At 43.4% G+C, this 71107-nt stretch overlaps 5 protein-coding genes and 1 long non-coding RNA gene across 7 annotated transcripts; 2 read left to right on the top strand and 4 right to left on the bottom strand.

The window, feature by feature from the left end:
* Positions 1-5561: 5561 nt before the first annotated feature.
* LOC100282110 (uncharacterized) lies at positions 5562-8942 on the bottom strand. 2 transcript variants are annotated; one of them, XM_008679012.4, is made up of 5 exons: positions 8537-8850; positions 6821-6996; positions 6635-6733; positions 6389-6540; positions 5562-6256 (listed from the first exon to the last, which is right to left on the bottom strand). In XM_008679012.4, the coding sequence occupies exons 2-5, from the start codon at positions 6989-6991 to the stop codon at positions 5875-5877; spliced, it is 804 nt and encodes a 267-aa protein (XP_008677234.1). In that variant the 5' UTR covers positions 6992-6996; positions 8537-8850; the 3' UTR covers positions 5562-5874. The 2 variants fall into 2 exon arrangements, with proteins under 2 accessions (XP_008677234.1, NP_001148495.2); NM_001155023.2 differs by having other exon boundaries at positions 5722-6256; positions 8835-8942.
* A 3982-nt stretch (positions 8943-12924) lies between these two features.
* Positions 12925-17313, bottom strand: LOC100273414 (uncharacterized). The gene is made up of 6 exons (NM_001147851.1): positions 17042-17313; positions 16550-16956; positions 14655-15035; positions 14050-14182; positions 13590-13717; positions 12925-13492 (listed from the first exon to the last, which is right to left on the bottom strand). Exons 1-6 carry the CDS (start codon positions 17277-17279, stop codon positions 13292-13294), a joined length of 1488 nt encoding a protein of 495 aa, NP_001141323.1. The 5' UTR covers positions 17280-17313; the 3' UTR covers positions 12925-13291.
* A 3737-nt stretch (positions 17314-21050) lies between these two features.
* On the top strand, positions 21051-30332 carry LOC103654846 (brefeldin A-inhibited guanine nucleotide-exchange protein 1). Its single transcript, XM_008681669.3, has 12 exons — positions 21051-22268; positions 23444-23761; positions 23978-24323; positions 24423-24845; positions 24912-25204; positions 25289-25562; positions 26567-27066; positions 27169-27490; positions 27641-27989; positions 28082-28740; positions 29146-29864; positions 29958-30332. The coding sequence occupies exons 1-11, from the start codon at positions 21277-21279 to the stop codon at positions 29749-29751; spliced, it is 5082 nt and encodes a 1693-aa protein (XP_008679891.1). The 5' UTR covers positions 21051-21276; the 3' UTR covers positions 29752-29864; positions 29958-30332.
* A 1264-nt stretch (positions 30333-31596) lies between these two features.
* On the bottom strand, positions 31597-32571 carry LOC103654847 (uncharacterized). Its single transcript, XM_008681670.3, has one exon. The coding sequence runs from the start codon at positions 32477-32479 to the stop codon at positions 31949-31951; it is 531 nt and encodes a 176-aa protein (XP_008679892.1). The 5' UTR covers positions 32480-32571; the 3' UTR covers positions 31597-31948.
* Positions 32572-50926: 18355 nt separating this feature from the next.
* LOC109946109 (aquaporin NIP1-2) lies at positions 50927-52405 on the bottom strand. The gene has a single exon (XM_020552905.2). It carries the CDS (start codon positions 51431-51433, stop codon positions 50927-50929), a length of 507 nt encoding a protein of 168 aa, XP_020408494.1. The 5' UTR covers positions 51434-52405.
* A 995-nt stretch (positions 52406-53400) lies between these two features.
* On the top strand, positions 53401-55648 carry LOC103654848 (uncharacterized). The gene is made up of 2 exons (XR_004857982.1): positions 53401-54612; positions 55332-55648. It is a non-coding gene; the product is annotated as an uncharacterized lncRNA (long non-coding RNA).
* Positions 55649-71107: the final 15459 nt, after the last annotated feature.

Raw genomic sequence — 71107 nt, forward strand, 5'->3', positions numbered from 1 at the left:
GTGGTGCCGAGCCGAGGCATTCGCCGCTTGTCCACCGTAGATCATAAAGCAGTCGCGTACCTCGGGGAACTCTCCTGCTTGGTGATCTTCCTTCTTGTCATCGTCGCGGGCCCTACCACCCTCCGCGGGTGGCCCGGCCCTGTGGAAGTGGCGCCGAAGCATGACGCACTCCTCAAGGGTGTGCTTGACGGGCCCCTGATGACAGGGGCACGGCTCCTTGAGCATCTTGTCGAAGAGGTTGGCACCTCCGGGGGGTTTCCGAGGGTTCTTGTACTCGGCGGCAGCGACAAGGTCCGCGTCGGCGGCGTCGCGTTTCGCTTGTGACTTCTTCTTGCCTTTCTTCTTGGCGCCGCGCCGAGTCGACGCCTCGGGAGCATCTTCCGGTGGGCGGCCCTGGGGCTGCTTGTCCTTTCGGAAGATAGCCTCGACTGCCTCCTGGCCGGAGGCGAACTTGGTGTCGATGTCCATCAGCTCGCTCGCCCTGGTGGGGGTCTTGCGACCCAACTTGCTCACCAGGTCGCGGCAGGTGGTGCCGGCGAGGAACGCGCCAATGACATCCGAGTAGGTGATGTTGGGCAGCTCGGTGCGCTGCTTCGAGAATCACCGGATGTAGTCCCGGAGAGACTCTCCTGGCTGCTGCCGGCAGCTTCGGAGGTCCCAGGAATTCCCGGGGCGCACATATGTGCCCTGGAAATTGCCGGCGAAGGCTTCAACTAGGTCGTCCCAGTTGGAGATCTGCCCCGGAGGCAGGTGCTCCAGCCAGGCGCGAGCGGTGTCGGAGAGGAACAGGGGGAGGTTGCGGATGATGAGGTTGTCGTCGTCCGTTCCACCCAGTTGACAGGCCAGGCGGTAGTCCGCGAGCCACAGTTCCGGTCTCGTCTCCCCAAGTACTTTGTTATAGTAGTCGGGGGTCGGAACCGGGTCGGGAACGGTGCCCGTCGGATGGCCCGGCTGAAGGCCTGCGGACCGGGCGGTTCGGGCGAGGGACTCCGATCCTCCCCGCTTTCGTAGCGTCCCCCACGCCTGGGGTGGTAGCCTCGGCGCACCCTCTCGTCGAGGTGGGCCCGACGGTCGCGGTGATGGTGCTCGTTGCCGAGGCGGCCCGGGGCCGCAGGCGCGGTGTTGCGCGTGCGTCCGGTGTAGACCGAGGCTTCCCGCATGAATCAGGAAGTCGCGGAATGAGGTTCCGAGGGGTATCCCTGCCTTTGGGAGGCAGAGCTCTCGGCCCGTCGGACCGCGGCGCCTTCCAGGAGATTCTTGAGTTCCCCCTGGATTCGCCGGCCCTCGGTGGTTGATGGCTCCGGCATCGCGCGGAGAAGCATCGCTGCTGCAGCCAGGTTCTGGCCGACCCCACTAGATGCGGGAGGCGGCCTGTCCCTGACGTCGTTGGCGACGCGGTGCTGGAAGCCCTGGGGCGGATGACGTATTTCTCCGGCCGGGGGTTGGCCCGCCCATGCCTGCCCGACGTCCCGGCGGATCGGCTCAAGCGCCCCTGCTCCCTCGTCGAACCTGGCCTGCGCCCCGCGGATTTGCTCGAGATGTGGGTCATGGCCCCTTGCCTGAACGGGGACCACAGCTAGCTCCCGTGGGATGTCGACGCGGGGCACTAGCCTAGGGAGATCACTGTCCTCTAGCATGCCGAGATGATTGCCTTCGGAGGGACCCCCTAGATCGACGTGGAAACATTCGCGGCTTGGGCCGCAGTCCTCGTCGCCGAGGCTGCGGCTACCGTCGGAACAGTCGGAAAGGCAGTAGTCACATGCGGTCATGAAGTCCCGCATGGCACTGGGGTTGCCAAGTCCAGAGAAATCCCAACAGATGTTGGGCCCATCGTCTTCCTCGGACCCAGAGGGCCCGTAGGTCGAGATGTCCGTCAGCCGGTCCCAAGGAGACCGCATGCGAAACCCTAGAGGGTTTGGACTCGCCTCTACGAGAGCGTCCGCCAAAGCGAGGTCGCTAGGCGGGTTGAGGCTGAATCCAAATGACGTAGGATGGGAATCGGTCGGTACCTTTTGGTCGACGAGCGGCGATGAAGTCACGTCGGGGACTGACTGCACCGTCGTCTCAGGTGCGAGGGTGACGTCCAGCAAGCTCTCCGCGAGCGTGCTGGCGTTGTCCGCTTGCTCGGGATTGGCGTGTCGCGGGGAGACGGCGCTCGTCTTCGACTCAGGCGCGAAGTCGATACCCGGTGCGCCCCTCGTTGGGGTGCCGGTGCTGTCGGCTCGCTCAACAGCCAACGAGGCGCTGCCTCCTGCTTGGCCTTGGTCGCCCTGCCTTCCCCTCCGTCGGCGGGGGAAAGGGCAGGATGAGCTCGAAGGTCGTTCTTCCACCACGCGGGGAAGACGCCGTCGATTCCGCCGCCGGCGAGCGGGTTGTCAGCCGCCATTGTCGTCGTCGCGCGGCGGTGGAAGGAGTATCATGTCGTAGCCGCCGTCGAGGGACATGAACTCAAGACTCCCGAAACGGAGCACCGTCCCGGGTTGGAGAGGTTGTTGGAGACTGCCCATCTGGAGCTTGACGGGAAGCTGTTCGTCAACACGCAGCAGGCCCCTACCTGGCGCGCCAACTGTCGGCGTTTCGAGACCGGGGGGTCCCTGGGCCGACGAGTGAATGTCGCTGCGTGCCCCAGCCCAGATGGGTCGAGCGCGAGGGCGAGCGCGAAGGGGGGAGAGCGAGGCGGCCGGAGACCGGCGTGAGAGAGGTGGGAATCCCGCGGCCTTCGTGTTCGTCACGCGCCCAGGTCGGGTGCGCTTGCAGTAGGGGGTTTCAAGCGTCCACGCGGAAGAGGGAGCGAGCGGCCCCAAGCGAGCGCCTGTTCTCGTCCTCGTCCCCGCGCGGCCAACCCTCTCTAAGAGGGCCCTGGTCCTTCCTTTTATAGGCGTAAGGAGAGGATCCAGGTGTACAATGGGGGGTGTAGCAAAGTGCTACGTGTCTAGCGGGGGAGAGCTAGCGCCCTAAGTACATGCCGTCGTGGCAGCCGGAGAGATTTTGGCACCCAGCTGGTGTGATGTCGTGGCCGTCGGAGGAGCGATGGAGCCTGGCGGAGGGACAGCTGTCGGAGCGGTTGGGTCCTTGCTGACGTCCTCTTGCTTCCGTAAGGGGGCTGAGAGCCGCCGTCGTCACAGAGCATGCGGGGCGCCATCATTGCCTATCTGGCGGAGCTAGCCAGATGGGACGCCGGTCTGGTTCCCTGTGGCCCGAGTCAGCTCGGGGTAGGGTGATGATGGCGCCTCCAGTTGACGTGGCTGGCCTGCGCCCTAGGTTGGGCGATGCGGAGGCTCCTCCGAAGCCGAGGTCGAGTCTGTCTTCCGTGGCCGAGGCCGAGTCTGAGCCCCTGGGTCGGGCGAGGCGGAGGTCGTCGGCTAAGGCCAGGGCGGAGTCCGAGCCCTGGGGTCGGGCGAAGCGGAGTTCGTCGTCTTCTGGGGCTTAGCCCGAGTCCGAGCCCTGGGTCGGGCGGAGCGGAGTTCGCCGTCTTCCAGGACTTAGCCCGAGTCCGAGCCCTGGGTCGGGCGGAGCGGAGTTCGCCGTCTTTCGGGACTTAGCCCGAGTCCGAGCCCGGGGTCGGGCGGAGCGGAGTTCGCTGTCTTCCGGGACTTAGCCCGAGTCCGAGCCCTAGGTCGGGCGGAGCGGAGTTCGCCGTCTTCCGGGACTTAGCCCGAGTCCGAGCCCTAGGTCGGGCGAAGCGAAGCTTCCTATGGTGCCTCCGGCGGGGCCTGACTGCCTGTCAGCCTTACTCTGTCAAATGGCACCGCAGTCGGAGTGGCGCAGGCGGCGCTGTCCTTCTGTCAGGCCGGTCAGTGGAGCGGCGAAGTGACGGCGGTCACTTCGGCTCTGCCGGGGGGCGTGCGTCAGGATAAAGGTGTCAGGACACCTTTGCATTAAATGCTCCTGCGACTTGGTCGGTCGGTGCGGCGATTTAGTCAGGGTTGCTTCTTAGCGAAGGCAGGGCCTCGTGCGAGCCGGAAATATGTTCGTCGTTGGAGGGGGGCCTCGGGCGAGACGGAAATCCTCCGGGGTCGGCTGCCCTTGTCCGAGGCTAGGCTCGGGCGAGGCGTGATCGAGTCGCTCGAATGGACTGATCCCTGACTTAGTCGCACCCATCAGGCCTTTGCAGCTTTATGCTGATGGGGGTTACCAGCTGAGAATTAGGAGTCTTGAGGGTACCCCTAATTATGGTCCCCGACATCTAGCAACTTACTGATTCTCATATTCAAACTTAAATTTATGAACAATGCAATCTACAGTGTTTTACACTGTATAAGATAATGTTTTAGATGACTATATGAGTGACTGCTGACATGGTCTAATGTAACTAAGGCCAACTTCGACCATCCCCTTATATATCTCCACTTATTTTTAATCTGTTTTTCTACTCCTAAAAAGATTATTCCCCTACATATAGTTCCTCTCCAACCATTCTTCCTAATGCCTTGTTCGTTTGCACCAATCTAGCTTATGGATTGGAATTAAATCCAGGTCACAATTCATGTCTCAAAATAATTCAAGTCTACTCATTTTTTTATTCGATTAAACCCATCATGGATTATAATCCAAATGTTTAGGAATTTTTTAAACTATGGAACACATGGATTCTATCCATAGTTCATAGCTCATTAGGTATGGAACAAATCCATGAAGATATTGCACAAGTTTATATTAGAATCCATAGATCAAAAAATAACTAACTATGAGAGATACATAGATTAAATGATAGATTTAATCCCACCATAGGATTGAGTGTGATGTATGGATTCACTCAATTTAGACTCGGATTAAATCTATGGTGGGATTTCATCCCTTGTAACCGAACAAGTCCTAAGAACTTATTCGGTTAAGGGTGGAATAGGAGAGGATTTAATCCACTACAATCCCCCTCAGTCCACCCTTAACCGAACAAGGGCATTGTTCGTTTGGATGAAAATCTATGTGGATTGAGTGATATTGAGTCTGTTCAAATTCATAGCAAGTCAAAATTCATATCAATCCCACCCTATCTCCTTCAATTCACGTGGAATTGAAATAATCGAACAAGCCCTAAATAGTTTTTCCTATGCATTCAATTCAACTAATTAACAACTATTTATCATTTTTATAATATTAAAATCATACAACATATATATAATCATAATAAACATTATTATTATGTTACGGAGCTTAAATATAATTAATATCGTAAAGAAACAATGTAATTAAAGTATAAGAAATAATGTAAAACAATGTAATTGAAGTATAAGAAATAATGTAATTAAAGTATAGAGTGAGCATATTACTTACTACGGACATTCAATCTTCCTATATATACGAGAACCCTTTGCAGATAACCGTTTGTAGTACTTTTCAGTTTTCACCCCGTATGTGCGGCTGGGAGAGCTTTACCGTGTCCTTGGAGATAGCCTAAGCACCTTGCTGCTCTACAACTACAACACAGGCCCTAAATAAAGCTCGCTGCTTCCCTCCACGTTTGAACTCTGGAAAGCAACGCAATTAGATCATCCAAACAACACCGCAATTCATACATCTGGCCACTAAATAAACCGGCAGTGAAAATATCGACCCAAAGCTGAAAGATCAAGTAGCAGTGATCATTAAAAAACAAGTCAGATTGCAGGGTCGTGGCTAGCCGCTCGTGACACAAAAGGGTACACACGAAGCAGTTCATCTTTATCCTATCCCAAACGATCGTTTTTACTTTTCGCCTCTATAGCTAACAGAAACAAAAACAGTTTATAATTCGATTGCCCAGATATCTATAGCTAATAGTTCTGTACCATCTCCACGATAAACCTAAGATTCATCAGCAAGCCAGAAGTAGCACATGCCTATTCTGAAGAAGAAGAAGAAACAGGTCTGTGGCCCGACCAATAGGATCAAAGGTCAGCCACATATGTTGCCGAGCCAGAACAGCATGGGGAATTGCACGACCGCCAAGAAGATCAGGAAGTAGTGGTTCCGGCCGGGGTGTCTCTCGTAGCTCCTTGGCCCGCCCAGAAGAACCCTCTTCATGGTCTTCACAAGGAAGACTCCCGTGCAGAGGCAGAACCATGGCATGATGAAGTAATACAGGTAGCTCCAGAAGATGCGGGCCACCATTGCAAGGGAAGTGCCAGCGAAGCAATATCCAGCATACGCCACGATGTCCAGCAAGGGAGCTTCGCCGCTTCCCAGGGAGTACAGCAGACCTTTGATGAGGACGACTTGCAGAAACCACCCAAGTATCCCTTTAGAAAACTGTAGGGTCAGTGCCTCAGGGGTAAACCTGCATCACAAAGCATGCAATCATTCAAGACACAGTGGTTCATAAATTTATTTGCATTCCTTGTGTGCTGCTATTACAATGTTCTTCTCTAATTCCAGATGAAACAAAAGAAGTCGTTCACAGTGTATTTACCTTCCAAGAACACCCAAGGCATACCCAGCAGCTACAATGTAGGTGCCAAATGCCATCAAAGGGATGTACAAGTCCGGTGCATTGATATCCTGGACTGGAGGTTTGTAGGATAGCCTTCCTCCTACTGGTTCAGTTATTCTTGTCCAGTGACCCTTAAGGAAGACAATAAAGGTCAGAAATGTTGAGACTTCACAGGATCACAATATGCAAAATCCTGCAAAGATAAATTAAAGGTAGAGCTCTTACCCTGTGCAAGAAAGGGAACAAGATGACCTTCAGTTTGTTCCTCACATACTGGCTGTTGACTTGAAAGTAGTACTGAGGGTCGGACAAATATTGTGTTATCTGACAAAAAATTGATTGGGGTTTAGCCTTTCTAGTTTTAATATAGAATCATTGACCTCTAAACAAAAAACATGTGCACAAATTTACATTGCTCTGCATAAACTCAGAACTTGAATCTAAAATCCTTCCGCCATATGTTTCTAGCCCAGTACGGATCAATCCTGGTCCAGCACCCTGCAAGGCAGTTCCAAAAGGATTTGCTTGTGGATGTATCGGCCTGCCACCTAAACCTCCCATACCAGTATTCATCGCTGCCATGGTAACTGAATAAAATAGGAGTCAGACAACAAACCATTCAAGAATACAGACAGTAAATTGTTGCATGGATTTCAAGATTAGAAACCAGTTCTCAGAGAACATTTTCTGTTAGGAAATTTAGAGAGAGAGAAAACAAGTCTAAAGTAGATACTATGTCATTGTTGGTTTATACATTTATGTTTTCGGATTGAAAGTGCTCAACATGTTTTATGTTACACAACTGACAGTGTTAGTCACCATGCAAACTATCCTCACCATCAAAGCTGAGTTAGTTATGTGAATGATTGAATGAATGGTAGTGTGAAGAATTCTGGCCATAGAAATGAGCACAGTAGATTTTGCTAAAACTTGGAATTTTGAATTTACTAGAAAGCATGTTTGCTTATCTTCATGTCAAACAAAATGGTTTTCTAAATAACAAATTGACACTGACTTTAAGAAATCCAGTTTTCATAAAACTTGAGATCGAAACAAGGCCTAAAGTATCCTCCACATCATTACATCTCATATTGAATTGTGTAACTTATGTCTACAGTGACGCAACCATAATGTGGTAGTAGAAGTGCTACTGAAATAGCACTAGTTGTGATTCTGTGCCAATCATACTTCTGTTGGCCAAAAGGATAATTTGGACCTGCATCAAACTACAAGAGTCTAATCGTTGTGTAATCTGGAGCTGTCTACATGAATAACAAGTTAAACATCATTGCAGTGCAATTGTAAAACATTATTGGCACATTCTGAAAATTGCTGAGGAACCATTATAACTAGAGATGCAATTAAAGCAATGGCAGTATAGAATCTAATCATATTCGAGAAAATGCAAACTGTTGCTGTAACCAGTAGCCAGTAGGCCACTTCACAACCTTCTGGGGACAATACACAACTTTAAACTCAATGGCCAATGAATGAAAACTAGATCCCTGAATTGTTTTTTTCAGTCCTAGTAAAATTTAAAAAAAAAATAAACATGAATATCTGTCTCCCTAACTTCCTTTCTCTTAGCCACACCATCCATCAAGTACCACTCACACTTTCTTTTCCTTTGGTGCTTTACTCATAATAACCAATAAAAAACACAAAAAAGGTCATATGTATTCATCGAAATTTCCGATGTATACCTTAAACCTTAGTCGCCTAAAGAGATAGCATCATTCAAATATAGCACAAACTAAATGAGATAGTGGTACCAAGCAGATTATATCTATATCTCTCTAATAATCCTATACATCAAATAGGAAAACCCTTCTATGCTCCAAATTAAGAAAGACAACAGATCTAGGCCGTCTGTTATTTATAGCCACCCATCCACAAACATCACCTAGCCCCCAGCAGCACTTCCCAATCGCTGACGTTGGTCCTTTTACACCAATGACTCCATGCAATCCAGGCTCCTTGGCATTGCCACAGCATCCTAGCACATGCCATGCAATATTCAAGGGTTCATTGGTGGCAGTGACGATCCTTGGCATCCCCTCTAATCCCACAGAGAACCACGTCATGATGAACCCCGGATCACTCACGCGACCAAGGGAACAAACTCACCGTTGGGATCTCAATCCGAATTCAGCCCAAACCCGATTCGGCGAACAAAATGAAATGCACCACCCGCGTGTTGCGTCCCAAGTCCCAACTCCAATGGCGTCAACTGAGAACGACCTCGCCTCAGTGGGAAAGGAGAGCCGAATCTAACCGAGTCGGAGCTGGGGCCGATGGATCAGATCAGTGCGACATGTATACGCTTGAAATTAGGTCAGATCCGAATACTAATAGATCACATTAGTGTCTCTGGGGTGCTCTGTTTCGGACAGCAAACAGCAGGAAGGAGAGAGAAGGAACGTACCAGGGGCGGTGTGCCCGTCGCCCGGCGAAAGGCCCGTCGCCTAGCGGCTAGCAGAGGGCCAGAGGCAGGGGACGACGGCGAGCACTGGTCACACAGACTCCTCACTCGTCGTCACCTCTCGGTAGGTGCAAACGGAAAATTTCAATATTTGACTATACGTTGCAACGAGAATATATAATACCAGTATACTACGATAACTTATATATAAAATATGTATTATATTGTTATGAGAAAACGTTTCATAATTAATTTGTAATTCTAGCCATACATAAATTTTGTTATTTTAATCTAGTTGTTTCACCACTAAATTGCAGCCATCAGTATCATACAGACTTCGATATATGTCACGATTTGTATGGTCTCATCATTGGAGAGCACGTTACACACATGCCGGAAGTAATTCCATCGTACATTGTTAGTCATCAGACACGCACAACCATACGCTCTTGCTTAAACAAAAAGACAATTGTGTGTGTTTGTGAAGAGAATTAAAGACAGGCTTCGCGGGAGCTTGTCGTACATAGCGGCGCATGCGACCACGTAGAACTGCTTTTAGAGGTCGAACTGACAGTTGCCAAGCTTTTTCTCGTCATCGACGAGCGACGCCAACACGAGTGCCTCCTGCTCACGGTGTTTGTTCGGGGTTTCAAGTAAGAAACATGGATTCATGTTTGGCATTAGTTTATGAAAATAACTCACAAATCTGATCCATGGAAAAATATTACGAAGAATAAATGTCACGCATGCAAAAAGAGAATTTAAGTATAAAACATTATTCAAATAAAAGAAATTGCATGCAAAGCTATTTTTTAAATAATATTACCTCTATCCAAAAATATAATTCAAGAATCTAGGTGATAGTTATCTACTACTACGAATTGTGCAAGGGTAGCAAGTGAGCTTGGTGAGAGATGTAGTAGATGTGTTTCTTGTCATAGATGCAGACATAAACACACATGTGGTGTAGCGGTGGCTACTCTTGGTCTTTGCTTGAGAGGTTACGGGTTCAAATTGCCTTGAGGACATGTGTGCTTTTTAATTTTAGCTAAACGTGGGTTGTACGGGGAAATGTGGGCTTTGCGGGGAGAGGGGAATGATAAAGACATAACAAAGAATGAGAATGACAGAACATGGGAATGAGAAACACATAACAAGGAATGAGAATGGTGGCAGAACGAGAATGACAGAACAGGAATGGTGGCAGAACACGGAATGACAGACTACTCTTACAGCCTTAATAAGTAGTAGAGATTTGTACCCTGATATATTCGCAGAAGGCACCTATGCAAATTACTGACTAATTTTGATAAGAAAGAGTTATCCAGTGATTTGAATTGTTGGTTTTGATAGTTTGTTAAGTTTTATTACAATTTGATTTGTGGATTTGGTGTAATAGGTGTGGGTTTTGCCAATTTAAATTGATGAATTATATATATAGTAGTAGAGTGGTATGGATAGATATAGCTTTATCCAATAATTGAGCACGGCTAAGCGTGTAGAGAGTTTATTTTTTTACAATATTTAGTTGGGCGTGAGGATAAGGAGGGTCAAAGTTTTTTTTAATATGCCAGCGGTTGGTTATTGGAACGAAAGATTTAATGGGATATTTGGGATGGCTCTAGGTTTCAGCTAGCTAGTGGAGCTATAGTTTATTATATGATATTAATTTAAATAGCTTTGAAAATATTTTTAATCTAAATAATAAATAAAATAACTTATCTAAATGTCTTCTAAAGGCTTATAGCTCCAGTTCCACGATTTTCTGGGGCACCTAATGATCTGCTTCATCAACTTTATCAAATTTTCTAGAGCTGGAGTGTCCTAAACAGTACCTAAATTTAATTTATGCATGTGTATATAAATAAATCATGTGCATGACTTGTGTTTTTAAGACCATTCTCAATGAGTGTTATGAGAGATTTCATTGTGTCACATAGGGTTTTTTATGACATGATACTATATTTATTATGAAATAGGTGAAACTAGTTTTATCACTATAAAATTATGCCAGCTCGTTTCCAAGGTATTGAAAAACGTCTGAAACCATCATTGAGAGCAATTTGCTTCATCTCTATCTATTTCATCTATTAATATTGATTATTTAAATGTAATGTTTAAGTGACATGTTAGCCTATAAAATTGTGTCATAAAACTCTTAATTGAGAGATTATATTTCATTTTTATTTCATCAATTTTTGTTGATGTGGCAACATTAAAAACTGTGTGATGAAACTAACACTGACAAAGGCCTAATCAACAAGAAAATAAACTTCAAGACTACCACGAGCTACAGTGCACACGTGTTGTCTGCAATGCTAATGCCGCCATTCATGTACACACAATTAAATGCTACTCTTCTTTCATGTCTTTGCATTTATTGCTCATGGTCACCTGCATGTTTTCTGCTGAAATTGTAAGTTTGATATATCATTCATTTTGACATGATTTTAGTGTGCTGATAAATTCATCTTGCGTAGGAACTTAATTTCACATAGATGCATAGATATTTTGAATCATTATGTGTTTAATTGACTACATCTAACACACAAAAAAATAATTTATTTTTCACCAATAAGTTTGTGTGCTATTTTTCTTCTGATAAAGGATTGGACATGTTACTCGATCATTTTTTGTCTTGCTAAGTGCACTGTCGAATTTCCTAAGAAAGATGGTTGAGATTTTCTAGCAGGGCAACTTTGTGAGTGTTGACTGTTTGATTGTCTCTAGCGGCGGATCTAGGGCCCGACAACCTTGGGCTTTCAAGGCCCTATTTGTTTGAGTTGCGGCTTTTGAAGTTTTTCTGAAAAGCTGTTGCATGGCTTTTGATTCTAAGAAGTCAATAATAACTTTTCAATGATGTTATTAGCTTTCATGAAGATAAAAAAACCCCATAAAATCGGTTTTTTAGTTTTCTGTATAATTACAACTTTTTTGAGTTTCTTGTTTTTCAAGCTAAACCAAAAGGATAGTTGTTTGTTTTAGCTTCTGGCTTTTCACGATTAAAAGTTCATAAACTTAAACAAGCAGAGCCTTAACTGCGCAGCCTACTAAACAGTCTGCCTCAAAGAATCTTGGTCTGCTACTAGAGTGGTTTCCACAAGGTAAGTCAATTAAGCATGGCAGCCCCTGCGCAGTCTTGTCTGGGGCGAATAGAATACTTTCACTTGCTTCAGTCAAAGTCAAAAGATGTTAGAAAAGCCTCTTCATGTGAAGTTTAGAGATATTACTATTGCTAGGCTTAGGCCCGGACAAGTTGTTGCTGAGGGTCTGTTTGGAAGTAGAGTATTTTTCTGTTTTTGAAGAATACTGTAGTATTTGAGATATTGTGGTATTTTTTTTAATACCGTGTTTAATAGACTCTTTAAAAACTCTGTTTCCAAAACTACAGTTTTGACTATGTTGCAGTACTTTCACAATTTTGGAAACTTAGTTCTAGACCAAAGTTTTTAATACTGTGGTAGAAACTATGGATATGTCCTGGCATTTTAAAATTGTAGCATTCTAAAACTATAGTTTTCAAATACTTTATTTCCAAACGGGACATGACTTGTTTTCTTGGCACCTGTATGATATGAGTAGGTGTACCTACATTGTTTGCACTTCTTGATCCAATATTTGGATTAAGATACTTTGTTGCGTGAATGAGTCCACAAGGTAAAAATGGAGGCCAGTGGAAATTACAGAGTTTTAACTATGCGGCCAATAGTTTTTTCACAAACAGCTTTTCCTTAACTCGTATCTTAGAAATAAACTACGTTGGTGATTTGAATTCATTGTGTTGACTTCGTGTGCATGCCAGATTTAGAATTTGTAAAGGTGATTTGTCTATTACACCAGTTCCTATATGATAGCACTGTACTTCCACAGCAACATTCTAATTCTCTATGTTGATTATTACTCCCTCCGTCACAATTTATAAGTCATTTAACTCTTTTATACTAAGTTTGATCGGCTCGTCTCATTCAAATATTAGCCATATCTAAAATATAGTATATGAAAAACGATATCACAGTAAAAATTAATAATTATTATGAAAAGTTTTGAATAAAACGAGTCAGTCAAACTTAGGGCAAAAAATCAAATAAAATATAAATTAACAGAGAGTATGTATTTCCTTGCTAGTCACCATCGAATCTACCGGAGCTTTGCGTGGATGTTTTGGTCAAGAAATACACGATTGTTGCGCCACTGGCAAAGATATCAACGTGTTAGCGCACAAGCAGTGAAGCATGTGGTAATCGGTAGTCGTCATCATAACTTCCCTTGCACTCCAGGCATCTGTGGTGCAAGAAGGGAAAGGGGACGCCAAATTTAACAGAAACACCATCCAATAGAGAACCAGGGCCTATATGTAGTATATTAAATTAGTTCCAATCCTACCAACGGCAGATGCGGATGAACGCGGCTCCAATGCTACATCTGAAGTGAAACCATGCTACGCTGAGGATCTACTCGTATCAACTCATGCTAGCCACGGGCTTTGGCTTCTCATCACCCTTGCACTCTGTGGCTACAGCTGGACTCCTTTGTTGATGCTGCATGACTGCCAATTGGTCTGTGAAAAGTAGATCCCTTAGAAAATGGAGCTGCTGCCGCTCTTTCTCCATCAGCATCTCCTTCTGCTCAAACCGGCATATTTTATCTTGGATTTCCTTCATCTGATGTCACACATGACACAAGGGATGGTATGGACAAGCGCGGTCAATATATACATATAAATTTATAAGTCGTTACATAAAGCGTAAGTGTTGGTACCTGGACGTCTACTATGTTTGATAAAGATTGCTCTATGCTGTTCCTTTCCTTCTCGAGTTGTGCCCGTGCATTAGCAGCTGCCTCTTTCAGTAACACGTTGGCTGAGAGCCCATTTGTGTGAGATGATTCTAAAGAAGGCATTAAAGTTAGTGGCTAAAAAGCATGGTACGAGTGAGGTGAGCAGGAAGTATTTCAATAGTGGATGCACACAAAATTCAGGTGCAAGTGTATATATTATATTTGCACATGGCACAATGCTATAATACTACACATGTATGCTTTGGCGTATTGTTGCCTGTAGAATGTTATTTGCACCCATACAACATTCAAACTTCCATTAACCATCACCGTCGACATTGCTTGCATTTTGCACATTGATGTGCAAAGGAGAATGTTTATGAATAATTCAACGACACAAGTTGCAAAAGAATAGGTCAAATATGTAAAGAAGGGCTGATACCTTCTTGCTTAATGCTATTTATTGAAGTTTCAATCTCGCCGTCATTAAGGTCAACACGGGATTGGGCAGAAATAGCTGCTTGCGCTGCAGCTGAGGCAACATCGGAACCCACAATGGCTGATAAAAATGCAACCTGGGAAAAAATTTTCAGTTACTCAGATTTCTCACTCAGTTATTCCAAACATCCGAAGTGAACAACAATACAGTACAAGGAAGCTAATGAAACATGCCTTCCACCAGCAGGCCAATGTAAGACATTTGTGTGCACACTGCACACCTAAGTCAGGGATCAGTTTTGAGAATGTCATGCCAGAAATTGTTTAAATATTATCCTTTTGTTCTGAGGTAAAGAATATGGGTTATATATGCAAGGAACAAAGGCTACTTGAGGAAGTGACCTATACATCTAATAACAAGGACACTGTAGAAAGGGCGGTTGACATGTGACATTCTTATATACAGGCGACGACTCAAAAGTTCTAATCACAAAAAGAATTTGTATTGGTGCTGCCATCTTAGCTCCTAGGCCCACCCAATCAAATGGCATATTGCTTAAAAGTACTCTAGCAACCACCAACATCAGAGTAAAAAGCAACAATACAGACCTGAGCCATAATCGGATTGCTTGCATCTGCTAGTGGAGTGAGACGTAGTCGTTTTGAGACATTTGCTCCAGGCTCATCAGTATTGTCATCAGTATTCTCAAACCTCATTCTATCCTCCTTGTGTCCCATGAACTGTTCTCCAAAAGGTAGCCTTATAAATCTTGCAATACAATCTTTTTCTGACCGACTACTAACATGTTCAGACACCTTTTTCCAGTCTTCCCCATAATGCAAGACAGCCTCAAGCAAGTGAAGAGTTTCTTTGTCTGTCCAATCTGGTTTTGCATCTTCAGTAATTTCAACTCTCTTGAAGTTAGCAGGAGACAGGCCCGGCCGGTAGTTATTATTTACATAGCATCTAGCACAAAGACTTATATCTGCCTGATCACATACAAAAGGTTAATAAGAACGTAGTAACTCTTCAAATTAAAAATTCAAAAAGTCAACGAAAAAGTTTCAGCCAACATGGTAAGAAATAAGAATGGCAAGCGATGACAATAGTTGAACTGGTCTTTGTTGCTCACTTCAATTGGCATGAACTTGATCCAAATCGTTTACATGTCCATGTTACTTTGATGGTAAAAAATAACTGTTCAGAGTGTCTAACTTAAAACTTCATTAAGTGTTGATAAGTTCAGACTAGCGACTACAAGTCTACAATCATACCCTCCTAAAAATCAACAAATGTAGTTAGTACAAAAGCTGAATCAACACATCAATGCCTGAATGACTTTGTATGTTCATAAATGAGAAGCATTGTTCTAAAACCAGACTATTAGCGATATAAAACACTTCCAATTTATATTCACGCCCGTTTGGATCATTGGAATTGAATTTCATTCTAATAATAGTAATTTTGACATATATCAATTAAGCTAATTCGTTTTATGCAAAATATATTTGTATACTATTATTAGCAAGATGTCGGAGATATTTATGTGCTACATTTTTACTATAGAGGAGTAAGACGAAGAGTGTCATGTAAGTTACAGAGTAGAAACAATTTCTACTAATACATAAAATCATTTCCCATCCTCCACCCCATGAATTTGAGATAGACTTATATCTAAACTTTGAAAAGTGGTGGAATATCAAATTCCAAACTAAATAAGTTACTTTATTGAGTGAATTCCAATTCCTCTAAAATGAAAGGATCCAAACACCCCGTCAGAAGAAACAAAATCTAGCCACCTTTTATCAAAAGGTTATTTTTCTCCCAGTCTTAATGCCCTTTCTTGACAACAATAAGAAATACTTCAATATTTGCAGGTGATATTGTGCACAGAAGTTGCACTGTGACCTTAGTTTAAAATTCAGAAGCAAATAAATATGACAATTGTCAAAGCAAAATATGATTATATTACATGTGACATTTTTTCTTCCCAGGAGATATGTCAATGGAGATAACATGGACCATAGGACCCACCAGGAGGGCAGAAACACATCCAGCCCCCACCGAATTCATAACCACAGAACTATTGCTCCTTCCAGAAACCACATATGCAGATTTTGGCAACTCAAATTATCTTAATGTTGCGAACAAAGACAAAATACTTTTATATGGACAGTTATCTCTTGATTGATTCTGAGTGGAAGGGATAAGAATAGCTAGAGATTAAAGATCTCATCCTTGTATATATGTAACCTTTGATCCCTCAATCATCTATCCAATGCACAGCAGTTCATATGCTCTCACTTTTGAACTGCAACTGCGCTAATTGGTGTCGCACATCCCAAATTGTCACATCAAAGAGTAAAGATAATTTTATTCGGACCTAAACGTTTGATTTGTGTTACGAAATCTATATCTGCAGCAGAAAATTGATGCAGTGGTACTATATCCCTACAGAAAATGTATGCAGTGGTACATATTATACCAAATCCAAAATACACACCTTGTCGCAGGCGTAGTAAGCAAGCCCACACACGGTGCGGCAACCGGTACAGAGCTTCCTGGGTGCAATTGCCCCAAAAGGCAACGAGGACTGTTGTGCAGCCTCTTCCCTCTTCTCTTTAGCTTGCTTTGACCCCGATGGCAAAGCACCGTAGTTGATAAGCCCCCATTCCTCAAGGAAATCGAAGACGCGGCGGACTGAGCCGACGTCGCCAACAAGGCCCCTCCGAGCCTCCGTGAGCGTGAGCCGTCGACCCGGCCGCGCCCGGAACCTCCGTATCAGGGAGTCGCGGTAGTACTTGTACGCGTGCGGGCCCCGGCACCCTGACGCCGCGGCGGCCTCCCCCACGAAGAACTCCGGCAGGAGGCGGCGCTCCGTGTCGTGGATGGAGTCGAACGAGAACCACGCTGCGAAGGGAAGCCCCGATTAGGGTTCCAGGTTTTAGCCTCCGCAAGAGGTAGAAGCACGGTGCTAAGACACGGGTTTGGTTACCTGAATAACTAGGGACGGTGATGATGTAGGATGGATCCTCCGCTCCGGCTGCGGCGGTGATGGCGGTAGAAGACGAGGGGGTGGGAGGAGCCTCTGACTTGACGGGGGCCAAGGTGGAAAGCGCCCGGAGATGAGGTGGCGCGGCAGGACGTGGATGCAGAGGTGTTGGTGTAGGTTCGAGGTTGGCTGTGGCCACCGGCGCCGTCACCGGCGCCATCGTTGTCGCCGTTGTGGCCATCGGAGGTGGAAGGGGAGGAGAAGGCGGAAACGCGGTCGCTGGCCTGGACTCGATAAAAGATGGGACATGTGCGTGTTTATTGGGCTTAGGCTATCCGCACCCATATAACTCTAAATTTCTACTCTAAAAGGAATATTTTGTCCTAGTCAGCAGATTTTTTTACTTTATACTACAATTCTCCGTAGTCATATTTACTTCATATCTCAACTCTATACCAACTACCACATATTATATGATTTCTTTCTACCACGCTACCACACACGTACAGCCACATCGCCTCACGCTGTCAGCGCACAAGTTTCCATGACGGGAGGCGGGAGATTTGGAGTAGCTCTAGAAGTAGCGTTTTTCATGTCTTCCTTTAATTTAAGGTGGGCGGTAAGGTGTAACGTTGCAGCAGATTCTTACTGCATTTCTAACTGTATCCGGTAGCGCATGCTTTACAGCTTTCGAGTGCGGACAGCCTTATACCGTATGCATTGGGCCACCAGTTTTTTTTTTTTTTTTTACAGGGCTCCCACTGTCTAAAAGGCTCGTTTGGTTAGAAGAACGGGAGGGACTGAGGTAAATCCGTCCGGTTGATTTGGTGACCAGAAATTACGAGGATTATAGGAGATTGAGGAGAAAACTAGTGATCAAACAAATCATTAATCCATGCTTAATCAAATAAAATATAATAATTTCAGTCTTACAAAAATCTAATATTCAAAAAACAATTAACAAAACAATGTAAGGCTGAGATGTTGTACTAAATATGAGTAAATATGTGTTTGATTTGTTTTTTGCTACGATTCTGTCTCCAAAAGCTAAACGGGCTAAATCTACTTAACATTTTTTCCTTAAAAGCCAACTTTTCCATAATGCAAATTTAAAATTACATCTAGACCTGTTTTCCGGCTTTCGGATAAAAGAACTTTACAATATATATAGAAGATTTTTAGCGGCTTGCACCAGACGACTTTGAGCTTTTTACAGCTCACAAACTACAATAGTTTTTTTCACAACTCCTACACACAACAACTTTTTTATAGCCACCATCCGACCAAACGGACCCCTAATTTCTAAACTAAGTATATCCGCTAACTGAAATAAAAGTGACATTTAAACTATTTACTACATAAAACCTGTTTTTTTAAAGTAGCTGCGCAAAAGTTGAACATATTTGGTTTAGCTTTTGCTTTTCTAAAGCATAAGCATGTTTCAAAATCAGAACTAGGGGTGGAAATGAGCCAAGCCGATCGCAGTCGGCTCGGCTCTTTCATCTAACGAGTCTGAAAAAGTCGGCTCGACTCGCCTCGCTCATGGGAACTTGCACTACAAATTATAATATAAAATATCAAAAGTAATTTAAATAACACATTTTAAATTAGTAAAAATAAATATATTACTAATATGATATAGAAAATATATTAAATTTGTATAGTAATCTCAAAAAACATAAATTAATTGTCTATTTGGTATTAATATTATATACGAATTAAGATTTTATGTAACTAATTGTTGTTGGATCGAGTCATGAGCTAGCTTACGAGTCGAGCTGACTCGTTCTTTTCACGAGCCATAAAAATAGGCTTGGTTCAAACACGTTCGGAGTGCCAAACCGATCTAAACCGAGTCGAGTTACTGCTACAACTTTATTTCCAGCCCACAATTTCATTTCCAGCCGTAAGCAGAACCAAAACACGTCCTCTATGGCTTCAAAGAGATCAAAATATAAAACATGTATCTCACATAAATCTAATTTAATAACAAAATCTCTTAATCCATGAAATAAAATAAAATTACTTCACGAAATAAAATGTTCAAGTTCGTCTAGATGACACTAAATAATTAAGTGATGGCGCATCTCGAAGGACGAGACGATGGCGCGAGAGAGAAATCGGGTCGTGGTGTGATGGTGTCATTGAGAGTTTCTTTAAAGCTTTTTGTATTGCGATACATGATAGAGAAATTATTTTTTAAATGGCAGAGAATAAGGAGAGTAAATAAAAATAGATAAAGTAATGCTGAAACAGTGTTTTAAATAAGATCCGTCCGCATAAAAATTATTCTCATGTTACGAAGAAGTCATAAGGTACGTGTACTAGATATAAAAACCAATAGCTAATGTAACATTGGTTTTAAGTAACATTAGCAATTGTGTTATAATACCTCCATTCTCAAATACTTTGAGGCCGGTTAGAGCATCTCCAACTGTTACATAAAAAGTTTCTAAATCTCAGTTTAAGAAGTTATTAGAAAAACACGTCTCTAATAATATCCTAAACGATGTTGCTAAATTTAAAAAGTTGCTATTTAATCCTTTCTTATCCCCACATTTGGCAACCCGAAAGGAACTCCTCAAAGCCTCTTTTTTTGTGCGAGATTAGTGTTATATGTCTTCTGTTTGTATTCTCTTATATTTTTTATTAATAAACTTCTGCCTATTTCTTGGAAAATAATTTTGCTGCATGTTACACTTTTTTATTTCTGAAGTTTGTAATTTAGGTCATGTTTGGAATCCATGAATCATAGAAATTTGCGTCTACGTTGTACGCATAATTTTAGAACCACTACAAAAAAATAACATGTTTACATTTGATGAGAAGAATATAATTTGTTTAGAACGTGAGAGCGAGAGGAGTTTCTAGCTGACATACTTTGAAATATTTGGCAGCTAAAATAGAGAACTACTGGAAAATATATATATTTTTAAATCCTACTAAACATCTGACTTTAGGGAGTTTTTTACAAAACAGCTGGTGACGCTCTTAGTTCATTTTGAACTAAAAAGCGTATTAAAAAACAAAGGGGCATACTAGTAATTGCAAATAAACAAATACAATAGTATAAAAAATATGATAGTATATAACATCCTTAACATAGTATGAGAGATACTTAACATAACCTTAGAAAATTATTAAATATTTATGTTTGCAATGATTTTTTCACCACAATATCATGAAACTTGATAATTATATTCTACTAGCAGAATGATTTAATACAAGATATACAACACTAAATAAAAACATTAATTAGAACAAATAACCCGTTATATTTTTTTTACAAAATACTACGATTCAAATAATCAATAAAGAATAATCGCCTATAAAAATGATTGTGATTTGATCTATATCCAATAATAACTTTTGTGGTAATATCATCATTTGATCTAAACTATACGAATATTTAAATTGATAATAAAAATTTATATATCTAATAAATCAAAACAGTATCTAGTAAATCAAAATGACTAAATCGAAACAGAAGGTATACATTGGTTTATATTTGGTAGTAGCTCTTCATATTTTGGTACTAACAATATACTCCCTTCGTTCCAAATTAAAATTTATTTTAGTTAATTAATTAGTTTATACAATATTCAATGTATGTGTTTTATACAAGTTTCTATGTTTTTTTATATATTTGAATATAAACATAAAAACCAATAGCTAAAACGGCTAGTATTTTAGTACGGATGGAGTTGTTTTTTACTCTATCCGTCCCAAAATATAAGTCATTCTAAAATTCTTGAATAGTCAAAGTTTTCAAGTTTGATCAAAAGTACAGACAGAATCATAAAGATTTATGACACTGAATAGATATAATATGAAAATATATTTAATGAATATTCTAATGATATAAGGTTTAGGGCATTTGATATCGTAAATTTTATTAATTTATTGTATAAATTTGGTTAAATTTAAAAAACATTGACTCTTTAAGAGTTTTTGAATGACTTGTATTCTGGAATTGAGAGAGTATTTTAGAAACTACTCCTACAAGTCAACCACCAAAATTGTGATTCCATCCTCTGTTTGAGTGCGCACATGAAAAGTCAAAGTTCCAGCCCTACCCCTCGCTCCCTCGTCTTCCTCCTCCGCTCAATTCCTCCCCACGCACCCGTCACCTCTTTCCATTCCAATTTCTTCCACCTCCCTCTCTCAGATCTCCACCCCTCCCCCAATGATGTGACGGTCATCACGAGGGCGAAAACCAACGCACAGAACCCCTCACCATGGCTACGTCCACGATGCCACTCGGCGGGGCGTCTCCGTCGGGCCGCGTTCTGGGTCCGGCGCTGGACCGGATCATAAAAAACGCCGCATGGCGGAAGCACTCAGCGCTCGTGGCCGCGGCAAAGGCGGCACTCGACCTCCTCTCTTCATCGCCGGCATACCCGTCTTCGGACCCTATCTCGCCGCAATCCTCGCTGCTGCTCGGCCTGCCCTCCGCCGCCGCCGACGCGGCCCTCCACGCGCTGCTGCTCGCTCTCGAGTCAGCTTCGCCCAAGGTCGTCGACCCCGCTCTCGATTGCGTCACCAAACTTCTTTACCACCGCCTCCTCTTTGGCGACCTCGGCTGCGCCGGGGACGATGCCTCTTCCCCCACCTCCAGGCTCTTCACCGCCGTCCTTACCTGTGGCGCTCTCTCTGATGATGCAATGGAGCTTGCCACCCTCCGTGTTATCATCGCCGCCGCGCGGTGCCCCACTGTCGCCATCCGCGGGGAGGGCCTCGGCCAGGTGCTCAAGACCTGCTACAACATATACCTCAGCAGCAACAGTGGGGCCAATCAGCTCTGCGCCAAGCTTGCGCTGGCGCAGGTCCTGCTGATTGTGTTTGCACGCGTGGAGGTGGATTCGATGGACGTGCGCATTCGGACGGTGTCGATCACGGAGATGATGGACGTGTCTGATCGCAACCTGAACGACTCCAGCATCGTGCAGGTGGCTCAGGGGTTTATAAACGAGACAATGGAGGGGAGTGTTGCACCAGAGCCAGGGTCACATTTGGAGCCAACCGAGGTGGATGGAAAGGAGGATACTGGGATGAGCAAGATTAGAGAGGATGGGCTTGCACTCTTGAAGAACCTGTGTAAGCTGTCAATGAAGTTCTCGACGCCAGATAACCCTGAGGATCAGATGTTGCTGCGCGGCAAGGTGTTGTCACTTGAGTTGCTGAAAATGGTTATCGACAATGCTGGCCCTTTCTGGAGAACAAATGAAAAGTATGACCCCGTACCTGTAGTTGTTTCCAGCCTTGTGGATTTCAATTTTTAACTAAATTTTATAGAACTACAACTATTTCGGAAATAGTTTAGGGACCTACTGTGCATTTCACCATTGCAGTGCCGTTGAAGTATAAAATGACTAATGTCTAATGGGAGGATGGAGGATGGCGTAGTGTATAATGTTAAATCTATGTGGAGCATTCTTGTTTGCTAAGGTGTTCCATTAAGCATACACCATATTAGCTCTAAAATTATGTTTCATCCTTTTTATGCTATTATACATAATATTTCTCTAATTTGCCTACTCAGTTATGTCAACATATTTCTCTTATTCTATTTTTGGTATTCATCTAAAAATATTTATTCTATATCACGAATGCAAGGTTTGAAAACAAAAAGGATTAAGGAAAATCTATAGGTACTTAGGTATAGGTTATTACCAGCACTTAGAAAAGCTCTAGGATCAAGGTGGATGGCTGGTCGGCAGATGATTTCTTGTGAAAGTGCTGATTACCTATTTGTCAAAACCCTCACATGTCTTCATTCTGAATCTGTGTTCGAATCAATCAGGTCCTGAGGAACTTGCTTGAATAGTCTGAATGATATCTTGATTGTTTTCATTTGGGGTTTGTTAAGTTTATTGTATGGTTCTTTCACTGAAAGACCAAATAAACAACAAGTCACAGGGTCCAAAGCACACTGAAAAGGAAGAAAATGGGATGGTATTACTACTTGGCTGCTATGTACTATAATAGCCACTTGGTCAGAAAAGGGGGCAAAAATGAATGTTGTCCTACATATAGCTTAACTTTGCACTAATCAAGCGAAATAGGCTTAATGTTGTTTTTTCCACTTTTTTATTTGTAAAGTAGAAAGGGTAATTCCGAAGCAAATTTATTACAAGAGTATACATACAGTTATCGGCCTTTATGGTTCAATGAAGTTTTCTTTAGGTTACTTTTGTAATGGAGTGTTGAAATTACTTTGATCTTGACATAATAAAGCTTGGTACTTTTGAAATATTATATTGTTCAACCTTCGACTTCAACGAATCTCTTACAATTGTGCTCTTACAGCATTGAGACTTTGTGAAGTTTCTTTAGGTTATTTTGGGAAGGAGTGATCTTGACAGCAAATAAAACTATTTGACTGAAAGTTCTTTTCTGATTCAGGTACATTGGAGCAATCAAGCAGTATCTTTGTTTGTCCTTATTGAAGAACAGTGCTTTGTCAGCAATGAGTATTTTCCAGTTGTTGTGCTCCATATTTGTGGGCTTACTGTCAAGGTTTAGATCTGGACTGAAAGAGGAAATTGGAATATTCTTTCCAATGCTTGTTCTAAGGGTTCTTGAGAATGTCCATCAACCTAGCTTTCTACAAAAAATGACAGTTCTAAACTTGTTGGAGAAGATCTGTAAAGAATCTCAGGTTCTTATTGATATCTTTGTGAACTATGATTGTGATGTAGATGCACCAAATATTTTTGAAAGGTATGTAACTTCTAACTTGGTAGTTGATGAATGCCTTCTGTTTTGTCATTAAACGAACAAAGCAATAGTTCCCGATTTCTAGTTTTGCATGGCACTTTGAGTTGAGTTACGCTGTGAGGATTGATGTATTGCGCTGAGCTCTGCTCTTTAAACGTCATTTTTCATTGTCTTTTCACCATTTATTAAGGCATCTCTAATTTCAGGAGATGTTTGCAGGGTTGTCAATGGACTTCTAAAGACTGCTTTAGGTGTTCCTCCAGGATCTACAACAACATTAACTATAGCCCAAGACCAAACATTTCGTATTGAGTCAGTGAAGTGCCTTGCAACCATAATCAAGTCAATGGGTTCATGGATGGACCAACAGCTGAGAATTGGTGATTTTTCACCAAAAATATCTGAAGCTTCTTTAAGTTCTTTAAGTTCAATAGATAACCCCAACATCCTTATTGGAGAAGATGGTAGTGGAATTGATTATGAACTGCAATCTGACTCTGGTAGCCCAGATGTATCTGGTGCTCCCTCCCTTGAGCAGCGTCGTGCTTTTAAAATAGAACTTCAGGTATATGTTATTTTCATGCTTGGTTTAGAACTTTGGGTTCTCAGTTTGAAGGAGGGTTTCACATTTTTGGACTAATGAAGAATAATTGTCCTTCTCCAGAAAGGAATATCCTTGTTTAACCGAAAACCTTCCAAGGGAATTAATTTTCTCGTTAAAAGCAAGAAGATAGGGCATACACCAGAAGATGTTGCTTGTTTCTTGAGAAATACTGCTGGTTTAAATGCAACAATGATTGGAGACTATTTGGGTGAAAGAGATGAATTCCCTATCAAAGTTATGCATGCATATGTTGATGCACTAAACTTTGAAGGTATGGACTTCGGTGAAGCTATTAGGTATTATTTGCGAGGCTTCAGGTTGCCTGGGGAAGCACAGAAAATTGATCGGATCATGGAAAAGTTTGCTGAACGATACTGCAAATGCAATCCAAACTCCTTTACCAGTGCAGATACTGCATATGTTCTTGCTTATTCTGTAATCATGCTCAACACTGATGCTCACAATACTATGGTCAAGGATAAGGTAAACAAATGATAATAAGCATATTTGATTCAAGATTAGTTTATTTATGAGATTTCCAATGTGCAGATGTCTAAATCTGACTTCATTCGCAATAACCGAGGAATAGATGATGGAAAGGATTTGCCAGAAACTTATCTGGGTACACTATATGACCAAATTGTCAAAAATGAGATCAAAATGAGTGCTGGTTCATCAGTTCCACAAAACAAGCAACCTAGTAGTGTGATGAAGCTACTAGGATTGGACAATATTATTAGCTTTGTTAACTGGAAACAGGCTGATGACAGGGTAGTTGGAGCAAACGACCTGCTCATCAAAACCATACAAGAGAAATTTAAACTAAAGAGTGGAAAGTCGGAGTAAGACCAACACAAACCATTGTTATACCATAGCTTTGTATCTGCTGATGATTTGGATGTAACTCAAGCTTTTGCTTTATGCAGGTCTGTGTTTTCTGTTATCACTGATACAACAATTTTAAGATTCATGATGGAGGTTTGTTGGGCCCCTATGATGGCTGCATTCAGTGTGACACTTGATCAGAGTGATGATAAGGCGGCCACGTCGCAGTGTTTGCAGGGATTCAGATCTGCTGTGCATGTTACCTCTGTTATGTGCATGGAGACACAGAGAGATGCCTTTGTGACATCTGTAGCCAAATTCACATATCTGCATTGTGCTGCTGACATGAAACAAAAGAATGTGGATGCTGTGAAGGTGGGAACCGCAAACAAAGATACCTTTTTTATTTATTTATCAAAGTTATAGTCAATGCATCTCAAAATTTATAGGCCTTATCATGCCAGGCATATTGGTTCGTTTGATACCATAGAAACCGACATCCATGTTTTTATACAAATCCTGCAGTATTAGGAATCTATGTTCTATCCAGATGCTTATAAGTTCAATCTAATCCTTTTCTCTGTAGTGTACTAATTTTCCATACCGTGCACTATTTATAGCACTTCTTTTGAACAAACGCTTGCCATATATGTAGCCTTTTTCATTAAAGTATACATATATGACTTGAACCATCAACCATGCCTGCAATCTCAGACAATTCAAAGTATTTACTGGATTATATTGCTTTCTCCTTTTTTCATGAATACGTTGGAGTGCTGCATATCATTTCATTAAAGAAGAAAAATGAACCAAGTGCAACAACAACTCCACCCCACAACATGGTTCTTAAAGGGGTAAGGCGAGACAAGGCGTTGGACCTCCGCTTGAACGCCTAGGCGGCACCTGGACGCCTAGGCGACGCCTTTAAAACACCAGTTAAGAAGATGTGTGCCACTGTCAAAATAACAAATGACCCGACGTAAATAACCGTTGAACCTAAACAACCCAAGATTAAATCTAGCAGCCGCTTTGCGCCAGAAGCACATCACAAAACACTTTATTTCACAACAGCCTTCACAGCCCAATTTACATAAGGAAAGATAGAGTTGACCCAATTGTTGTGTTGCTTCCAAAGCTTCCAAGCAACAAGGATGGCCAAAGAATTAAGGCCTTCCCTAAGTTGCTTTTCCATTTGTTTGAGTAAGCGACTCCACCATCACGAGATGACACTCAATTCGCTGAAGGACATTGAATATTGCTTTACCCTACCATTTATCATCAACACATGAATTAGCATCTAAATGAATTCATAATTAGACTATATCCATTTTTCCATTTCGAAGCGAGTCTGTTTTCATTCTCACTTTCTTTCCTGACAGGCTATTATATCCATTGCAATCGAAGATGGTGATTATTTGCAGGAAGCTTGGGAGCATGTACTAACATGCCTTTCACGGTTTGAGCATTTACACCTTCTTGGAGAGGGGGCACCTACTGATGCTTCATTTCTCACAGTACCACTGGTTGACTCAGAAGAAAAAACACAGAAGTCTACCTCTATGTCATCAAAGAGAACTAATGCACTTCAGAATCCAGCTGTAATGGCTGCTGTTAGAGGAGGTTCTTATGACAGCACAACAGCAAAAAATAAAGCATCACCGTTGGTTACTCCTGAACAGATTAATAATTTCATATCAAACATAAACCTGCTAGACCAGATTGGCATTTTTGAGTTAAATCACATATTTGCTCATAGCCCAAGATTAAATAGTGATGCTATTGTTGCTTTTGTGAAAGCTCTTTGCAAAGTTTCAATGACAGAGTTGCAGTCTCCTACAGATCCTCGTATTTTCTGCCTAACAAAGATTGTTGAGATTGCGTAAGCTTATAATCTATGACCTATGTCAAGCTACATGAAATTATGAATATGTTTGTAGACAATATTTTCCAAAACGACCTAATTCGAAGTTTCATTGCACAGGCATTACAATATGAACCGCATTCGTTTGGTTTGGTCCCGTATTTGGAAAGTTCTGTCAGATTTTTTTGTTTCTGTTGGGTTGTCAGAGAACCTTTCAGTTGCAATATTTGTTATGGACTCTTTAAGGCAGCTAGCTATGAAGTTTCTGGAAAGAGAAGAACTGGCAAATTATAATTTCCAAAATGAATTCCTGCAACCTTTTGCGGTTGTTATGCAGAAGAGCAATGCTTCAGAAGTTCGTGAACTTATAGTTCGATGTGTCTCCCAAATGGTTCTGAGTCGTGTCAACAATATAAAATCTGGTTGGAAAAGTGTTTTTACGGTACGTATAATGTTCTATGCCTAGTTTTAGTTTACCATGACATCTTGGCATAAGTTCATGTGATCTACAATTAGTTGTTCTCAAGAACCAAGCTAGAGTGTCTTTCTAAAATTGACGATTCAATATTAACACCATCTTATCTACTTACAGGTTTTTACTGCAGCTGCTGCTGATGATCGAAAAAATATTGTTTTGTTGGCATTTGAAACCATGGAAAAGATTGTTCGGGACTATTTCCCTTACATAACTGAAACTGAAACAACAACGTTTACTGATTGTGTTAAATGCCTTATCACATTCACAAGTAGTAAATTCAGCAGTGATGCCAGTCTTAATGCCATTGCATTTCTTCGGTTTTGTGCTGTCAAACTCGCTGAGGAAGGATTTATTAGTCATGAGAAGGATACTGAACAGCAACCAAGTAAAATAGATTCATCAGATGGGAACAGCATGGTGCATAAGGACGATCATGTTTACTTCTGGGTTCCTTTGCTTGCTGGTATTTTTTTTCACAAAGTTACACGGATCTTACTGGAAAATTTAGAAATGCTTCATGTTGTAACATATTTTATTTGAATCTCTCTTTTCCAGGTCTAGCTAGATTGACAACGGACTCAAGACCAACTATCAGAAAAGGTTCTGCAGAAGTGCTCTTTGACATCTTGGCAGATCATGGGCACCTCTTTTCTCAGTCCTTCTGGGCTAATATCTTCGAATCAGTTATCTATCCTCTTTTTAGCAGTGAAAGTTTTGCACCAAATGGCCAGATCTCAAGTGTAAATAGTACTGAGGATGATTCTTGGAATTTTGAAACTAAAACGGTGGCTCTAAAATGTTTAGCAGATTTGTATATTATGTTTTTTGAAGTGATGCGTCCAGAACTTTCTAGAGTTACTTCTGTTATTACGAATTTCATCAGAAGCCCTTATAAACAATCAGCTAGCACGGGTATATCAGTTTTTCAGCGTTTAACAGAAGGACTCGCGAGCAAGCTCTCCAATGATGAGTGGGGAACGGTCCTGTTGTGCTTCAAAGAATCAGCATCACATACATTTGTTGTGTTTGACAAAATAGTTAAAATGATGAAAGTCATTGAAATTCCAGATAGAAATGAATCTTACTCTGAAGCTGAGCAATATTCAGATCATGACATATACAATGATGAAGAAGAGGAAGCCAATATGGAAACGGCGTCTTATGCTATTGTCAGAATGAAGAATCATATGGCTTTGCAACTCTTAATCGTTGAGGTACTTAAACTAAAGTATAGAATTCATGTGGCATTTTGTTAGTTCTACTAGTTTTCAGTAATCCCCTGTATTGTAAGCCTGCTAGATTGAGACCATGAAAGAACAAAAAAACAGGACAGACCTAGTACACGTGGCTTCCACATGAGTAAGGTCTGATGAAGGAATGAATAAACTGAGGTAAGCCTACACCCGCAAATGCGGAGGGGCTGCTTCAAATCCATAGCCTGGTGACTCAGTGAGACAGCTCTCAACACTGCACCATGTCTGTCCTTCAAGACCATGAAAGACTATGAATTCCTTTGCATTCCAATTAAAATACGAACCAAAATTAAATAAAAATAATTCTATTGCATTTTTAATGCGCCAACAGTTATAAATCAAAACCTTGTCTTGGCTTCCTTGCAGGGCATCATCAAATTGTATGAGGTTCACAGGAGCTTTCTTGGTGCTGAGCATATAGTCATAATGTTGGAGATTCTATCTGCCATTGCATCACATGCAAGTGAAGTGAACTCTGAATCTAACTTGCACAGGAAACTACATAAAGCATGCTCTATTTTGGAGGTACCTGAGCCAGCGGTTATCCATTTCGAGAGCGAGTCCTACCAGAGCTACCTCAAACTTCTCCAAGCTCTTCTTCATGATAACCCATCTTTGTCAGAAACTATGAATGTGGAGTCACAAATTATGCTCGTCTGTGAGAAAATACTGCGAATGTATCTGACCTGCGCAGAGCATGAACTGTCTAATGGTGTTTCTGGTAGGGGTCCAGCTTTACAACGGATGCCTCTGGGTACTTCTAAAAAGGAGGAGCTGGGTGCTAGAACTCCATTTGTCCTTCATGTGATGGGGTTATTGGGCAGTTTAGAGAAGAACTGCTTTAGGAGAAACTTGCCCCGCTTTTTCCCCTTATTAGCTAATCTTATTCGCTGCGAGCATAACTCTGGAGAAGTTCAAGTTGCACTGTATGATATCTTCCAATCATCAATAGGCCCCATAATATCAGCATAGCGTATATTGTTTCCTCGCCAGTTGTACAATTTTGTCAGATTGTGGTATAAGAAAAGGGTACAGCTTTACAGTACTGTAAATGATTCATGGTTGAGGCATTTCTGGTGTTGAAGGTGAGTTCTCCTTCTCACCCTCCACAGCTTTCATATATCGATCTTTCAGTAAAGGCAGGGGACTAATTTATTTGTGCCATACTTTTTTGGCAGCTACATGGAACATCGACCCAGATGTCTAAACAAGGTTTTTGCTGCGCACATTTGCCATTCTTTTTTCTAACATTCACTGGGTAATCATTGACACGTTAAAGAGGATGGACATTGGAATAAGTCCCTAATTCCTGTTTTGGTGTCATTTCCCCCCTTTCATCTTGGCTCTGTATAGTGTCGTCTCCCGAACCTCAGCTACCAGTGAAGAGGGACTTCTGTCATATGTTACTGTTCAACATATTCGTCTGTCGAATACCATTTTAACAGTATCTACATTGTAGTTAGTATATATATACTTTCATTCTAACAGCAATGGATATCCCAATGGATGTCTATTAAAGAAAGGTGAGCAATATAGTTCAATACCTTTTCTCACGTCCCATTGCCATCAGGATCACGACTTGGTACTCTAATCAGAATACCTTCCCCCTCCCTAAGAATCTTCAATTATATGAGCACTTTCCGTCAGATAGGCTACGGTCAGCAGATTGTACATATAGTTGTGCAAAATACTGTTCTAAACACTGTAGATTCATAGAGTGAAGTTTGAATTGAGAGATGTGATGAGTAAGCTGCTGGAGGTAGCCTTAGGCTATCCGCACTCATAAAACTCTAAATTTCTACTCTAAAAGGAATATTCTATCCTTGTCAGCAAATTTCTTTACCCTATACCATAATCCTCCGCAGTCATATTTACTCTATATCTCAACCCTATACCAACTACCACATTTTTTATCAATATATATCAAACACATCTGCTGTGGGCCCCACCACCCACACCTGCAGTGCAGCACACCTGCCGCCATTGTGCACTATTGGAGTAGGAGCGAGTGAACTTCACAGATGAGGTTTCCTTTGCCCACTCTAAATTTAGAGTATCATATAACGTACATGGCTGCACCATTTTTTTCAACTGGATCTTCGTAGCGTTACCTGTGCAGTTCATCACTGCGGTCAGCCTTAACCCTTAGAATTTGAGCTTGTGAGGCCTCCAGCAGTAGTATTGAGTTGCAAGGGCAGATGTATTGTCACTTAAAAAACGTTAAGATGTCTATCCTTGTCAGTAGAGATGGCCAAACGGGCCGCCCGGCCCGGCCCGGCCCGGGCCCGGTGAAGCCCGGCCAAAAACCGGGCCGGGCCTGCTGTGCCATCGTGCTCAAGTTTCTGTCCAAGCCCGGCCCGCAGCGGGCCTAAACGGGCCGGGCCGGCCCGTTTAGCACGAAAAAAACGGGCCGAAAACGTGCTAAACGGGCCGGTAAGCACGTTTTAGTGTAAAAAAACCGGGCTTAACGGGCTTAGAGGTAAACGGGCCGTGCCGGGCTATCCCGCCGTGCCTAGTTTCCTGTCCAAGCCCGTCCGCTTATTTTACCGTGCCGGGTTCGGACCGGGCCCAAAAAACGGGTTTCGTGCCGGGCTCACGGGCCTCGTGCTTTTTGGCCATCTATACTTGTCAGTCAGTCAGTATTGCACAAGGAGCCCTGCGTCCTCGTCCTCAAAAGTCTTCTGTACTACTACTATCTATCTATCTAAGCAGTGGCCAGGTCAACTGGCACGAGAAACTGAAGCTTGAATGCTTCTCGGTCACCATCCATGACCCAAGCTCACCTAACACCTCCTGTTGAAAACCACCGCCCAGAAAAAGCCACACCACACGTATTCTTATTGCCAAGAGAACGACATTTCACCTCTCAGCAGCCATAGACAAGCTCTCGTTTCATTCGAGGAAGAAAGAACTCGCCTCCTCCTCCTCCTCCACACAGATTTGGTCACTCTTGATGCACACAACACGAAACAACAGAACAGAGGTCACTCGCAAAACTGCTATATGTACAAACTACAAGAGCAGAGAGCAGAGCACTGTACAAAAAAAAAAAAAAAAAACTACAGGAGCAGAGCACTTGGGACCTGGTCTGTCTGGGACCAAGGAATTCTGGGAGGAAGTGGGTGCCAAATTTTGGTTCCGAAACCGGGGCAAGAAGGGTAGCTACTAGCTAGCGATCCGGCTTGCGATCACCACCAGCTCCAGCCGCCGCAGGCAGGTAGGATCTCTTGATAAACTCCAAGCAATCGGCAATGGCCTCTGCATGGAGGGAGTTCTCCTCCCTCTCTGCTGGCGCAGGTCGGTGGTGGCGCCTGTCGCCGTGGCTGACCGCCATCTTATGACTCCTCCTCCTCCTCGTCGTAGTCCTCCTCGTGGGGCAGCAGTTGAGCTCCTCCAGGCACCGGGCAACGAGGCCGGCGAGGCCGCCGAACAGCCGCACACGGAGGCGGAGAAGCGAGCCGAGCCGGACGTGGCGCCCCCGGCGGCGGCCTCGACGGCTCGCCTGGCGATCCATCGCCGGCCGGCCTCGACGGCTTGCCTGAAACCTGGATGGAGCAGGTGCGCTGGGACCTGGGAGCATGCAATGTGTGTGCGCGCGCGGGCCTCTTGTTATATATATATACACTAACCAGTCACCACCAGTCACTACTAGTACTGGTCCTAACCAACCCGCTAGGCCATGTCGCTTAGCAAGCCCCATGATGTAATGCAAGCGTACAAAGAATGTGGGCTAGGGCAGCCAGCCACAGTTTTAATACGTTATCACCTGGCGAGACTGCTTGTCATGACACAAACACAAAATGTAATTATTGTCATTTCCATGATGCGTAGAAATGTGTAGAATGAATGGCTCTTTCTTTGTCTGCACCTCTGCTCTCGGACTGCTGTGTCCTCCGCGGCGTACTGCACTTGTACCTACTCCTTCCGTACAGCATGAGGTTGCCGATCGATCAGACGGACCTCCAATGCATGGTTGCATCCACTTGCATCGCATGGCAGTTCTCGACCACGTTTTGTCCGTAGCTTCATTGCAAATTAATCATTCGGAGAGAAACAAGTGCTTCACTATAGGTTTTTTTTAAAAAAAATGGAGAAAAATTTAACCAATAAAAAATATACACGTACAAGAGACAAGTCGTACACACCGGGTTTAGTCCCGCGGACCAACCAAATTTTGTGGGAGCAAAATACTTTCGTGACGCTAGCTACTACCTCCGTTTCTCTTTATTCGTCGCTTAGTAGTTTAAATTTGTGCTAACGGACGACATATATTAAGGAATGGAGGGAGTATTAGGTTCGCATAAGCACAACAGCATGTCTGTCAACTTAACCACGGGCATATCGCTTGCTTATCTAAAAGCTTTAGAGGCTAAAACTTATCTGGGCTGGGCATACAGTACTAACAACCGCACAACCATGAAATCCGCTACACTGAAAATGCCTCTCAGAACAACCAGCGAAACGCTGGCTACGGCTGCTCGGGGGGAACTTGCCCAGCGGGTTCTCCTTGAGCAGCTCGGTTTCCCTGTTCCGGGGGGGGGGGGGGGGGGGGGGGGGGGGGGACGGAAAGAGTATGTAGTTTCCCCCAAACAAATGAGGCTGCGAGAGCTAGGCTTACTTCTTCAGGATTTTGCGTGTTGCTTGCCTCAGTCGATATCCAAACGTGCGCTCAATATTCTTTCTGTAACTTTCCTGCATTTGTGTGAAATATATCTTCTTTTCCTTATAAAGATGTCTAATGGCTTTCACAAAAGTTGGCCAGTTCAGATATATGCCATCGGCAAGGTAATAACTAAAGTTGTATGTATAACCGTTAATTGTGTAATGGACGGGTGGCATTCGATCGCTTGTCATAGGGTCAAATACCGACGATCGTTATAGCACGTTGACATCATTGTTTGTTCCAGGCATGCCAAAAAAGCATGCCAAATCCAGAGATCATATTTTGCGATAGCCTCGAGTATCATGGTAGGTCTTGCATTTCACCCACGGAACTGTCCTCGCCACGTGGTTGGACAGTTCCTCCACTCCCAGTGCTTCCAATCTATGGAACCTAATATTCCAAGAAACCCCCTCAACTCGCTATTTTGCATGATGCGTGAAATGTCTGCTTCATTAGGAGTTCGTAGATACCACCCACTAAAATATGCAATTAATGCGCGACAAAAATGAATAAGGCATTCCCTAGCGATAGACTCCCCTATTTGAATGTACTCGTCTACGACATCAGTAGGTAAGCCGTAAGCAAGGATCCTCGTTGCCGCACATACTTTTGAAGTGGTTCAAGTCCGTTCAGGTCGGTCGCGTCGAACCGTTGAGTAAAGTAACTATCCTGCTGTTGCAGTCCTTCCATAATGCGGAGGAACAATAGCCTACTCATGCGGAACCTATAAAATGTAATAGCTAAAGTATGAAGACATTGTTAATGCAAAAACATATTAATACAAGTATTTAGTTGTTACCTTCTGCGAAACGCACGGGGTTCGGGCCAAATTAGTGATGGTGGATGAGGTTCTCTCTGGTATAATGATCCCTGTGAATTACGCGGCGAGGGATACCGGAACGTCTACGCCTACGACGTATAGCCTCAATGGTGAGGGTAAGAAGAGTGGCAAGCATAAGTGTGTTGTCGTAACTATCACTCGAATTGGAATCATCGTCCCTACGCGAAGAAGACATAGCCAACAAAGGCTAGTCAGCTAGAATTGAGTGGGATGTGCACAGAATTTGGAGGAGCACATATGCATATGTATATATATATACTTTATATATTAAGAGCCCTGGGCTTCCAATAACTAGAGGAAGCCCAGGTCGGACGGTACAATCTGGTCGACCCGGACCACACCCGAACGTCTATAAAATAGGACCCGGAGTGTTAGGGTTCAGTTTTTTTACGCTCCACCCCGATTCATTAGCGACGCCGCGTGCGACGACGGCGGTTGCCCCAGAGCGTGCGCGGCAGTGGACCCCCAGCCGGTGGCCGCAACTCCATGACCTCGACGCGCTGTGGCGGAGGTTCCTCGATCCGGAGTAGTGGCGGTGGTTCCCAGGTCGGTGGCGGCGGCTCCCCGATCCAGAGGGCGAGCGACAGCGGGGCCCTTGTGCAGGCAAGCGGCGGCGTCCCCGAGGCCCCGAGGAGGCGGCACTTCCAAGGCCCGCGAGCAATCGACGCCCGTTGACGTGCGAGTAGCGGCGCCGACGCATGAGGCGCGATGTTCGAGCGAGCGGCGTCACGGAAGGCGCGAGATGCGCGCAACGATGATCGCGCGTGACATCCTCCGATCCGGCGCAGTTTTCTTTTCGATTATTGTGTTTTATGCTTACCACATGTATTATTTACGCTAAAAACTGTACGATTTTATGCTTAACACGGAGTTCGTATATCGGTTTACTGCATGCACATTGGAAAGACAATTCCTTGATTTATGTTGTTCGTAATTTGCGCGCATGCAATGGAAACTCCCACGATTTTGCCATAATTTTTGGATCTGTATAAAAATAGAAACCGCATGCATGCGGCTGCCATGTTTTTTGGATCTGTCATAAAAATAGGATCGTAATAACAACCTACTAGAGCTATCAACATGCCAGATCCTATTCTCAAAACTTAAGGTTTTTACGCTCCATCCGGAGATGCGTCCACCAGTGAACAACATACCAGATTCTTTACGCAGTGTAAAGAATTGCATAAATACCTACACCGTGTAGTATAATTTGTTTCAGTATACATCATAAACTAGTTCTAATGCGTTTAGCTACATGACTGTTGGAGGTATCCTATATTTATGAAGGAAATAAAACATTAAATGCGGTTTTTTGTTTATATGCATGCAATTCATTTCCTTTCATTGCATATTCTTTCCATCGTAAATCCGTGTGCATGCAGCTGATAACAGATTTTTACGCAGTATATCGAATTGCATAATTATCTACACAGTGTAGCATATTTAGTATCAGTATATATCATAAAATGGTCATTATGAGTCTAGCTGTATGGCTGTTGCAGCGATCTTAAATTTATGGAGAAAATAAATCATTTAAAATAGAAACTGCCACACATATCTTTACTAAATTTACGCGCATGCAAGGGAACATGTTTGACTCATGCATACATTTTAGCATAATTTTTGGATCTGTATAAAAATAGAAACCACATGCATGCGGTTGCCATGTTTTTCGGATCTGCCATAAAAATAGGATCATAATAACTACCTACTAGAGCTATCAATCTCTCACATTGGTTCGATATTTACGCTTATAATTGAGGGATTTTATGCTTAAAACTTAAACTTTTTACGCTCCAACCCGGAGATGCGTCCACCAGTGGACAACATGACAGATTTTTTACGCAGCGTACTAAATTGCATAAATATCTACACCGTGTAGTATAATTTATATCAGTATATATCATAAACTAGTTCTAATGTATTTAGCTGCATGGCTATTGGAGAGATCCTATATTTATGAAGGAAATAAAACAATAAATACGATTTTTTGTTTCTATGCGTGCAATTCATTTCCTTTCATTGCACATTCTTTCCATCATAAATTCGTGCGCATGCAGCTGGTAACAAATTTTTATGCAGTATACCGAATTGCATAATTATCTACACAATGTCACAATGTATCATATTTAGTATCAGTATATGTTATAAAATGATCCTTATGAGTCTAGCTGCATGGCTGTTACAACGATCATAAATTTATGGAGGAAATAAAGCATTTAAAAATAGAAACCGTCACACATATCTTTTCTAAATTTACGCGCATGCAAGGGGACGTGTTTGACTCATGCATTCATTCCTTTTTTACGCGCATGGGGCGGGTGGCGCACCCAACAGCCTGATTGAGTCGGCGCGTTGGGTTGAACCACGTTGCAGGGTGGTCGGTCTGGGCTTCCTTTAACTATTGGAAGCCCAGAGCTCCCGTTATACCTGCCCTATATATATATATATATATATATATATATATATATATATATATATATATATATATATATATATATATATGTGTGTGTGTGTGTGTGTGTGTCTTGCTGTGTACGGTTGTTGGTTGTGTGCTTGCAACAAAAGCTTGGTTGAATATTCATATCATGTTGATTCGTCTAAAAATATTCAATGCACAACAAATTTGTAAACATATGTATGAACGTACTCAATGTTTAAGAAAAATCTAGAAGACACACAATAATTAAGTAAGTAGTTATTGAATTCCAAAATTAAATTTAACTTAAATGTTATGCACATTTTGTAATGCTTATTTATTTTAATGCTCATCTGTAGCAGGACGATGCAGTAGATGATGATCTGCCAAAACGCAGTTTTGGGACTAACCTGAAACGAGATGAAAGCAGTAAGCCTCTTCAGCTTTACTCCGATTTCAACAGTTTAACCCCTACTTTTTCATCTCCCACATCGGTTTCCTCTAAATACTCCCCCTATACACCATTACAACCATAAAATATCACTATTCATCACCCACTATCTTTTTTCACACAGCTAACAAATACCACTGAGCACTCATACTAAGTCAAATGGGGACGCACAGTGCATCCCTATATGTGGCGGATCACTATGTATGCCCCTTGAACTGTAGCACGAAGGGGGCCTTGTAGCGGCGACCGTTGCGGTGAGAGGGCCACGCTATACGGCTACAGGGGTAGGGGAGGGGAGAGCGCTGCAGACGATCTAAGGCTGTCCACAGCGGTGCCTCCTAAATTTCCCCCCTAAATGCTACTATACAGCCACGTCAGCAAGATCCCCTCCCATATATTCACTCTTTCCGCAACTGTTCCCCCTATAAATTCCCCTATATGGATATACATATCAATCCAATTACCATAACCAACTTATTTTTCTAATTTCTTTTTGTTTTCTACACGTCCGCCATGTTGACATGTTGGTTTTAATTGTTTTTGTTAAGTACAAAATAAATGAGCATTAAAAATATATATTGTGAATCCCTTGGAGAGGAAAAATGCAACTAATAGTCAAAGTGTGGAGAGTGAAGATATGAGAGCTATTTCACCACAAGGTCCACACGGCGAGAAAAATCTATATATCTATCTTGCTAACAAAAGATCTCAATCACAAGGCAAGCAAGAACACGAGACACAAGATTTATCCCGAGATTCGGCCACACCACAAAAGTGTCATACTCCCCGTTGAGGAGCCCACAAAGGTGTTGGGGACCTTCGGCGTCCGAAGGTCCTCAAAAACAGGATTTAACAGTATTTCTGCAGTACAATGTGTGAACAGGTACCCTCGGACTAAAGTCGGCATTGCAGTAGACCGGAATAATACGAAGATTGATCAGAGCCGAAGGTGCGAGCAGGAAAGCTTCGGCGTAACAGCAAAGAGTGGAACCGACTTAAAGATGAAAAGGCTATTCAGACCTCGATAGACTACTATATAGTTATTATCAAATGTAAAGGGCATGAATGTAATTTTGTAAGGGCTGTGTTCCGTGTCTATAAATAGGTGAACAGTATCCCCGTACTGTTCACGCTGACTTGGCATTCGCTTTTTGCGTCACGCTTGTATTGTCATTTCCTTCCGATTGAAGGTACACTTGTAGTTCAATAATATTTTTATTTATGCCCAATAATAATAAATTATTGTTCATGTTTTCTTTTACATTCTTTATATTTCATCCTTCGTCATTGCTTGATGAATTTATGAAGGTATGTCCTTCAGAACCTTCGTCCGCAAGTCATTACGTCCTAAGGGAAATAATGCTTCGGAGGACGAAGGACATTAACGATTAACATTTTTTATGTTGCCTTGTTCTTAACTCTTAGCATTTGAGAACAAGTCACCAACATTGGCGCCCACCTCCGGTGAACTCACTTCCATTTCTTGAGCTTTTCAACACCTTCGGCAAGCATCACCTTCGTCATGCCGCCGAAGAAGACTTCAGCACCAGGGGCTGGCACGCTGCAGCCGCTGGACCCCAATCAAGACGTCCTTTCTCTTAGAGAGGCACGAAGCCAGAAGAGGAAGGCTACCAGTCCAACACCTCCGGAGGATGATCTAGATCAGGAGATTCAAAATCTGGAAATCCTTCAGCAGCAGGTTCAACGCAAGAAGGAGAAGATGGCCAGGCTAGCTGAACTGCAGAGGCAGATAGACGAAGCCTCTGAAGAAGTTCACCATCTTGCTCAGGATGAGCAACACCGAAGGCCTCAGCATCAAGATCTTCATCAGGAGGGTTTTCCCAACGAAGATGACTGGTATGACAATTTCCATCATGGGAATTTTGTTTTTGATGATGCTTCTCCCCTGTCCGCTGAGCTGCAGGCTACACCTTGGCCCCCGTCCTACAAGCCGCCTCAGCTCCCCGTATTTGATGGCCACTCAGACCCGAAGCAGTTTTTGATGAGCTACGAAGCAACAGTGTCTTCGTACGGTGGCAATGCTTCAGTCATGGCCAAATCTTTCGTTATGGCTGTCAGAAGCGTTGCTCAAACCTGGTATTCCTCCCTTCGACCAGGAACGATCACCTCATGGCAGAAGCTGAAGGACTTGCTGTTAACTAGCTTTCAAGGGTTTCAGACGAAGCCGGTCACTGCTCAGGCTCTCTTCCAATGCACTCAGGACCATGAAGAATACCTTCAGGCATATGTCCGAAGGTTTTTACGATTGAGGGCACAGGCGCCAACAGTGCCCAATGAGATTGTCATTGAGGCTATGATCAAGGGGCTTCGGCCAGGGCCGTCAGCACAGTATTTTGCCAGGAAGCCACCACAAACGCTGGAAAAGCTGCTCCAGAAGATGGACGAATACATTCGAGCTGACAATGATTTTCGTCAAAGAAGGGAGGAGGCTTTCAGGTTTTCTGAAATGACCAGGGGCTTCGGAGGAAGGTTTTACCCGAGGCATGTCAGGTCAATTCACAGTTCCACTCAGAATGATGATAAAGGGAGTCAGCAACAAAGGCCACAATACTCCTCACAGGCTTCAGGGCAACAACAAAGTTCCTTCCGACCTCCAGCTCCAAGAGGCAGAGGCGCCAGGGGCTTCGGAGGAAGATTTGGCGATCAACCAAGAAGAATCTTTTGCTTATTCTGCGGTGAGAACAAAGGCCATACTACCAGGATGTGCCATGTCACTATTCAGAAGCAAAAGGAAATAACTGAAGCAGCAGCACAACAAGCTCAGCCGAAGCAGGTCATGCATACAGCTTCGTATCATTCGCCCTACATCCCAGAATATGTGGGCAACCATCCTGCAGTCTCTGTTGCTTCGACGAGTCAGCCTCAAGCTTCCTGGCAACAGCCTCCGCCTCCACCTCCGTTGCAGCAAGGCCAGCAGCCAGAAGGGAGCCAATATGCTCCACATCAAAGGGACTTCAGAGAACAGTCCGAAGCTCGCACGGTCAACAGCACTGTGCCAGAATCAAAGCACATCTATTGACAAATATCCTACCTTAATAGCAATCTTTTTTATTCAGTTTTATTTTCTGTAATAAAGGACATTGTTTAGGTTTCATGTAATTAGTTTCGTTGATTCCTACAAGAAAAATATGTTTTATTCACAGGCTTGTGATAATAAAAAGGACCTTCGGACTATCGAAAATTCTTCGAAGCAATAAAAAGTCGTTCTAAGGAACGCAGAGTAAGTTTGATGAAGTCACAAAAAGTCGTTCCGAAGGGAGCGCAGTGTAAGTTTTCTGCTCCAAAGTCGTTCCTAAGGGAATGCAGAGCTTACAGCGAAAAGTCAACGCTGATACCGCCTAAGTAAAGGGCGAAGAAGCTCCAAAGACGTTCCTAAGGGAATGCAGAGCTTACAGCGAAAAGTCAACGCTGATTCCGCTGAAGTAAAAGGCGAAGAAGCTCCTAAGGGAGGCTTATAGCGAAAAGTTAACGCTGGTTCGCAAAAAGATTGTGTTTTATCGCGCAGATATGCGTGTACCTTCGGAATATCACCTTACATAGCATAACATCATCACATCATTTTGCATAACATAAGCATCATACATCATACTGCATGTGGCATAAGAAAGAGATATGATATCAATCTTCGGGAAAACGCTTTGAAAAAGGGGCAAATCATGCCAAGTTACAAGGAGAAACAATATTGATCTCTGAAGTATAGCCTTGAGGAATGTTTCTACGAAGCTTCAACACTTTTCGGGATACTTCGGATATTGTTGTGATAAATGGTAATTCTTCTTCACGAAGCATGAAAAGAAGGGAAGGTGTTTTTTCGCCAGACTCAAAAACGGCACGTATGTAAAGTTTCATGCATCGTAAAGAATTGAACCATAAAGAAAAATAAGACAAATATATTACATACAGGATTACAAGATATTACACATGTTACATTTAAAATGTTTTTACAATAGCATTTAGTCCTCCCTAAGTACCACTCCTGCAGCTTCGTTCAGCAGTCGATCGACAACTTCATCCATGATAGCTTCAGCCATCTTTTTAATTTCATCATCACCCCTAGGCCGAGCACCCGGAGATACTTCAGTAGGATCTGAGGAAGGACATGACACGGCTACATTGCTATTACAAAATCGCAAACAAATCTTAAAGCCTAAAGGTTACAACACGATAAAAACTATTATTTAGTACCTAATGGACCTTCGGCCTCTGCGCTCTTGACAGCAGCCTCGGCTACTTCTCTAGCATCGTGAATGCCCTTCTCACTTCTTCGAATAATTTCTCCGGCCATTTCTCGGCCACCATTATCCCAGATATCGGTAAAAAATTTTCCACCAATTATACTAGCTTCGGCCGAAGGATCTTTTGTATCTTCAAAGGACAAAGCAGCTTCAGACTGTGCTAAAATTTTTACATGTTCACAGCCCTTCTTCTCTAAGATAGTGGCAATCCCTCTGGCGCCAGAGAAGGCACATATATCTCCTCGGCTATTTAAAATTTCTTCGAAGGCTTCAGCTTCGTGGCCAATCCATTCGATAGCACCTTCGGGATTGCCTCTCGAAAAGTTTTCCTCACTTGAGAACGCGCCAACCTTGGCGAAGCTAGCCTTTAATTTCTTAACACAATCTATAGATTTGTTGTAGCATCTCTTTTTGGACGAACGAAGCTCTTCAACAGTCACTTCTAGATGATCTGCCCATTGATCGCTGAGTTCACGCTTTGTTTCTTCAAGTATGCGTTCTTCCTTGGCTCTGGCCAGTTGTTTCCGAAGGTCTTCAATTTCGCGTTTCTGAGCTTCAGCTTGACTTTTAAAAGCAGCTTCGTCCTCCTTTATTTTATTTATCAATGAGTATAATATTTTGTCTTTTTCGAGACCTTCGTTCCTCAGTTCAATTACTTCGGAACGAAGGTTGCTCAGGGCTATAGTACAACTTTCGTCTTCAGCATCTTTCTGTGCCCTGAGGGCATTGCTAAGTATCAGGCCCTGCAAAAAGAAATATGTGTATGTCAATAAGTTTTAACAAACGAAAAATTTTGGACTCAACGAAAAATACAAAAATTTCATTTGTCGCACCTTTAAACTATTGTAAGCCAGGCTGTCGGCCAGATCGTTCTTCGACAACACCGAGAGCCCGTCTTCTAAAGTCGGGAATCCGAAGCTCTTGCTCATCTCCCGGCAGACAGAAATCTCCTTGCTGTCGGGAAGACAATACAAGAAGTCTTCTTCTCCACTGCCATTAAATATTAACGCCCCCTTTGGATACTTCAGTTTTTGGGCATAGTGCTGGGCCTCTTGTTCTTCTTTTTCTGTTAATTTTTTCCCCGAAGCATGACGGAAAATATAATCACGAATTTTGGGGGACGCTTCGGGGGTAACAACACCAGTTTCTTCAACAAAGGTTGGCTTTGTTATTTTTTCGGCCTCACTTTCCAAGGGTTTTATCTTTGCGGGCTCTGAGGGCCCAGCTTCGGCTTCAATCTCTTGCTCTGGAGCTGTAGAGCCAGAAATTTCAGTCGCTGCTTCAAGAGTGACAGCAGCTTTCTTCGGAGGTGTGCTTGAAGATTTGATTGTTTCTAGTACATCTAGCACATTGGCCATCCTCTTTCTTTTCGGAGTCATGGCTGGCACTTTTTGATTCTTTACTGTCTCAACGTTTGCTGCAGGACTCAAAACTCCGGATGTTTTGGAGCCCTCAGTTGCTTCTTTTACCTCTTCAATTTTTTCTGTGGATGGCGCTTCGGTTTTCTCTTTTGTTTCTGACAACAAAATGTTTGATTGTTCCAATTCTACCTTTGTTGGCACTTCAGCCGTTTCTGCGATTTCTGGCAACAAGGCCGGCTCGGTTGGTTTTTCAGCTTCGGTGGCCGAAGAAGTTTCTCCGGTAAACTCGGGCACCGAAGCTGGTTCAATATAACGCGGACGATGCGTAAGAACCTTTATCTTCTTTCTTTTCGGTTCTGGCTCGCTAGGAGCAGTTGCAGCTTCTTCTTTTGCAGAGGTTGTGTTTTTTCTCTTCTGCCTTCGAATGGGATAGCAATAGTCAGGGTAGACAAACCCGATGGCATCAAATACCCGATTCAGTCTCTTCTTTTTTCGGCCTCCGAAGGCTGCTGACATTGCAGTATCTTCGGCCTTCGAGTAGGTCCCAAGCAGCTCATCACTTAAATTGTCAATGCTTTTCAACCACTCATCATCTGGCTCAATAAATTTATCTCCAAATTTAAAAGTGTACTTAAATCTGATAAGTCCACCTTCGTTGGCCCCTTTAATGGTTTCTTGTGGCATTTCCCATTTCTCCGCAAGCGGCCACACCCTGAAGGCGATATGCTCTTGTACTAAGTCCCTTGTTCCTATAAAAGAGCAGACAACGCCGAAGGCTCTCTGGCATTCTTCGGCAGCTTCATTTATTTCAACCTTCGGCCTGCGAAGGCCGAAGCTTTGCCAAATAGGACGCATAATTATACCTTTGATATCTTCTCGTGCTTTCAGATCATTTTTTACATAGAACCATTCTGTCATCCAGCCGCTGGGCCATCTCTTCCGAAAAGTTGGCACGGGGCAGCTTGACCCAGACCGAGAAACAAAATTGTAGCAGCCAAAGTTATTGTGATATTGTTCCTTACCCCAAGGTATTGTTTCGTATGATAATTCGTGCATATTGCAGAAACTCTTTGCATTAGGCTCCAGACCTTGGCTTCGCACGGCCCACACGAAGATGTTCAGCCTTATGATTGCCTCGGGGGTAAGTTGGTGAAGATAGACTTCAAAAATCTTCAGCACCTCCACGACGAAGCTGCTCAAGGGCAATCGCAGTCCGGCCTTCAAAAAGCTTCGGAACACTACGACTTCATTCTCTTCAGGGTGTGGACAAGTCTTCTCCCCTTCGTCGGCCCTCACAACGGACAGATCCCGGAAATACCTTCCTCTCATGTTAACAAGATGATTCTCTTTGATAGTTGATCTACCATAAACTGAATGACTTGGTCGCCAGGGACGATCTTCGGAGTCTTCGTCACCGCTATCCACATCATAACTTTCACTGTCACCAGTATCTTCAGATAGACCTTCCAAAATCTCCTTGGTGATTTTTTCTGTGTTGGTTTTCGACATCGCTATAAGAAACCCCAAGTTCTTCTCTTCATCAAGACTCAGCTTCATCTCAGCAGCAGCCTTCTTAGCAGCTTCAGACATCTTCGGAAACGCTAAAAAACTGTTTTCAAATCCGAAGCTTCAAAGCTAAAAGCTTAGCAAATCACAGTGCACAAGAGCTAAAAATTGAGTAAGCGGGAGTGGTTGGCCAGAAAGCGTGCAAAATGAGTTTGCGGTATGGCCGTATTTATATGCTCGGTGCGTCGAAAGCTGAAAGACCCCACTTGTCATTGAATATTGCTATTCTAGCAGAGGGAAGGTGTTTTTTCGGACCTTCGGCGTAAAGCCTTCGTCCATATCACAATCTAAATTTATTATTTCAAACAAATTAATATTGCGAGGGGCTACTGTTGGGGACCTTCGGCGTCCGAAGGTCCTCAAAAACAGGATTTAACAGTATTTCTGCAGTACAATGTGTGAACAGGTACCCTCGGACTAAAGTCGGCATTGCAGTAGACCGGAATAATACGAAGATTGATCAGAGCCGAAGGTGCGAGCAGGAAAGCTTCGGCGTAACAGCAAAGAGTGGAACCGACTTAAAGATGAAAAGGCTATTCAGACCTCGATAGACTACTATATAGTTATTATCAAATGTAAAGGGCATGAATGTAATTTTGTAAGGGCTGTGTTCCGTGTCTATAAATAGGTGAACAGTATCCCCGTACTGTTCACGCTGACTTGGCATTCGCTTTTTGCGTCACGCTTGTATTGTCATTTCCTTCCGATTGAAGGTACACTTGTAGTTCAATAATATTTTTATTTATGCCCAATAATAATAAATTATTGTTCATGTTTTCTTTTACATTCTTTATATTTCATCCTTCGTCATTGCTTGATGAATTTATGAAGGTATGTCCTTCAGAACCTTCGTCCGCAAGTCATTACGTCCTAAGGGAAATAATGCTTCGGAGGACGAAGGACATTAACGATTAACATTTTTTATGTTGCCTTGTTCTTAACTCTTAGCATTTGAGAACAAGTCACCAACAAAAGGGCCAGGTCTTTTTCAAACCTAATCCTCCAAAACCCGACCACCAAGGTCAAGGGATTCCTTATCTCAAATGTTGCTCACAAGAGTAGGGATTACAAACTTCTTGGGGGTCGTTCACAAACTTGGAGACTATCAAGAAACCTCAAACCGCCTTGAAACCTAGGGTTTCAAGGACACCAACACACAAGAGGTGTTTGCAACAAGCTCAATAACTTAGAATGAGATGTAAGAGGAAAACCAAATTCGTGAGCACAAGCACAAACCTCACAACAAAAGGCTCCTTCAACCAAGTTGAATCTAGAGCAAGTTTTGAGTGTGTGAGAGAGGGAGAGAGGTGTGCCTTTGTCTCAAGTTAGGTGAGCAATGAATGTAGGTGTGACCAGCAACATTAACGAGAGGGGTGTGGGGTCCTATTTATAGTCACGGCTCAAAAAATAGCCGTTTGAACCAGAACCCCGACTCAAGCTGGTTGAACCGCCCTTAGCAGGTCTAGTAGACTGTCTGCCAGTCTCACTGTCAGACTGACTGGCTGACTAACGCGCAGTCTGGCCAAGTTGACCTAGACTGGTTGAACTGCCCTGGGGGGCGGTTGAACCGCCCCTGACAACTCTGTCGACCTGTTTCTAGTCTGACTGGCAGACTGTTGGTCAGAGGGGTCAGAGACTAGTTGAACCGCCCCTAAGGACCTGTTCAACTAGTCTTGACCAGAGAGTTCAGGAGAGAAAACCCCAGTTCAACTGCCCGGAGGCAAGTTCAACTGGTGTATGGTCAAAGAGTTTCATAGTTGAAGTTCAGCTGGAGTTGAGAAAGCTCAACTGTAGTTGTAAAAGCTCAACTGCAATTGAAGAAGTTCAACTCAACTAAAGTTCTGCTCAGCTAAAAAAGCTCAACTGTAGTTGAAGAAGCTCAACTCAGCTGAGGTTTAGTTCAGCTAATAAAGCTCAACTGCAGCCGAATAAGTTCAATTGCTTTTCAACAAGAACACTCTCAGTTTCTCAAACCTAACCATGGTCAGCCATAAAGTGTTCAAGAGATTTTTGGTTTTCAAAAATAGCTTTTGAATTTGAAGGCTTGAGCTATAGCAAACACCATTACTGTCCGAAAACTACTAAGGAAGAATTACATCCTGCGACTCAAGATATACATAAAATTTTATACGTCCGTTGTATGGAGTCTTTTCAAGGGAACTACATATGTGTTTCTTTTGTCCTTGATACTTCCTTTTTGATTTCTCACCAGTGGTTTTGACTCCTTTAGTTCCTGTACATTATAAGCATATACTGGGAGCAAACTTGTTAGTACCCTTATTTGTTTTGTTATTAAATCACCAAAACCCTCACTTAGGGTTGATTGCACTTACAATCTCCCCCTTTTTTGTGATTGATGCCAAAACATATAAGGTCAAAAAAGGATAAATATTTGAAGTGTCAAAGTTATTTTGAACAATTGTATGTAGATGGCTCCCACTAAATGTGTGCACAAATTTTGAATCAAGTGTGTTGACATAATATGTTAAGCTAGCAGCACCTTTAGAGGTAGTGACCAAGTCCACACTAAATACAATTATCCGATGGGTGCAGGAGTGTCATAAAGAAAACTGTGATGCATATGACTACTTCTAAACACTCATCATTTATATCACATAGCAGCATAAATATCAAAACGAATGAGACAAATGATGATGACCGAACCATCATATTACAGTGGATAACATACCAAATGTTTTATTATATTCACTAGGTATATGCCCGTGCGTTGCTACGGTGATGCATAAGAAAATGGTGTTCTGTTTTAGTAGTTACCTTTGGGGAATGACGCGTACAAGTTTTCGCAGCCTGTCTTTAGGATCACAACATCGTCAGAGAACACAAGATGGTTCTCGGAGTCGACACCCCATAAGAAAGGGATGCTACCATTAGCGTCCTGCATTTAAACATGGCATTATATTTGTGCAGTTGGATGGTAGCTAGTATCCAGGTCAGCTTAAGCAGCACGCACTCCATTCATCCACTGGCTTGCAAGTGCAGGGAACAGATCGGGTTGTAGCATAGTACTTCCACAGCTCCGTGTTCCATCTTCTGATATCGTAAAACAAGGAATAACACCAGTCCCATTTCATCTTGGTTTCTACCCCAAGACATGCCTATATACATTACATGCACCTTTAGTCTTGCTTGGTCATCCGCTAGAATGCTACACATAGGTACATTGCGTGAACATCTACCTGACTGAGACCAACTCGGTTCTGGACAGGACAGACATGGATGGGAATTAGGATTAATCTTCAAGCGTGCGCCAGCTCCCTGGCAATCAGGCTTCATACTAATGCACATTGCCATTTAATTTTGTTCTAGTTTCATAGATTGGCTGACAATGCAACAATATGTGAAGTAGGGTGAAAATCTTTGAAAATGATAAAGCAAGTAGTGACATATGTTGAGGTTGTGAAAACTGTAGACACAATCAAGGCAGTTGAGAAACCCCATACTTTGCGGATCGCCTTTGCAAAGATGTATGAGAAACCCCATACTTGTTACTGTTTCTCTCAACAAAATGATAACCTATGTATTTCAAATGTGAGTTTGCTAATAAGTCATGGAGTAACTTATATATGATATTAACTACTCAGTCAACAATCCCCATTCGCACAAAAGAAGTCAACAGAAAGAAAAGTTGAAGAAATAGTATTTCCCTATGACATGTCCTTATTAAGTCATCCTGCCAAATGCATATGCAATTGTTAATACACATACGAAAATGTATGCCATGGAATAAATGTACAACAACAATAGAATATACATTTTTGATATGTTATGCTAACTAATCGCATACGAAGACCATGGAAAAGACACACCTCTAAAAGTTTTTTGTTGTTCTTGGAACAACTTACATGTTGAAACTGAGATTGCATGAAACCATGTGGTGCACCATCTTGTATTTGCATGGCAGAATAAAATATGTGGTTATTGTCGCCCTGGTTTTGCTAGCTGAACTTGAATAGTAATATTTATTTATATTGTCGATAATTATCATAGGATGTTAAGAATAGTGTAGCAGAACTCATAATTACGAACAAACACCTAGTACCTATGGGAAGCTGCAGTACCAAGCACATGCAGTACGTGGGATGAAGGCGTTTGACCGAGAAGCACAAATTCAGATGTTATCATGGAGTCCACCAGCTTGGTCACCTCTTAGTGTCTCCTTTTTCTCTGCACAAGTTGTTCGCAGTAAAAATCTGGAATGCTTTTGTATATTAAGGCATGGGTTTAAGGATAATTCGGCAAAGAAAGCAAATATTTTGCTTTTAGTCTAAAAAATCCTTAAATACTGAAGAAAAGCTAAACAATGTGAACATTATATCGGTATAGGCGTACAACCGAGAAAAATATAAAGTTAGGCAAAAAATACATAACACTTTCAATTTGTAATAACAAAGCAAGAAATAGAACAATAATTTAGTATTCTTAAAAAAGAAACAAATCAACATGTGCAGATCAGAGTTGTATAGAAATGTGTTATTGTGTAGTATAAAGATTGACAATTTTTAGCGTGTCGTGCTCTTATACAGCATAATCAGAAAGAGCAGGGTGTGGAAAATTACACCTTGAAATATATGCATCCCTAAAGTATGTCTCTCATTAAATATGTGTATACATGCAAACATGTGGAACTGTAATAAAAAAATATAAATTAGTAGCAGGAGCATCTATAAAAATACCATATGCACTCAACATTTAAATAACTAATTGATTTACAGGAAACAAAGAAGCTGACATTGGCAAACACTTACAGAAGAGTGGGGAAGAGTCACAAAGGACCTAATGACTTAACGCTCTTTGTTGCAGAGGTTTATATGAACAAAAAATGAGTATTTCCAATTCCAGACATAATACATAAGCAAAGGAATACATTTTAAGGACATTAAATCGGTAATAAGATTCTCATGTGACAGTTAGGTAAGGGAACACATCATCCAGTGTCGGTGTTCTCTTCGGCCGATTTCTAGAATGCAGGGTCTGATAGACTCTGCTTGTCGCTAGATGGAACCACCAGCAGGTTGGTTGATGTCGACAACAAGCAGAAGGGGACGCCTTATGATTTTTGCTCAAATGCAATTTTCTGATAACAGATTGTCACTCATTTTAGGTTTAGCTGTGACTTCATAACCAGAAGATGGGCTTTAAGAATTCAGAACATGATAGTGTTTAGTGTGAGTTATTGGGGGGTGGGGACGCAAAAGATTTGGTTCTGGCTCGGGCATTTGTGAACTTGTACAGAGGTCCAAAAGCTGATGAGAATTGTGTTTGTCACCATATACATGATCTTCAGACAATAAAATAACTATGCTTGTTGAATAATAACTATGGTCGTCGAATATTTAGTGCATATTTGTGAAGATGTGGTACTACAACATCAAATAAATAAATAATTAAAAGCCACTCTTTATGCAATAGAGTAAGTTTTGTACCAAAGGATAAGTTATGATATCTTCAAAGAGAGGCATTACAACTATTTAAAAGTTGCACATATGCTAGGGATAATAAAGTTTGACAATGTGGTGGGTATTCTTTCCCAAGGTACAGAGGAGAAAACAAATCAGACATCATAACCACTTAACAGGAAACAAAACGGAACACTCCATTCTAGATTACTTGAAATTGCTACAACTCTACTTTACAAACTTTATAATGGAGTAGCTAAATAATTAGTTACTGACAATGAAACTGATGAAGAACATAAACAAAAAATGGAATGAACAGATATGCTTACCTGAATAAGGATTGTTATCAAAAAGAGAGGACCAGATCAAGATACACTACTAGAAATATGCTTATTTAAGACATACATCTTAAGACAAATACCAGTGCATTTTATAGAAGCGTCTTTTATCATATGGTGACGAGTAAGGTAAGACGGTTTGTTGGAGATCCGTCTTTAATGAAGAAGGTTTTTGAGACAGATATATAGTAGGAAATGTCTTATATTGATTTAATACAGATTGATTTTGAAAACCGTCTCAAATAAATATACCCTTTGAGGCATTAAGTTTACAAGAATTGTCTTATATTTTGGTTAGTATATTAGACACTTCTGTATATGAAACCATCTCAAATAAAGATATTATTAGAGTCATCTAGACTATACAAACTGTCTTAGATGTTAGTGAGTATACTAGAAACTTGTAAACATAAAACCATCTTTGTATGATATTTTTGACAAGACACTGTGAAAAAACGTAGTAAATAATAAATTATGCTTAGATTGAACTAAGTATGTTCCATAGTGTTTCTAAAGCGCAAAACATGTTTAAATCATGTTAATATATCCTATAGAAGTCCCTGTAATTATTCAAATTTTTTCGATTAGTTTTTTATTTTTAAAAAGAAAAATCTAATTATGTGTTTGTAGGGATGGCCCATCGATCACTAAAAGTCTAGAAATTTAACCACTTATAATCGGTCGCTATAGAGTAAAGTGTGCGACTGATGGTGGGTCATTATAGAAATAAGTTGGATAATAGAAACATCTCTTTACGTTTAAAACGAGAGGATTCTCGAGGTGGAGCTGTCCACGTCGCCCCAAAAATCACAGCCGTCTGGCGACTTGATCCATCTCACGCGGCCATCCGACGACCAGCTTCTTTCACTTTGGAACCCTCGTGTGAGGCCACCATCCCCTTCTCTCTCCCTTCTTTCATCTCCCCTCCCCATTTGGATCCTCCGCCACCGGTTCCCCATTGCTGCCTCCACCGCCCCCGCTCCTCGCCGGTTCCCCATTGCTGCCTCCACTGCCCTCGCTCCGAGGAGGGCCACGACGGCCAGATCCTGGACTCATTGTCGCGTACCTGGATCCAGGGGAAATGGCGGAACACGGCGAACGCGAGCGTGACGGCGGGGTTCATGTGCGCGCCCGAGATGTGGCCGACGGCGTAGATCATGACGGTGACGATGAGCCCGCCGGCGACCGACTGCCCCAGCTGCGAGATGCGGTCCTTGTCGCTACCGTAGATCCCTGCCGCCCCGCACATGACGAACACCAGCAGGAACGTGGACACCACCTCCGAGACCACCTGTCGATCGATAACCATGGGAGGAGCACCACCACCACAAAGCACTCTCATGCATCAGTCGATCTCCGGCCGCCGGTACTTGATTCTGAATAACAAATAATTTCCACTACTGGGACTGAAACTTAGTATCCATCTACTGCTTGATTAGGACATGGCTTAGAAAATGTCATCTTTCACTTGAGTAGTCTTTGGTCATTCAAGCACCACTTGGCATTCAGTTACGTCATGGCAGTTTTGGTGTGGCCCAAATACCTTTACCCCTTGCTTCTGTGAGTTCAAAGGATACCTCTGATACTTGTATTGAAGATGGTGAACTCTGTGATACTTTGTCAATGAAGAAAAGGACAGACGAAGTGGCAGGAGCAAATGGGTTGGAAGGGGTCTCGATAGAGTGTGCTAATTTGTTGAATAATGGCATTGATGTTTTCATGAAGCAGTTAATTGGATCTTGCATTGAATTAGTTAGAGCAAGGTCTCGACATGGCAAACTAAGGCATGAGACATTGAAGCAGCAGCTGTGCCGAAAGCTAATAAATGGTGTATCAGTGCATAACCATGTTCCTGGGCAGAGTTCTGTTATACCTCCAGAGACAAATTCCATCTCCATGCAGGACTTAAAGGCAGTAATAGAGTTAAACCCTTGTTTGCTTGGGATTAATGCATCACTGCTACACGAAAAGATCAATTCATATGACTAGTAGGATGGAGCTAGTTGTATTCATCTCGTCACAAGATCCTATGATCTTGATGGTCTGTCTTGTTTCATGGCTGTTGTAATCAAGCCATAAGTTTACTGATGGGTGGCGGTGAAGGCAAGCACATTCTGTGCAGTACCCTGATTGTTTTGCATGTCATCTCCAGTGCAATCTTCCAGAATGAACAAAAAACTGTGTATCTGCTGGGTGCAGTACTAAAATAATTCATTTCATCCACCTAAGGAGTAAGGACTACGATGGGCGAAAGTGCTCCAGAGATAACTATGTTGCTGGACTCCAGACAAATTGAGGAACCATATCAAAGATTTATCTGTAAGTTTATCATAACTAATATGTGCTTGTGCATTTCAACTTTTACATTTGTAGCATAGATACAACTGTTTCTAGTTATTTATTTGCACTCAGTTTTGTTTCAATGTCACAATAAATAGAAACTTTTTATAAGACATGTCGGGAACACTTGTAGCGTTGATGTGTGAGTATATTTTCATCAGAACTGATGGTAACAAAGACTAAACTGACACTAGTCATGTCCAACTATTAAGATAACAATTGTTTCTCAAAGTTGAACAGTGGAAACACCCTTTTGTAAGATAGTAGATTCTGTTGAGCTCTTGGCCCCAATTATGCCAATAACACTTTGTTTATATTGTGGTACTTGGCACACAATTTTCTTATAATCATCTGCTGTTGCTGAGACAAAGCAGTCCTATGGTATCAAGTACACTTTCTTCTTTCACTTGAGTTTTATATTTTATCTTACTTTCTTCTTTCACCAACAAGTTTCAATTTTGGTCCCGGTAATTTGGTTGTCTTTGGTCATTGATTAATTATATGCCCACCACTATAATTTGGTCCTGTTTCTCTACTTATAGTTGTCATTTATGAAGTAACAATATCTGTTCTCCTATTTTGTACTGTGAGAAAGGGAAGTTCACTTTATAACTCTCTAATTTTATTTCTTCCCGCTAATCTAAAAAAATTGTTTAATTGTCTGTTCAAGTAAAGTGAAATTTCCTGTCCAACTTCTGCATTGTAGCCAAATGAAAGCCTGTATGAGCAGAAGCCCGAAGAAACAGCTCTTGTCCTGCCATCATCGGTGATTGCAAGTACTACAGCTAGGAGCAAACCCCATACTTCCCGATTTGAATATGTAGAAAATGCACCTGCTCCTAAGACTGGGAGCAGCTTAGAAGGCAATCTCATGAGTGGACATGTTGCACCCCTAAAGTCATCGAACTTCTTTGTTGAATTTGGGATGGACAGTGGATATCACAAAAAATATACATCCAGTTCATCCAAAGTGCAGGTAACTGTTTTATTCAGACATATATGATTAATCATCATCCATCAATATGTGAACTCCATTGAGCAAGTATATTGTAAAGTCAGAACTAAAAAGAGGAACATTTGGTTCCACCATTTCACCTTATTTTGTGCTAAGGGGAAGTATTTAGAGATTGAATTGATGGCAATTACTTCAGTCTTTAAACCTGTTATTAGTGTTGATAATGTTGATTCTATTCTGTCGCACATTGTTGTGAACAGCTTGGAAATACCTTGCGAGGTTTCCTTAAGCTGTTCCTAGTTTGGCATCAAGTTTGTCTGTGTTCTCTGCTCCTCCTCCCCTCCTGTTAAGACTGCAGCTTAGTATTCCGTTTGAAATTAGTCATCTCATTTCACCAAGACTCGCTCTTAAAAGAAGACTTGCCATTATATGTCCTACTCAGTTAGGGAGGAAAAGAAGGGGAATGCTGGGGCCAACTGCCAAGCTAGTTATGCACTTGTATCTAATATATTGATTTGAATATGATGACCTCTATATTGTCAGTTTCTGAATTTTTGCAACACAGATGAGCCTCTCCCATGTGCTTATGAAAGTTTTTACCTTTTCTTCAATATGAAGTCTGAATGTGTGGTGTGGCCTGTCTGATCTATCTAGCAGGTTTAGTGGTACTCGCATCAGCTAAACCTTAAACTTGTTTTCTTCTTAATGCCTCCGTGATCGGTTTAAGTTCTTTCGCTGCAGAGATGGCAGCGGCGGCGGGGCCGTACAAAGAGATGCTGGAAGTGGTGAACGCGTGCGCGGCCCGGATCCGGTGGCGCCTCCGTCCAGCTTCCAAGCGCCGCCTCCTCAACAGTCAGTGCCCACTCGCTTGCTGCTTTCTCTTAGTAGTTGTAGTCGTTTTTTAACGGGAAATACAGCAGGGAAGCCACCAGCCCACCACTATATAGGATTTTATTAATTGAAAAATAGTGTTAATGCACGACCACGAAGAAAAAGTAAATTCATGAACAAATCTACCTAACTTATGATTTCTGTTGGATTTTAACTCTAGTCTACCTCTTTGAAATTAAAAGGTTGTGCTGTGGTTGTTGATGAACAAACCTAGTTGTTGCCAGAATATCCTGTTTCTCTGCACTGGGTTGCGGCTTGTGGTACTGGTCGACTATGGTGGCACAATGCCTCAACTACAAGAAAATCTTTGTGGCCTGCTATATCTTGCCCGACAGGTAATTTCACAACTTTGATGTATCAAATATTAGGATTATCTGTACCAGTTCAACACAGAATCAGGTATTGCATATGGATCATTTTTCTCCACTGCTAATTGTCATCCGACTGACAATAAACGACCGGAAATAATACTGCCATTTGTAGTGTTACTCCCTTGCAACTTGCAAGCGCATCGGAATGATGTGGTTCTGGTCACTGTTTAAATTTCACCCACGTGAGCATTGTATGCCCTTTCCCCTTCACTCACCTGGCAAACCCCTATTCTATGGAAGGATCCTTGTGCCAAAAGACATAAGTTTTTTGATCTTGATAGTGACTAGAAGTTTGGGACTGAACCTGCTCTGCCGTTTAATCCATTGGCTGCTAGAGCAGCCACAATAAGTCTATCAGCATTTGGACCATTTGGTTTTGGCTTCTTCAATGGCAAGGGAAAAAGGCAGAACAAGAAACCCAACAATCTAGATCAGTCCCACCAGAAGCCTATATTGCATTGTACTTGGCCTTGAAAATAGTTATATTATATTTTACTTGAATTTATGTTTATCTTTTTTATCTGTTTGGACAGATCTCTATTAAATGTCATGTGCTACAATCGTTAGGTCTATTAATAAATGTTGCTCTGTCTATCTATCCATTTACATCGCTGGAAATTCCCATGCCCTTTCATGGTACGCCTTGTGAAATGCTCACTGCTTTTCTATTGGTTTGTGTGCAGTTCAAACTTTGCAAGGTGAGGTCTGTTCAGTTTGGCCAGAAAGGCATCCCCTACCTGAACACCTACGACGGCCGCACCATCCGCTACCCCGACCCTCTCATCAAGGCCAACGACACCATCAAGATCGATCTGGAGACCAACAAGATCATGGACTTCATCAAGTTGTATTTGCCCTTTCATGGACTTCATCAAGTTATATACTTAGTTAGGCTCAATGTTAGCACAAACAGTTGATGAGCAAGTTTAAATTTAGAGTACACTTATGTATGAGTTATTTGACAATGCTTATTTATGAGATATTGAATGTTATTTATCTATATTATATTAATTATAGTGTTATTAAATATATGTGTATGTATTTTTCTCTTTTAAATTATTATAATGTGGTAATTTAAGAATATACTGTCAAGTAAGTCGTTTCAAATCTTAATAAGACATTTCTCAAAACGTCTAATATCAGTCTCCTAAATAAGACGGTTTTTAAAACGTCCAATATTAGTCTCCTAAATACAATGGTTTTTCTGTTGGAGTGTCTATTATTATAGGCTATTCTAGTCAGTTTGATAAATACTTTGTGACTTATAATGTTCGTATTTTCAACAGTTCTTTCGAAGAAGTGTCTTAAACAAAACCTAATGTAAGACAGTTTATTGGACAAAATGACGTAACAAATTCCTTTTTTAGACGGTTATAAATTAAAAAATGTCTTATTTAATATCTTTTAAGACGGTTTATAACCATCTTAAAAACGGAACATCTTTTGCGACTCTATCAAATTTGGACACATCATAAGCGTCTTAAAAACTAAAAATTAACCGTCTCATATAACATAATTTGTAGTAGTGATAGTACCTAAACGAGCTTACCTGGTAGAATCCAGTAGTTGAATCCGAAACTCAGGTTGAGAAGGCTAATTGACGTGCTATTCAGCAACCCAAAGAGTATCATTGTTTGTCCATCAACTATCTTGGGCTAAAAAATGCAAGCGCTATGTCACATCCCACATGAAGGGTGCAGAAGGACACCATCAGATGTCAGCTTGTTAATGTTGTAGCTACATAGGTTCATACACAAGACAAGTCAACATCCTGCTCTGAGCAGCTATACTTGATGCTTTGTTATTCAAGGTGCACTGATGCATGGGAAAAACAAAGTATGTTGTACTAACCGAACAGAAAACCAAGCGTGCAGATGAGAGCTTTGTTGCAGATGACAATAGCAACTGAAGATGCAATAGAGAGTGCAAGTGACCTGATCACACCGAGCTGGAAACCAGCTAACATCTTGACCAACTGGTGTTTCTCTGCTTGTCTGTCCGTATCCAAATATGTAAAGAGTAGTTTTCCATGGTGACCAGAATAATCATGTTGCCACCATGAAGATAAGGATACTTGAACAAGAAAGAACTGTATAATAAGTAGACCTGACCAAGTACCTGCCCAAGTACCAAATGCTTGAGCGCCGACGAGTAGGCCAAGAAGTCAAACTTGGTGCCCGTCAGATTTGCTACAGCTGTAACCAAGTTCAAGCTACTAAAGAAACACCCACTCTAATAAAAACCATCAGATTTGCCATTATATTGCATGATCACATCCTTTTCTCTGCCGGTATAAAGCTCCTAGCTTGTATATGTATTTCAGGGTTGTGCTTACAGTTCTTGCCCCCACAAACCAAGCAACAACAATTATATATATGCAAGAAAAATTTCTCAAAAAACTGATGGGTACGATGAAGATTAGCTAGCCAAGAAGGCTGGTGCCGACCGCTAATGCTTTCACGTCTCCATGGCAAGGGAGACCGACCACTAATTTACTTGAGGCGGCTGCGACACGTCTTCTCCCCTAACTCAAACGAACCATCCTCCTGGTGTTTCCATCGGAGTTGGCGAAGAGCACGGCCAGTATCATCCTCTCTCTGGCCTCTTCTTCGCCGATGGTGTCTGTGTGTGCTGGCTGGATCTTCAGCAGTAACGTAGGTGCGAAGCAGTTCTCTCACCTCTCGACAAAATGAATAGAAGACCAAGAGACATGATGTGGAGTCGTTTGCTGACTCACCTTGCCGCACCAAGGACAGAGATGCCGATGGCGGAGAAGGTGATGGAGGCGGCGGTGGGGGCACAAGCCACGGAGCGTCGCATCGCCGTCACCATCCCACGCGAGCATCGTCAGGAGGCGATTGCAGTGTGCAGGGAGGGCTGAGGACGAAGACGATGATGCTGATGGCGGAGAAGGTGTAGGAGGAGGCGGTGGGGGTGCACGCGGGCTAGGAGAGGCGCAGATCCTCCTACGGTGCCGGGGCCAAGGTGGACGGGGGTGGAGGCTGGGTGGTTCCATGCGCGAGTGCGGGGAGGGGTGGATTGAGCGGAGGCAGGGGCAGGCACGGGGGAGGCGGCACCACGGAGGCACGCTAGCTGTAGACGTGAGGGAGGGCGTGCGCGGCGAGATTAGCGGGGGATCCACGCCTCCGCGGAAGGAGCTCGGCTGCCAGTGCCGACCACCGACGCTGGGGAGGAGCTCGTCCAGTCGTCCTGACAGGCGAGCGCGCGACCTGGGCGGAGCTCGGGGCGGCGACGACTCCATCTAGGCGTGGTTAGGTCCGATTGGCGCCGGTGGCCCGAGGCAGCAGAGCTCGGAGGCGTGGCGAGGGAGTGCGGATCTCCGGGCTTGGACCGCGCAGGTGATGGCTGCGGGCTGCGGGAATGGGGCGGGCGCGGCTCGCTCGCGAGATTGGCGGGTGAGGGAGCGCGAGGGTGAGGGCGGAGCCGTGGTGAAGCAAATGTGGACGCCCTCCTTACACTCTTAAGGAGTAGTAGAGATTGATAAAAAATATATAAGCCACAACAGTGGCCAAACATAAAAATAAAACATAAACAAAAAGATAAAGAAACGAAGAAAAAACAACCTAGCTATCCTCAGATCTTCTCCCCCTTTTTGGCAGCAAATATCAAAACAAGGAGAGAGAGAGAGAGTACATGAATCAATAACCTCCCGAAGGAGGAGGATAGGAAGGAGGGTAGGAAGGGTACTCCGTGAAGGAAGTATGCATCATGTCTTCCGCGAATGATGACTCCCGAGGGGGCTCATCACCAGAGGGAAAACCTAATGAGGATGGAGGACCCTGATAAGGAGGGGGAGGAGGATGGTGGTGGTAATGAGAGGCAGAAGGCCTCAGGTCACCATGAATGGGTCCCGGACTCGGATAGGGAGGAGGAGGAAAGTGACAGGGCCGAGCAGCCTCAGGTCACCGGGAGTGGGTCCCTGACCCGGGTAGGGAGGAGGAGAAGCCGAAGTATAGAAGGAGTCATCATACTCTTCGGCCTCATCCTCAAGAGTAACGAATGGCACACCATACTCCTGTTGGTGCCACTCGTTGAGGTTCTCGGGGTAGGTGGGGGTTAGAGGTGGAGGACAAACCCAGGAGGCAGGGATGACCTGTGGAGGCGGCATAACGACGAAAGTCCTCATGCAACGCCATAGTCTGTCGCCTGTGCACGGACTCCTCGATCGTCCGGCTGCGGCACATGGTGAATACGCTAGCGATGCCCTTGGCGAGACGCACAAACAGTCCCCGGCCTTGACCCTGTCCCCGGCCCTGACTTCAGCTTCTCCCGCTGCGGTCCATCGGACGCGAAGCAGCGGCGGCGCGAGAGGACTCATGATGAGGAGGCTGAAGAGGTAGCTCATCGGAAGAAGCAGGTCTTCCATAGACCCTGCGGGAGCTCGCTTAGTACGTGCAGCTGGGTTGTTGGAGTCAACCTAGTACGGTACATAGCGGAAGTGTCTGACGGGCTTCTCAAAGCGAATCTGGGTGACCACTTCGATCGTCTTCATGATAAAGGGTGCATGGAGACACCCCTTGAGAGGCGACTAGGAAGCACGAAGGATCTCTTCCCAGATCATGTCAAACACGTTGATGCGGGCAAGACTGTTGGGAGCAAGGAGAAGAAGGAGAATCCGACTCTCCCCAAGGAGAACGATCATCCTAGACAAAGAGTTAAGGTACCTATAGTACCTATGCATGTTGGAAGTTACCCAAAACTCCCGCTCCTTAGATATGTGAACAAATTAGTGTTCCTCCCACATCGACAGCCTAATGTCATGGACTTTTAGGTTGTTGCCCTGAATGTCTTCATCAGAGAAGCCCAAGATATGGGCAAAATGACGATAGCCTACTTTGTGCCAGAAACCCTAGATAAAGAAGTACATAACTGGGTAATCATACCCATCATCTTCTTGATCTACTCTCTTCACCCAGAGAGTGGCATAGAACTATGCTATAACTTCGTCATTCCAGGGGTATTCCATAGTCATTATGTTCTTTAACCCCTTTCTCTCGCAATTACGGAGAGCTGACGTCATGTCAGCATCCACCATACCCTCACACCCCTCCCAGTTAATGAATCGATGGCGGACGACTGGGTGCTTGTTGGATATGATAATGGAATTATAAAAATAAGTATGAAAAAGGTTCCAGAACCAAGTGTCCTGGACACCAGGATGTCTGGGGGTAAGGGTGGGAGCCATCTATATACAATTGTTCAAAAGAACTTTACCACTTCAAATGTTTATCTTTTTGACCTTATATGTTTTGGCATCAATCACCAAAAATGGGGAGATTGTAAGTGCAATCAACACTAAGTGAGGGTTTTGGTGATTTAATGACAAAACAAATAAGGGTACTAACAAGTTTGTTCCCAGTATATGTTTAGAATGTACAGGAACTAAAGGAAGTATTAAGGACAAAAGAAACAGATATGCAATTCCCTTGAAGAGACTCCATGCGACGGACATATAAAAGTTTATGTATATCTTGAGTCGCATGATGTAATTCTTTCTTAGTAGTTTCCACACAGGTAATGGTGTTTAATATAGCTCAAGTCTTCAAATTCAAAAGCTATTTTTGAAAACAAAAAATCTCTTGAACGTTCTATGGTTGACCATGGTTAGGTTTGAGAAACTGAGAGTGTTCTTGTTGAAAAGAAGTTGAACTTCTTTTGCTGTAGTTGAGATTTTCAGCTGAACTAAACTTCAGCTGAGTTGAGCTTCTTCAGCTGGAGTTGAGCTTTTTCAGCTGAGTTGAACTTCTTTAACTGCAGTTGAGCTGTTTCAACTACAGTTGAGCTTTCTCAACTCCAGCTGAACTTCAACTTCAACTATTAACTTCTCTGACCATACACCAGTTGAACTTGCCTCCGGGCAGTTGAACTGTGGTTTTCTCTCCTAAACTCTCTGGTCAAGACCAGTTGAACTGGTCCTGAGGGGCAGTTCAACTGGTCCTGAGGGGCAGTTCAACTGGTCTCTGACCCCTCTGACCTCTAACCAACAGTCTGCCAGTCATACTAGCAAACAGGTCGACAGAGTCGTCAGGGGCGGTTCAACCGGTTTGGTCAACTTGGTCAGACTGCAGGTCAGTCTGCCATTCAGTCAGACAGTCAGACTTACAGACAGTCTACCTGACCTGCCAGGGACGGTTCAACCGGTTTTAGACGGGGTCCTGGCTCAAATGGCTAGTTTTTGAGCCGTGACTATAAATATGACCACACGCCTCTCTTTAATGCTGCTGAACACACCCTCATTCATTGCTCAACTAACTTGAGACAAAAGCACTCCTCTCCCCTCTCTCTCACACTTAAATCGTGCTCTAGATTCAAATTGGTTGAAGGATCTCTTTGGTGTGAGGTTTGTGCTTGTGCTCACGAATTTGGTTTTCCTCTCCCATCTCATTTAAGTTCTTGAGCTTGTTGCAAACATCTCTTGTGCATTCTTGGTGTTCTTGAAACCCTAGGTTTCAAGACAATTTGAGGTTTCTTGGGAGTCTCCAAATTTGCGGACGACCCAAGAAGTTTGTAATCCCGCTCTTGTGAACAACGTTTGAGATAAGGAATCCCTTGACCTTGGTGGTCAGATTTTGGAGGATTAGGGTTGAAAAAGACCCGGCCCTTTGTGGGCTCCTCAACGGGGAGTAGGATACCTTTATGGTGTGGTCGAACCTTGGGATAAATCTTGTGTCTCGTGTTCTTGCTTGCTTTGTGCTTGAGATATTTTGTTAGCAAGATAGACATATAGATTTTCTCGTTGTGTGGATCTTATGGTGAAATAGCTATCATATCTTCATTCTCCACACTTTGACTATTAATTACATTTTTCCTCTTGAAAGGATTCACAATATATATTTTTGCTTAGTTTATAGTCTAGAGTTTGCAAAATAGTTGGATTGGTTCAGAGTGGTTCACCTTGCCCGCGTAGAAGTTGAACTGGCCTGCACCAGTTGAACTATAGATTTAACAATCTTTCGAAGTTTGTTTTGATAATTTTTAGATTAGCCTATTCACCTCCCCTCTAGGCAACTTTCAAAAACTTCAGGCATTTCATACTTATTGGATAGCAACCCTTGAAGCTCTAGGTTTCTCTCCTTTTCAAGGATGAGTAAGTGTTCTTGAGCATCTAGAGTTGCTTTTCTTTTATCTAGCTTCTCCATTAATTTGGTGATTACATTATATCCGTTTAAACCAAATTCTTTAATCATTTTATTTTCCATTGCAAGTTGGTCATCATCATCATCTGTAAAATCAACATTAAACAAATGTACCTTGTCTTCTTTTGCCATGAGGTAAGTAGGAGTGTAGGAGTCGTCGTGGAGGTTGGTGAAGAGTTGCAAGCTCGAGGTAGATTGGATGGCGATGTTTGCCACCTCTTCCTCTTCTTCGGAGCTAGAACTCTCTTCGTCGGAGTTTCATTCTTCACCAATATGGGCTTGGCCATATTTCTTCTTCTTAAAGTATCCCTTGTTCTTGCCTCCCTTTTTGAACCTATCCTTTTTGTAGTCCTTCTTGGCTTATTGTTCCTTTTTGTTTGGACAATCCGTTATGAAATGACCGGTTTGGCCACATTCATAACATGCCCTCTTCTTTCCTTTTCTTTGATACTTATCATTTTTCCTTACAAACTTCTTAAAAGTTTTGATGAACATAGTTGTGTCTTCATCACTCGAACTTTCTTCATCACATGATGTTTTGACCACTTTCTTTGACTTGTGGTCTCTGCTTTTCTTGGAAGAATCTTGTTCATTCGAGATCAAGGCATGAGAGTCTCTTGTCTTGATTGGGGCTTCTTCGGACTCATGTTGTTGAATCTTGGCAAATAATTGATGAGGAGCCATCTCCTCATAGTCATCACGGCCCCTTATCATTCTTGATAGACTCTTGTCCTTTTCTTTATATGCTCCCATAAATAGCCTAGAGACCTTGGAGTCACTCCAATCTTCACTCCCAAGCACTCTTATTTTGTTGACCAACACCATTAACCGGTCAAAGAGTGATTGGAGTGACTCACCCTTAGTCCAATCGTATCGTGCAAGCTCACTCTCTAAAGCTTCAATTCTATGTCTCTTAGCTTTGGGGTCTCCTTCGTGTGACATTTTTAGAATGTTCTAAATGTCACGAGCGTCCTCTCTTCCTTGGACTTTCTGGTACTCTTTCAGACAAAGACTTCCTTTTATTATGCTCACCGCTTGAACATCACAATGCACTTCTTGCATCATTTCCGGTGTCATCTCTTCTCCTTAGGCGAGCTTATTCATACCTATATTAACAATCTCCCAAAGACTAGGATGTACACCGATTAAATGTGACTTCATCTTATTGGCCCACTCGTCATAGTTCAACTCACTAAGAGTTGGTAACTTTCCAAGTGAAGCGGAAGAGAAGTTGGGGATAAAATTTCTAGAATAATCCAATTGAACTTTATTGAACTTGTTACCTTTACTTTTGGTGGATGATCCTTCGGTGGCGAGACTTACCTTGCTCATCACCCTTGACACCAAAAGTTCTACCAAATCATCATTGTATTCAATTTTTCCTTTTCCTTTGTCTTCGGCCTTTCTTCATGGTTCTTCTTCTTCGACCCTTTTCTTTGCATCTTCCTCTTTCATTTTGAGGAACATCTTTTCAGCAATCTTCATGGCGAGGTCGAGGACCTTGGGGTCCATTTTCTCACCAATGGAAGTGGTAGGGATTTCCTCGAGAAGAGGATCCACATGGTCCCTTTGAGTAGACCTGATCGTTTCCTCACGCGGTTAAGCGTAAAACAAGGTACTAAGCTCCGATACCAATTGGAAGTAGCCTAGAGGGGGGGTGAATAGGCTAATCTGAATATTTTCAAAACAAACTTTGAAAGATTTAAGTATGTGAGAGAGGGGTCATCCACAAATTTGGAGACTTCCAAGAAACCCCAAATCGTCTTGAAACCTAGGGTTTCAAGAACACCAAGAATGCACAAGAGGTGTTTGCAACAAGCTCAAGAACTTAAATGAGATGGGAGAGGAAAACCAAATTCGTGAGCACAAGCACAAACCTCACACCAAAGAGCTTCTTCAACCAAGTTGAATCTAGAACAAGATTTAAGTGTGAGAGAGATGGGAGAAGAGTGCTTTTGTCTCAAGTTAGGTGTGCACTGAATATGAGTGTGTTCAGCAACATTAAAGAGAGGGGTGTGGGTCCTATTTATAGTCACGGCTCAAAAACTAGCTATTTAAGTCAGGACCCCGTCTAAAACCGGTTGAACCGCCCTAGGGGGCGGTTAGAGGGCGGTTGAACCGCCCCTGGCAAGCCAGGCAGACTGTCTGCCAGTCTGACTGTCAGACTGACTGGCAGGCTGGCCCGTAGTCTGACCAAGTTGACCAAACCGGTTGAACTTCCCTGTAGGGGCAGTTGAACCGCCCCTGGCAGGTCAGGCAGACTGTCTGCAAGCCTGACTATCAGACTGACTGGCAGACTGACCCGTAGTCTGACCAAGTTGACCAAACCGATTGAACCGCCCTATAGGGGCGGTTGAACCGCCCCTGACGACTCTGTCGACCTGTTTGACAGTCTGACTAGCAGACTGGTGGTCAGAGGTCAGAGGGGTCAGAGACCAATTGAACTACCCCTCAGGACCAGTTCAACTGGTCTTAACCAGAGAGTTTAGGAGAGAAAACCCCAGTTCAACCGCCCGTAGGCAAGTTCAACTGGTGTATGGTCAAAGAGGTTCACATTTGAAGTTGAAGTTCAGTTGGAGTTGAGAAAGCTCAACTGTAGTTGAAAAAGCTCAACTCAGCTGAAGTTTAGTTCAGCTGAAAAGCTCAACTGCAGCTTTTCAACAAGAACACTCTCAGTTTCTCAAACCTAACCACGGTCAACCATAGAACGTTCAAGAGATTTTTGGTTTTCAAAAATAGCTTTTGAATTTGAAGGCTTGAGCTATAGCAAACACCATTACCTATGCGAAAACTACTAAGGAAGAATAACATCATGCGACTCAAGATATACATAAAGTTTTATACGTCCGTCGCATGGAGTCCTTTCCAGGGAACTGCATATGTGTTTCTTTTGTCCTTCATACTTCCTTTAGTTCCTGTACATTCTAAACATATACTGGGAGCAAACTTGTTAGTACCCTTATTTGTTTTGTCATTAAATCACCAAAACCCTCACTTAGGGTTGATTGCACTTACAATCTCCCCCCTTTTTGGTAATTGATACCAAAACATATAAGGACAAAAAGATAAACATTTGAAGTGGTAAATAATATGTTAATTAAGCAACACATTCAGAGGTAGTGACCAAGTCCACACTAAATACAATCATCCGGGGTCCAAGAGTGTCATAAAGAAAACTATGATACATATGACTATTTCTAAACACCCATCATTTGTATTACATGGCAATATAAAACAAACAGATGGGGCAAATGATGATGGCCGGAAGACCATCATAACACAATGAATAATATACCAACTGTTTTATTACATCCATTGATGAAAAAGATACAAACCATAATAGTGGCAAAAAACAAAAATAAGCAAGAACAAAAAATAAAGAAACGAATAAAAAGAACAACTTGGCTATCCTTAGATTTTCTCCCCCTTTTTGGCAGCAAGGACCAAAAACGAGGAGAGAGAGAGAGAGAGCACAGGAATCAATACCCTCCCGAAGGAGGAGGATAGTAAGGAGGGTAGGAAGGGCATTTCGTGAAAAAAGTTCGCGCCATGTCTTCCGTGAATGATGAGTCCCGAGGAGGCTCGTCACTAGAGGGAGAACCTGATGAATAAGACGAACCCTGATGAGGAGGAGGATGGTGGTAACCTAAAGCCAGAAGGCCTCGGGTCACCAGGAATGGGTCCCTGACCCGGGTAGGGAGGAGGGGGAAAGTGACCGGGGGTCGGGTGGCCTGGGGTCACCGGGAATGGGTCCCTGATCCAAATAGGGAGGAGGAGGAGCTGAGGTATAGAAGGAGTCATCAAACTCCTCGACCACATCCTCAGGAGTAATGAATGGCACACCATATTCCTGTTGGTGCAACTCATTGAGGTTCTCAGGGTAGGTGGGGGTCGCAGGTGGAGGCGGAGGAGACCCAGGAGGCAGGGGATGACCCGTGGAGGCGGCATAACGACGAAAGTCTTCAAGCAGCGCCTCAGTCCGGCGCCTGTGCACGGACTCCTCGATCGCCCGGTTGCGGCACATGGTGAAGGTGCCAGCAATGCCCTTGGCTAGATGAATAAACAGTCCCCGGCCTTGACCCCGTCCCTGGCCCTGACCTCTACATGTCCTGCTGTGGTCCATCGGACGTGAGGCAGCGACGACGCGAGAGGAGGACTCATGACGAGGAGGCTGAGGAGGTGGCTCATCGGAAGAAGCAGGGCCTCCTTACCCTGCAGGAGCCCGCTTAGTACGTGCAGCCTAGACCCTGCTGGAGTCAACCCAGTACGGCACATAACGGGAGTGTTTGACGGGCTTCTCGAAGCGAGTCTGGGTGACCACTTCGATCATCTTCATAATAAAGGGTGCATGGTGACACCCCTTAAGAGGAGACCAAGAAGCACGAAGGATCTCTTCCCAGATCATGTCAAACACATTTATGCGGGCAAGACTGTTAGGAGTAAGGAGAAGAAGGAGAATCCGACTCTCTCCAAGGACATTCATCTGGTTTCCGCCCTTTGGGGGAACGGTCATCCTAAACAAAGATTTAAGGTACCTATAGTACCTATGCATATTGGAAGTTATTCAAAACTCTCGCTCCTTAGAAATATGAACAAATTCTTGTTATTCCCGCATTGATAGCCTAATGCCATGGACTTTAAGGTTGCCGCCCTGAATATCTTCATCCCAAGATATGGGCAAAACGACGGTAGCTAAATTTATGCCAGACACCCTGGATAAAGAACTACATAACCGGGTAGTCATACCCATCAGCTTCTTCATCAACTCTCTTTACCTAGAGAGTGGCATAGAACTGAGCAATTACTTTGTCGTTCCAGGGGTATTCCATAGTCATTATATTTTTAACCCTTTCTCTCGCAGTTACGGAGAGCTGACATCATGTCTGCATCCCCCATACCCTCACACCCCTCCCGGCCAATGAAACGATGTCAAACGACTGGGTGCTTCTTGGACATGATGACATAATTATAAAAATCAGTATGGAAAAGGTTCCAGAACCAAGGGTCCTGGACACTAGGATGTCTGGGTGTGAGGGTGGGATTCATGAACCTAAAGCATTGAAGGGAGTCCACTCCCTTCGAAGAGAAGTCGACCGAAGGTTCACGAGGTCCCCGGGACATGGTCGCCGGATGCATATGGAGACCGGTGATGAGTAGAGCGTTGGACGACGGAGGATCGACCTCGTCGTTGAAAGCTCCATCCTCCTCTTGGCAAGGGGCGTACCCTATGGAGGAGGTGCTTCGGCGGGAGCGGGAGGCGCCAACATTTTGATGCCCCCCGCGCGAGGGTTGAGAGGGCATCGAGGGTCCCTCCCCCTCCAATTGACCAGAACCTCAGCCTCTCTTGGAGAGAGAACGACGAGGCGGAGAAGGAATGGGAGATTCCTCCTAAATTTCATCAGAGTCACTACTGAACTCGACCACGGAGGGATTGTGACGACGCACCATCTTGACGAGTACGGCCGAGGAGATGAGTACCAAGAGGAATTAGGTGAGAAGCGAGAGGTTTTTCAGGGCTCAAATGGCTGGAGAGGCTTGAAGCTTGGAGGTGTGAAGTTTTGAGAAGAAGGAAGTGGCCTTTAAATAGAAAGTTGAGCCGGTCGGTCCAAAATCGATTCAACCGGTATGTGGTACCGGTTCAACCGGTTCCGGTCAGCGCAGAACAGACAGGTAGAAAGGTGAGCAGGGCGCTAGCGCGAAAAAAGAAAAACAAAAAGCTGTAAAAGTGAAAAGCAAACGCAGAAAAAGTAAAAAGCTGAAAAGCAAAAAGTAAAAGCTCAAACTTTTCACTTTTTCAACTTTTTACTGTTTACTTTTTCAGCTTTTACTTTTTACTTTTTCATCTTTTACTTTTTACTTTTACAGTGTTTTGTTTTTCTTTTTCGTGTCAGCACACTGCTCACCTTTCTACCTATCTGGTCTGCGCTGATCGAAACCGGTTGAACCGGTCCCCCATACCGGTTGAACCGGTTTTGTGCCGGCCGACTCAACTTCCTATTTAAAGGCCACTTCTTTCTTCTCAAAACTTCACACCTTCAAGCCTCAAGCCTCTCCAGCCATTTGAGCCCTGAAAAACCTCTCGCTTCTCACCTAATTCCTCTTGGCACTCATCTCCTCGGCGGTACTCGTCAAGATAGTGTGTCGTCGCAATCCCTCCATGGTCGAGTTCAGCAGTGACTCCGATGAAATTCAGGAGGAATCTCTCATTCCTTCTCCTTTGCCTCATCGTTCTCTCTCCAAGAGAGGCCAAGGTTCTGGTCGGTTGGAGGGGGAGGGACCCTCAATGCCCTCTCAACCCTTGCTCGGGGGGCGTCGAAAGATTGGCGCCTCCCACCCCCATCGAAGCACCTCCTCCGCAGGGTACGCCCCTTGCCAAGAGGAGGATGGAGCTTTCTACGACGAGGTCGATCCTCCATCGTCCGACGCTCTACTCATCTTCGGTCTCCATATGCATCCGGCGACCATGTCTCGAGGACCTCGTGAACCTCCGGTCGACTTCTCTTCGAAAGGAGTGGACTCCCTTCAACGATTAAGGTTCACCAATCCCACCCTCATACCTAGACATCCTGGTGTCTAGGACCCTCGATTCTGGAACCTTTTCTATGCTGATTTTTATAATTCTTTCATCATGTCCAAGAAGCACCTAGTCGTTCGACATCGTTTCATTGACTGGGAGGGGTGTGAGGGTATGGGGGATGCTGACATGACGTCAGCTCTCCGTAAGTGCGAGAGAAAGGGGTTAAAAAATATAATGACTATGGAATAGCCCTGGAACGATGAAGTAATTGCTCAGTTCTATGCCACTATCTAGGTAAAGAGAGTTGATGAAGAAGCAGATGGGTATGACTACCCAGTTATGTACTTCTTTATCCAGGGTGTCTGACATAAAGTAAGCTATCATCATTTTGTCCATATCTTGGGCTTCTCTGATGAAGATATTCAGGGAGGCAACCTTAAATTCCATGACATTAGGCTGCCAATGCGGGAAGAACAAGAATTTGTTCATATTTCTTAGGAGCTGGAGTTTTGGATAACTTCCAACATGCATAGGTACTATAGGTACCTTAACTCCTTGTCTAGGATGACCGTTCTCCCAAAGGGCGGAAATCAGATGAATGTCTGTAATACCCGACTTGTAAAAGCATAGAAAATGAGATTATTTCCCTTATATGTGTTGCTTCTATTCATTAATACATGTGAACACCACATTAGAAACAAATAAATAATAAAAGACGTACCATTAAAATTATGCATCATGCTGAGGTTTCATTTTGTGTGCATCATTTGTGACAAAATAAAAATAAAATAAAGAGAAATATATTAATACCTAAATGGGGATTTAATATTTAAAGGGAATTCTAAAAAGGTGGAGAAAAGAAAAAGATAAAGGATATGAATAAATAAATAATATATGTAAATAAATATCTCTAGGATTAGTACCTCTAATTTCATAAATATAAATTGTAATGAGGGGCCACAAAAGTTTGAATTAAATTTGAATTCCATTTGAATTTGAATCAAGAAAGGAAATTAGAAAGGTTAAAAGAAAAAGAAAAAGGATTTTACCTATCCTGGGCCGGAATCCTCTCGCGGCCCATTTCCTTTCCCGGTCGCGCGGCCCAGCTTCCACTTCTTTACCGCGCCACTCGGCCCACCTCCGCATCACGCGCCGCACGACCTTCTCAATGCTGCTCTGCGTGGTCGCCGCCAGGTGGGGCCCGCTGGTCAGACTCATCCTCATCCGATGTCGTCTCCTTCATCGCGTAACAAACCACGCGGTCAGCCCTCTCCCAACAGAAGCACCCATAGTCCTCGGATCGGTCAGCGCCGAGCGGCTTCATCCAGCCGAATTAGGGGAGGCCAGAGATCCTGTAGCCGTGTCAACCACGTCCGCCATCGCCGAATTCCGCGGCCGCCTAACTACCTCTACACCCACCGGCCGGATATGTCGGGCTTGCGTGGTAACTCTCTGGGATCCAGGATATATGGGCGGATAAAAGCCAGACCCACTGGTGAATCTCCACCGAGCGATTGGCTTGCTCCCGCGACGCAGGTTGCCGCACGACGCCGCTGCGCACGTCGGGGTCGTTTCCGCGCTTCACAGCCGTCGGCGGTCCTCAGGGCAAGATTAGAGCTTCACCTGACCACCGTGCGCGCAGCCGTGTTCTCTGCCCAAGCCTGGAATTCTAGCCTAGAGTTTTGTGAGATCGCGGTGGTGTTCGGGCCTGTCGCGCCAAGCTCCCTCGACGGTCGGGTTGGCCAGCGTCTATACCGGGTGTCAAGCAACTACGGCGTGCCGTGGGAAAGGTATTGGCGTCGCGTGAATCGCAGTGAGTAATCCCTCAATGACTCCTTACCGTCATTCTCTACGTATTTCCGCATCTAGAGGGGAGTTTAAACACAGAGATTAGGGATTGAGAGACCCTGGCCATGGCGCCGCCGTGCCGTGTGTGCCATCACCGCGGCTTTGACCAGAGGTAAGAGAGAAAACCGTGACTGTTGGATCTTTGTTCAACGTCCCTGATTAGTTTTGGGGAGAAGTCACTGGGTGGCCGTAGATCTGTGCACGGGTGGCCGAGATTTAGCCATGACTTATCCCTTCGTGCGATCTGATCTGGACCGTGGATCCGTGATTGTTGGAGACTTGTTCTCAAGTGCTAGGAGTTAAGAACAAGGCAACATAGAAAATGTTAATCGTTAACACCCTTCGTCCCCCGAAGCATTATTTCCCTTAGGATATAATGGCTTACGGACGAAGGCTATGAAAGACATATCTTCATAAATTCATCAAACAATGACGAAGGATAATATAAAGAATGTAAAAGAACACATGAACAAACATTTATTATTATTGAACATAAACAAAAATATTATTAAACTATAAGTGTACCTTCAATCGGAAGGAAACGATAGTACAAACGTGACGCAAAAAGCGAATGCCAAGTCAGCGTGAACAGTACGGGGATACTGTTCACATATTTATAGACATGGGACACAGCCCTTACAAAATTACATTCATGCCCTTTACATTTGATAATAACTCTATAGTAGTCTATCGAGGTCTGAATAGCCTTTTCAACTTTAAGTCGGTTCCACTCTCCGCTGTTACGCCGAAGCTTTCCTACTCAACACCTTCGGCTCTGTATCAAGCTTCATATTATTCCGATCTGCTGCAATGCCGACTTTAGTCTGAGGGTACCTGTTCACACATTGTACTACAGAAATACTGTTAAATCCTGTTTTTGAGGACCTTCGGACGCCGAAGGTCCCCAACAGTAGCCCCTCGCAATATTAATTTGTTT

This window comes from Zea mays, chromosome 4 (genome assembly GCF_902167145.1).
Source record: "Zea mays cultivar B73 chromosome 4, Zm-B73-REFERENCE-NAM-5.0, whole genome shotgun sequence".
Classification (NCBI taxonomy): Eukaryota; Viridiplantae; Streptophyta; class Magnoliopsida; order Poales; family Poaceae; genus Zea; species Zea mays.

Coding starts and splice junctions, on each gene's coding strand:
- LOC100282110 (XM_008679012.4), bottom strand. CDS start 6,991: ATGGCAGCGATGAATACTGGTATGGGAGGTTTAGGTGGCAGGCCGATA. Junction 6,541..6,634: donor TGTTCCCTTTCTTGCACAGG/GTAAGAGCTCTA, acceptor GTCTTCCTTAAG/GGTCACTGGACAAGAATAAC. Junction 6,257..6,388: donor GCCTTGGGTGTTCTTGGAAG/GTAAATACACTG, acceptor TTTGTGATGCAG/GTTTACCCCTGAGGCACTGA.
- LOC100273414 (NM_001147851.1), bottom strand. CDS start 17,279: ATGGCCACAACGGCGACAACGATGGCGCCGGTGACGGCGCCGGTGGCC. Junction 15,036..16,549: donor CTTACTACGCCTGCGACAAG/GTGTGTATTTTG, acceptor GTATGTGATCAG/GCAGATATAAGTCTTTGTGC. Junction 13,718..14,049: donor AAATAGCATTAAGCAAGAAG/GTATCAGCCCTT, acceptor TGCCTTCTTTAG/AATCATCTCACACAAATGGG.
- LOC103654846 (XM_008681669.3), top strand. CDS start 21,277: ATGGCTACGTCCACGATGCCACTCGGCGGGGCGTCTCCGTCGGGCCGC. Junction 24,846..24,911: donor ATACTATGGTCAAGGATAAG/GTAAACAAATGA, acceptor TCCAATGTGCAG/ATGTCTAAATCTGACTTCAT. Junction 27,067..27,168: donor ACAAAGATTGTTGAGATTGC/GTAAGCTTATAA, acceptor TTCATTGCACAG/GCATTACAATATGAACCGCA.
- LOC103654847 (XM_008681670.3), bottom strand. CDS start 32,479: ATGGGGCTTGCTAAGCGACATGGCCTAGCGGGTTGGTTAGGACCAGTA.
- LOC109946109 (XM_020552905.2), bottom strand. CDS start 51,433: ATGAGAGTGCTTTGTGGTGGTGGTGCTCCTCCCATGGTTATCGATCGA.